This window comes from Xenopus laevis, chromosome 7L (assembly GCF_017654675.1).
Source record: "Xenopus laevis strain J_2021 chromosome 7L, Xenopus_laevis_v10.1, whole genome shotgun sequence".
Lineage (NCBI taxonomy): Eukaryota > Metazoa > Chordata > Amphibia > Anura > Pipidae > Xenopus > Xenopus laevis.
The window spans coordinates 85,735,503-85,795,160 of record NC_054383.1 but is presented as its reverse complement, the minus strand read 5'-3'; the positions used below and the strand labels follow the sequence as shown (position 1 = coordinate 85,795,160).

The 59,658-nt window shown below is 38.3% G+C and overlaps 2 protein-coding genes across 8 annotated transcripts; one reads left to right on the top strand and one right to left on the bottom strand.

Annotated features, from left to right (window-relative positions):
- Nucleotides 1-4,307: 4,307 nt before the first annotated feature.
- Nucleotides 4,308-47,541, bottom strand: LOC108696483 (cilia- and flagella-associated protein HOATZ-like). Of its 4 annotated transcripts, none has more exons than XM_041569287.1 (6): nt 47,310-47,541; nt 21,765-21,803; nt 20,839-20,909; nt 10,960-11,019; nt 8,982-9,034; nt 4,308-5,340 (listed from the first exon to the last, which is right to left on the bottom strand). In XM_041569287.1, exons 1-6 carry the CDS (start codon nt 47,350-47,352, stop codon nt 5,274-5,276), a joined length of 333 nt encoding a protein of 110 aa, XP_041425221.1. In that variant the 5' UTR covers nt 47,353-47,541; the 3' UTR covers nt 4,308-5,273. The 4 variants fall into 4 exon arrangements, with proteins under 4 accessions (XP_041425221.1, XP_018081398.1, XP_018081396.1 ...); XM_018225909.2 differs by lacking the exon at nt 47,310-47,541 and adding an exon at nt 31,390-31,900; XM_018225907.2 differs by lacking the exon at nt 47,310-47,541 and adding an exon at nt 31,231-31,892.
- Nucleotides 47,542-53,442: 5,901 nt separating this feature from the next.
- btg4.L (BTG family member 4 L homeolog) lies at nt 53,443-58,373 on the top strand. Of its 4 annotated transcripts, none has more exons than XM_018224328.2 (5): nt 53,443-53,493; nt 56,157-56,365; nt 56,950-57,087; nt 57,155-57,350; nt 58,023-58,373. In XM_018224328.2, exons 2-5 carry the CDS (start codon nt 56,193-56,195, stop codon nt 58,227-58,229), a joined length of 714 nt encoding a protein of 237 aa, XP_018079817.2. In that variant the 5' UTR covers nt 53,443-53,493; nt 56,157-56,192; the 3' UTR covers nt 58,230-58,373.
- Nucleotides 58,374-59,658: the final 1,285 nt, after the last annotated feature.

Genomic DNA, 59,658 nt, shown 5'->3' with positions numbered 1-59,658 from the left:
CTGGCTGCTACATCTGCCATGCAGAACTCTTTATTAAAGAAATTAATTTTATTATTGCGGGTGCCATTTGCCTTGTTATAGATTTTATTTTTTTTCCAAGCATGCCTCAAAAAGTCAACATGCTACCCACCAGCACCCAACCTGAACCCCCTGTGCCCGGCTCTCCCATCTCTGATGTCACTAAAGGGGGCGGGCAGGTGTGCATCTATAAATAGTGGCTGCCAGAAGCAGAAGCTGGCACAGTAAGGTCACGGGGAGAGTGGAAAGAAGAGCTTAACCAACACCCATCCACGACCCACAAACATTGTGCAAAAGTCGGCTCGAACTTACTCAACCTGTGGGTTTCAGACCAGCCTAAACATCACTACTAGCAACATACTTTCCCAACCATATTTACATTTTTACATAGTTGATAAAATTGAATATTCTGAAAACACCAAGAGGATTCCAGACTGGAAAGTATTGATGACTGAGGCACATTTTGGGGCAAACCATTGAGTAATTAAATGAGTTCCTCTTCATTATTCCAAGGAGTGAATCAGACACCATACTCCTAAAGTACAGCTATATGGGGTAAAAGCTACCCCATGGTCAAGAAATAAAATGTTGACGTTTATCTTGACAAAGGCCTAAAGTATTAATCTACAAAATGTACCTTTTATTCATGTTGATGATTTTTCGTTGATAGTTCTGCTTTTGTGAGTAAAGTAATTATCACTTGATGTTCCTAAACCTGACTGTTTTGCCAACCTGTCAGTTAGAGTTTCTAATGCTAATGGATTCCTGCTGCACAAATATGGCAGCCTCCTCATAGAGGAGCAGGGTAGTAAGAAAGGTAATGTTAAAGCATCAGGCAAATACTTTTATGGCAAAATTATAAATAGCATTCAAAGACAATGTTATGATTGAATAAAAAGGTTATTTTGTGATGTCAGTATCTCTTTAAGTAGCAGGGGTCTGATTCCCTATAAGAAATATGTCTGTACTTCTCTCATGCTTAAAGGGATACTGTCATGGGAAAAAAAAATGTTTTCAAAATGAATCAGTTAATAGTGCTGCTCCAGCACAATTCTGCACTGAAATCCATTTTTCAAAAGAGCAAACAAATGTATTTATATTCAATTTTGAAATCTGACATGGGGCTAGACATATTATCAATTTCCCAGCTGCCCCAAGTCATTTGTCTTGTGCTCTGATAAACTTCAATCACTCTTTACTGCTGTACTGCAAGTAGGAGTGATATCACCCCCCCCTTTTCCCCCCAGCAGCCAAACAAAAGAACAATGGGAAGGAAACCAGATAGCAGCTCCCTAACACAAGATAACAGCTGCCTGGTAGATCTAAGAACAACACTCAATAGTAAAAACCCATGTCCCACTGAGACACATTCAGTTACATTGAGAAGGAAAAACAGCAGCCTGCCAGAAAGCATTTCTCTCCTAAAGTGCAGGCACAAGTCACATGACCAGGGACAGCTGGGAAATTGACAAAATGTCTAGCCCCATGTCAGATTTCAAAATTGAATATAAAAAAATCTGTTTGCTCTTTTGAGAAATGGATTTCAGTGCAGAATTCTGCTGGAGCAGCACTATTAACTGATTCATTTTGAAATTTTTTTTTTCCCATGACAGTATCCCTTTAACAAACCAAAAGCCATGATAATTCTGACAATATTATTTTTATATGGAATTTGATACTAAGCACTTATAGATTTTCTTATAGCATACAGTAGTACCGTTGTAGACATTTATTTTTTCTTAGACTGTGCAATATATAGTGAAAAACAAATGCTAAATATGCAAAAGTTTGCCTGTGTGTGTCTTATTATGTAATGTATACATTTTATGCAGAGAACATTGATAGGTGAGTATATCTGCTTGAGCTCCCAGCTCGTTGAACACTGACTGTGATTTACTGTCGAAAAGAGCTGGAGAAAGAATGATGCACAAAATTTCCGGAATACTGTCCAGTTAATATGTTGTTTCAGAAGGTTTGACGTGAAAGGAAATCCTGTTCGGTTGGTTCTTTTTGTTTAATGGACAATAGGAAACTAAAAAATAAACAACTTTTAGAGGAAAAGCCACATAAACATATATATACATACACATACTATATACACAGTATATATACTATATATATATATATATAGATATATGCATTTGCTGAAATATTCTGGATCAGAGAGTGGCTGCTTGAGACTGAAAAAAAAAATATATATATATATGTGTGTGTGTGTGTATACATCTAGGGATAAAGATGTAATAATAGCTCATTTCTTTCAACATAGAGTATAAAATGATCTATACATGTACCCAGGGAAGACAAGCTTGTTCCAATCTTTCATGTTCTTTGTGTCCTTCTGTCTTTCCATCCAGGCCTACATCTTGCATCTCCCCCAAAGTAATATTCTGCGCCACTAATGTATTATCAGCAAATTGCATCAACTGGGTAAAATTCCAAGACCAAGTTATCTGATCAGCATTACCTACTGAATAAAACAATTTCAGATTAGCTGACTAATGATAGGACACACCAGCCATTATTCTTTAGTAAGTATGATGACCCAATGGACACATTTTCAGTTGAGGTGCATCATTACGGATACCAAATGACCTAAACATAGACCACATTTTATTATTTTAGATACTAAATGAACACTGGGGATCTTCACGCAAAGGCCTTTTGGCAATGTACAGTCGAAAAGAATTAACCAGTTTTGCAATGAAATACTTTATGGTGCATCTCAAGGCATTATTTACTTGCTAACCTGCCAGCTCATCAATTATTTAGCAAGAAAAGTGCTTTCTGCAAGAAAACTATAATTATAATGATCTTTCATAAACTATACAGTGCTTTAATAGATGCACAAATCCAAACACTTTTCTTTTGGAGCAGATGGCATTTGCAGAGCGTTTGAAATGTAAAATTCAAACAAATGCAGAAGATCCAAAATCAGTTTAATATGAATTTCAGCATATTTTAGAAGATCTGTGGCTTACAGAAAGACATGGGGCTAAAGGTGGCCATTGACACACAGATAATATCGTACGAAATGAATTTTCGGCCGATATTCGGTGCGTGTATGGTGGAAAAAGGCCCGACCGATATCGGCAGAAGACTTGGATATCGGTCGGCTCATCATCGGGCTGGACGGAGAATTTTGATCAGGTGCCTTTGAAGGGACCCAAACATCAGCCATTGTTAGTGCTGAATCGTCAGATACAGGTAGAATTCTATTGTTTCTTCCTGTATATCTACCTGTATATCTGACGATTCAGCTTTACACGTGTGTATTGAAACAAACGATCTTTCTTGGAAACATCTTTTCCAAGAAAGATCGTAATTGTTACGTCTATGGCCACCTTAAGGCACACAGAATTTAACAATTGAAAATGAGGAGCAAAGCAAAATGCATTACACTGTATAAGTTTTTGTTTCAAAGTTTAAAACTCAAGCATTTAAGGTAACAAAACATAAAATCACCAAAACATTTTCAGTGATGGGTAAATGTGCTATTTTCACCTGGGTCACTTAAAAGAATACTGGAGGGCTCTCCTATTGTTATACAGATGAAGCACTTCCTATGGGTAATACAGACAGAATACATCTTAATGGTGAATTAAATCCTCAAAGATTATTTTGCATAAATTACTTTTATAATGCAAGAGAGTTGTTTTATTTACCATGGTTAGAAATGAGAAATGGTCAGCTAAACAGCTTCACCTACTGTTGGCATCCACTGTTGTGGCCTTCTGCACCAGCTCTTTGAGTGCATACCTCCCAACATTTTGCAAATAGAAGGACAAAAAGATCTGCTGCATGGAGCATGGTGAAAAGGTTTTGGTCATATCCATTTTTGTGGCCAAACCCCCTAATTACTATGTCCATTTGACAAAATTTGGCAGGTTATGAAGGTTTGAACACATTTTTGTGCTTTTTTATGTGTTATTACAGTTTTGCTAATGACTGTGAATTGCCCTTTAAACTGCAAGTCACAGTTTCCCCAAGAGACCTGCTTATCTTAAATTGTTACAAAAGTATCTAAGTACAGTATCTATTCTGGGCTCTCTGCCAAAAGCAAATTAAGTTCAGTGCAGGAGATCAAAGAGAAAGTCAGGACATTTCAGTAACTGTTCCCTGAAAAATTGGGAGGTGTGTGAGTGTATGTTACTAGAGCTATTTACCCCATGGTAGAACAATGTGCCTGTGCAAAGTGCTGAACCAGAATGTAAATTAAGCTGTTTGGTGTACAGTGGAAAGAGAAACAGCAGCTTTATGTAATAAAATTAAAGCAAAGTGAGCCTGAGTCTTTGGTTCACCTTTAATATGCGAAACAACAGTATGAAAAGAGCGGTGCCTTTAGCCTCCATAGACACAGGCGACTACCGTGGCAGCTACATGGATATATGATCCTAAACATAAAATTAGGCCAAATTTAATCTATATATTGTAATTTGCATATTATTGACCTAAATGTTCAAATATACAGGCATTGGACCTGTTATCCAGAATGCTCAGGGCCTGGTGTTTTCCTGATAAGGAATCTTTCCATAAATTGGATCTTCATACGTTAAAGTAGACCTAAACCCCCACCCGACAGCTAAAAGCCCCCATTGCCTTCTCCACTGGTCCCCTTTGTTGCTCCCACTCCGCAAATAACAGAACATGGCAGCTCTGAGCTCCGATGTGCTACTCTGCACATTAAGGTCAGTTTGGCTGAATGGGACTCTTGTTCTTGCTGAACTATATGTGAGGAGGAAACGGGGGGGCAGTGGAGGAGGCGAATGGGGCTTTTAGCTGTTGGAGGGTTTAGTTCTCCTTTAAGTCTACGAGAAAATCATGTAAACATTAACATAAACTCAATTGGCTGGTTTTGCCTTCAATAAGGATTCATTATTTGCTAATTGGGATCAAGTACAAGCTACTGTTTTATTATTATAGAGAAAAAAGAAATCATGTTTAAAAAATTTGTTTATTTGGATAAAATAGAGTCAATGGGAGATGGCCTTTCTGTAATTCGGAGCTTTCTGGATAACTTATCTGTATTTGTGATTTTACAATACAATCAAAATAAAAACAAAGGCTTGGCAAACATAACCATTCTAAAACGGAATGTTAGGGTTCATTGCTACATAATGAAACATTATTTGTATATTTTGGGAACTGATTTATACATTCACATAAGTCCATTTTGTTTATAAAATACAATAATATTTTTTTGAAAAACACAGTCATGTCTAGAGAAAAGAAAGAAGCTTTTCCAACACTTTTAATCACTGCAGTCGCTGAACAGCTCTTATTTCTTCTAATACTTCAGCATCACACCCTGAAGAATCTGACCTATGGGAAACAATATGCAGAGACCATTTACTGCGTTAACCTTAAATGTTACCAGAAATGCTTATACAGGTATGGGACCTGTTATCCAGAATGCTCGGGGCCTGGGGCTTTCCAGATAACATATATTTCCATAATTTGGATCTTTAAAGGGATACTGTCACGGGAAACATTTTTTTTTTTTCAAAACGTCAGTTAATAGTGCTGCTCCAGCATAATTCTGCACTGAAATTCATTTTTCAAAAGAGCAAATAGATTTTTTTTACATTCAATTTTGAAATCAGACATGGGGCTAGACATATTGTCAGTTTCCCAGCTGCCCCAGACATGTGACTTGTGCTCTGATAAACTTTAGTCACTCTTTACTGCTGTACTGCAAGTTGGAGTGATATCATCCCCCTCCCTTTCACCCCCAGCAGCCAAACAAATGAACAATGGGAAGGTAACCAGATAACAGCTCCCTAACACAAGATCACAGCTCCCTGGTAGATCTAAGAACAACACTCAATAGTAAAAACCCATGTCCCACTGAGACTGATTCAGTTACATTGTGAAAGAAAAACAGCAGTCTGCCAAAAAGCATTTCTCTCCTAAAGTGCAGGCACAAGTCACATGACCAGGGGCAGCTGGGAAATTGACAAAATGTCTAGCCCCATGTCAGATTTCAAAATTAAATATAAAAAAATTTGTTTGCTCTTTTGAAAAATGGACTTCAGTGCAAAAGTCTGCTGGAGTAGCACTATTAACTGATGTGTTTTGAAAAAAACATGTTTTCTGATGACAGGATACCTTTAAGTAGGAGAAATAGCCTGCCAGAAAGTAGTTCCATCCTAAAGTATAGGCACAAGTCACATGACTGGGGCAGCTGGGAAACTGACAGTAGGTCTAGCCCCATGTCAGATTTCAAAATTGAATATAAAAAAATCTGTTTGCACTTTTGAGAATTGGATTTCAGTGCAGAAGTCTGATGTGTATGTTAAAAAACATGTTTTCCCATGACAGTATCCCTTTAAACCTTTTCTTCTACTAGAAAATCATGTAAACATTAAATAAACCCAATAGGCTGGTTTTGCTAGTTTTCTTAGTTGGGATCAAGTACAAGCTACTGTTTTATTATTACAGAGAAAAGGTAATTTTTTTTAATTATTTGGATAAAATGGAGTCTATGGGAGACAGCCATCCCATAATTTGGAGCTTTCTGGATAACGGGTTTCTGGATAAGGGATCCGATACCTGTAATATAGTACAGTTTGTAATTTCTGCAGTTTCCATAATGTGCAAAAAGAAGCTTTAGCACGACTTATATATTGCCCGTCCTTAATGTGGGAAAATATAAATTTTGGAAATGTATGGAGTATTTCTAAATGAAATTATGCATAAAGGCTAATCAATAATTCCTCAAAAACAATAATGCATTAAAGGCAATCACTTAAATATGAAAAGCCCTAAAGTGTTATAACTATGAACAATGAATGTAGAGATAAAGGCAGTTTTCTAACCCTATAGTAATACAGCACAGTAACTCCTGAAGGAAGACAATTGAAGGTTAATGTTAAATATTTTTTGTGGCCTGTACCACAATTCATGCCCAGCCTGAACGAGTTGCTCCTTTTTTACATTGCAAGGCTGTTTGATAAAGACCTGCTGCCTGAGTACCGACATATTTTCTTTATAATCGACCGTGTTTATGAGCCTTGTACTTGTTTTGATGTATATATTTGACATGACAAGTGCAAGAGCAGAATTCTTGTTGAACCTGGGTGATTAAATAGCAAAGGAATCAATAGCTTCTCACAAAGCTCAGACAGCCAAACAGGCTTGTTCACCACAGCTTTCACATAGCACATTAATAGCTCCCATTTGCCTTTTAAGGGTAATGAGCTGCACAAATGATTTTTCAAATTGTCTACTAATTATATGCACTGCACTGATTATCTATACACTAATAAGTGATATGAAAAAGAAACTAAATAAATGGGACTTAATAAGTGGATAAAACGTTTAAAAAGATGTATCTGGGCAAAGTTTTGTCCCATAGGATATTGAGGAAGGTTTCTCAGAGGAAACAAAATGCTAACTAAATAAACATTTTTAGACTTTTTTTTCTCGCCATTTATAAAATCTCTTTGTTTTCTGGTTATTCAAGATTTTCTGACCATAAAGCAATGTGATGTAATGAATATCCAATTACTGATATGTACTTAATTGGGGTTATTTAGGGCTCTTACTGACAAGCGGTTGAAGCTGCGCGCCCCTGCGTTCAGTTTTTCTGAGTTCAGCCGCAGGGGAGCACAGAAATAGACGAATTTAGCTTTTTTCAATGGGGCTGTACTCACACAGGCACGTGTAGGCGCTGAACGCAGGAAAAATGCAGCATTTTGCGTCTCAACCTGGGTTCGGCGCCTACACATGCCTGTGTGAGTACAGCCCCATTGAAAAAAGCTAAATGTGTCTATTCCTGCGCTCCCCTGCGGCTGAACGCAGAAAAACGGAACGCAGGGGAGCGCAGCTTCAACCGCTCGTCAGTAAGAGCCCTTGTAAACACTGGGCACATTTGCACCTGGGCAGTAACAATCAGATGATTGCTTTCAGTGTTCAATGTGCAGATGGCTATGAAAAAATTATCACTGATTGGTTGCTATGGGTTACTGTCCAGGTGCAATTTGTCCTATCTTTATAAATGAGCTCCACTGTATCTTTAAGGGTAGGACTACACGAACGATTCCGGCGCGATCCGACGCACTGCAAAAAAAGGGGTAGCGCGCTTCGTCTGCATCTGACAGTCGTGTCACGTCGGATCAACGCTGCGATGCCATGCGACTATTCTATCACTTACCTTATTTTTGTCACATGGGTTTTGTAGCAGTGCGTCGGATCGTGCCGGAATCGTTCGTGTAGTCCTACCCAAAGGGGTGGGTTTACTTTTAGTATACAATTAAAAGCAACTTTTCAATTAGTCTTCATTATTTTTGTATAGTTTTTCAATGATTTGCCTTTTTCTTCTGACTCTTTCCAGCTTTCAAATGGGGTTCACTGACCCCTTCTAAAAACAAATGCTCTGTAAGGCTACATATTTAATGTTGTTGCTACTTTTTATTACTCATATTTTTGTTCAGGCCTTCTCCTATTCATATTCCAGCCTCTTATTTATATCAGTGTATGGTTGCTAGGGTTATTTGGACCTTAGCAACCATATTCCTGACATTGTAAACTGGAGAGCTGCTGAATAAAAGCTAAATAACTTAAAAACCACAAATAATAAGAAATGAAACCCAATTGCAAATTGTCTCTTAAATTAGAGCCCCTATTTGAAACCCAAATTACCTTTTGTGTTCCATATACAAATCAGGGTGTAGTGCAAGTGTAGGGTGCTGACCTGGGGTGCAGATAATATTGATGCACACACTGCTACCCTACACCCTAAGGTCAGCACACTGCATTTGCTGTTAGGATAGGTAGTGTACCAGCAGAGCATGGATACATATAAGTCATTTTTATTTCCTGGTGGTCCTGGAGTTTTATACAGTGAGTTTACAAACTCATTCACTACTGTAGGCACACAAAAATCCATTCAACAGTACGATCCATTAGGTTGTATCTGTATTTTATTCTATAATAATATTGATTAATTTTCTGAAACTTACCTTGACCTTTTCTCAGTAATTTGTGGTTTATATGCCTGTGAAATTTCTTCCTTCTGAATGAAAGAAATGTAAGATTTGTTCAAGTGGACCTGTCACTCAGACACAAAAATCTGTTTAATAAAAGTCCTTTTCAAATTCAACATGAAATACAATTTCTATTTTTTATCAAAGCATTAATAGCTGTTGTAAACTCATTTAAAAATCTCAGCTGTCAATCGAATATTGTCTGCCCCTCCTCTATGCCTGAGGCATAGAGGCGGGGCAGACAATTACTTTCACTTTCCATTCAGCACTTCCTAGATGTCACTGCTCTCCCCACATTCCCCCATTCTCTTTACCATTTAATTGTGTAGCCAGTGCATGGGGATAGATCAGGTCCCCCATTCTGGTGCATAAACAAGATTCTGAGATGATACAAGGCTTGTCTTAATAACAGTGTCCACAAAATGGCTGCTTCCTGCTTGCTATAATTATGAGTTCCCAGACTGAAGGAAACAAGATTCAAATAGTTTATATAGTGTAATTAACGTTCATTTTGCTAATGTGATAAAATAGGATTTTGAATATTTTTTTGGGTGACGGGTCCCCTTTAATGACTTAAAAATCTGTTAATAAAACATACAAATCTGTTATATTAGTTAGTCCAACATTATGGGGCCCATTAACTAACACTTGTATTTTTTTTTTTTCTTTTACCGAATCATATTTTTTAGTGCTAAAAATCGTGGGGTGTTCTGATTAATCTAAAAATGTTGTGATTCATGAAGAAAAACTCTAGCACAAAAGTTTGCATCTAAAAGCTGGCGAGGTCATATAGAAGTCAGTGGGAGCTGTCATCCAACTGTAAGATTTTTCACTAGTAACTGCAGGAAAAATTCAAGGAATTCGAGGTTTTCTTGTCTTATTATTGTTTTTTTTGGTTGAGCTTTTGATGTTTGTATTTTTTTTAACAAACTACATGGCATTTGTGTTTTTACAGAAAATTTGTTTTTATTGTGGTTCCAAAAACCTCTAAAACCACTGAAATTATAATGATCCCTAACATATAAGGCAGAAGAAGACAATGCTTGGTCAGATCTTCATTAAAAAATATGGAAAATCCACTTGCATCAGATTCTTCTGAAAGGTCTATGTGGGGCCCCCACAGAAAATGTAATTCTAAGCAATTTTTTAAAAAACATTATTTAAATTTTATATCAAGGTTTACAAACCCTTTAAGAATTAGATATATTACTATATTACTCATGATTCATTCTAACTTTTTTTTTAATAAAGTTGTTATTTGCTCAGCTTGAAGTTCAGTTAGATGCCACTGCTGAGGGGGCCTGGCTAGAATTTTTTTTTCTTTTTTACACTTCTATTCATCTTTCTGGCACTCTCTGGTGTGTCCAAATCTTAAAAAAAAAATTCTTGCATTTGGTTATATGCATCGCAGAATGACTAATACTAATCTCAGAGCAGTAATGACAGCATCAGGAGTTGTGCACTGGGATGGCCCTTAATTAATTATTAATACTCAATTTAATCAGGGATCCATAAGTCTAAAGATGCCAGGCAAAGAATGTTTATGCAGTAGCCTGATAAATCAGTTTTTTATCTGTAGTAACACAGGGATATTTATATACAGTGTGTTCAGTATTAACGTGATGCTGCTACATTTTAATGCATCCAAAAGAGCTGTTATTAGGGGTTGGAAACAGATGTCAATAATGGTTTAAATAAAACACACATAAGCATTTCGGATAGATATGGCTACCTAAATACGTTTGTCATTTGTCATATGTGCGAACTGTGCCATTTTGTTTTCTGCTGAATTACAATGAAGCACCATTTATAGACTACAATAATGCAGTTCGTTAGCATAAAGATAAATTGTTAAATGCAATTTTTTGGCTTTAAAGGGTTATAAGTTTAGAACAAAACACCCCTAAGACAATCCTGTAGGCACAATGACTTGGTTTCTTCCGGAAATTATTACCTTAATTCGTTCTTCTCTTTGTTTCTTCAGAAGTTCTATAATTTCCTCTCTCTTATTAGCCTATAATGCATGAAAGTAAAAATCATTACCAATTAATAGTGAACCTATCACTGTAATAGAAAAACAATAGTGTTGGATTGTTTCAGGCTATAATTAGAATATTAGATGTGTGATTCATTTTTCTATTCCTCTCTCCTTTCTTTCCCCCATTTGTCTACCCAGCTTGGAAAATATGTGAATTATTTTCTGTGATGTTTCAATTGTAATAACATGCTGCTCAGACTATAAGCATGCTTCTCATAGTTTAATTTCTTTTCATTGCTGCCCTACCATGTTTATAGGACTAGTTAACCAACAATGAACTGGGTCACAGGTCAGCCTACATTGTCATTCTGGCAGATCAATGCTGGCATGGTCTTGGCAGAATTTGATAGACTAAATGACTTTGTATAGGGCCCACATATAATGTAACAATTACTGTTAAAGCCTGGAGAAATGTTTGACAGTGGGCTAATACAGAGAAAATGTATAGACCTACACCAGGCTGATATAACTGCTTTGAAAAAAGGTTCTCTTTAGGGAGCTAAAACACATGAATTGTCTAATCTCTCCTATTTTTCAGTGATGAAGTGATTCATAGTATTTTGTGCAGGAGTTTGCAACTGATATCGAGGCAAAGGTATTTTCATGAGATGTGTCACCTCTGGATGTCACAGATTTCCAGCAGGTAATAAATGTCCCCATGTGCCATAGGCCTTAAATGGGAAATACCACATGCAGGGCTGGAACTAGGGGTAACAATAAAGGGTTGCTAGGCACGTATCTCTTCTTTCAGCTACCCCGGTCCTTGTTCCCTCCACTGACGCTCATCACTTGTGTGTTTCCGCATGTTATAACCTGTGTGCACTCAACCTGATTTGTCGTAACAACAAATGCTCATTCCTTCATGCACAAGAGGGAGAAGAGGGGTGAGATGTCCAGCTGGGTTGCCTATGGCACGCGGCGGCTTGGTCTGGCTCTGACCACATCCACATATTATATTCTAAGCACATATATTGTTAAAGGGTAAATAGGTCCTAATTATACAAAGTTTTTTTTGCCAAATTCATTAGGAAGGTGGAATTACATTTCCATTTTTGCCTCTTCAATTGCATATGCATTGCCCTACCTAGTTAGAGAAGCTCCATCACACTATGCTACAAGGGTTTCTCCAATGTTACTCATTTTTTCCATACTAGCACTCGAAAGCATCTCAAATAAACAGGGGTGGGCTGGGTAGAGCTCTCATCCAGTTGGCTAATGTGGAAGGCAAGGAGCACAATGGCATCAGTTTTTTAAAGAAAATTTTTCAGCAAAACAAAATGTGTGGCGAAATGCCAACTTTCTCTGAAAAACTGTACTGGGTGAAAAAGTTCACTCGTTCTTAGTTTTCTTCTATTTTTGTTTACTGGAAAGTGAAGTACAGGAAGCTTATAAATCACTGTGGCCGTGGGCATGTAACATTCCTTCACTGTGTGGGTATTTATGCACATGTATTCATGCCCGGATTTGTGGAAAGGCCACCTAGGCCCGGGCCTAGGGCGGCAGGATTTTAGGGGGGCGGCATGCTGCCCAACCACACCCATATTGGTTCAAAAACATTGGGGATGTGCTGGAGATACAATCATTTTTTAAATTCCCATGCACCAATCCCCATTGGTTTGGTCCAGATGATGAAAATTTGCATGAATAAATGGGAGGGGACAGGGGCGACGAACGGCAGTGGGCCTAGGGGCGCCCACTATGTAAATCCGGCCCTGCATGTATTGATGTTGCCATACTGATTGCACCATGCTCTTTAAACTGCCAGATAGATAAATAGATAGATAGATGGATAGATAGATGTTTATAAACTCTCTGTTCTAACGTAAAAATAGAGATAGATAGATAGATAGATATACAGATGGACAGATAGATAGATGATAGATAGAGAAAGAGAGGGCGAGATAGATGATAGAGAAAGAGAGAGAGAACTAGATAGATGATAGGTAGATAGATAGGTAGATAGATTATACAGAGTATAATGTATAGATTGGAGCTGCCCTGGAATTTGGCCACTGTCTACTAAAGTATGTCTGCTAAGAAAACCAATATGGCATATCAGCATAGTCATGTTAAGAAAAAATTTATAAATATTTATGCCTTCATGATATAACTTTGAATGAATAAGCATTATAGCTCTGGGCAATGATTTGATTACCTTCCTTAATATTGCAGATCTGCAGCCCATTGATCTCCCCTTTAAGCATACATACCTGTAGTCATAAAAGGTGCATGCTTAGCTATAACTTTACATACAGTCAATTACACTATGCTGAAACTTCTAAATGCTGATTGATTTTCTTTTCTTACAGAATATTCTTACAGAAGATGCAGAAGCAATATTTTCTTTCAACAATCTTGAAATGAAAAGTACATGTGTAAGCATAACATTGCCACCAGGGCAATCATCTCATTGCTGGCTGCTAAAGAGCTGAGTTAATTAACCTGAGTAAAGGGCTGAATCAATTAAAAGGAGGCACTCAACTTAGTGGTTAATTCTGATGCATTTTTTGCACATGACCTAGTGGGTTAAGTTATGAACTTACAGTCTGCTGTAACAATTAGAGTATTAACATAAAGCTATGTTTAGGGGATTCAAACTGTGGAGATAATGAAATAAACCTAATAATAATAACAGTAATACTGATAATACTAACAATAACAATTATAATAATAATAACAGATATAATTGTGTGAAATGTAAAATATTCTAATACTCTAATTGTTACAGCAAACTGTATGCATTATAAATAAAAATTATATAAATATAATATTAATGTAGGGTTGTCACCTTTTTTTTCCTGAAAGGGGGCAGGGGGCGGTCTGGTGATGTAGATTAGCGGGCCTGTGATGCTGGGGGCGGGGTGGTTGACGTCAGGGGCGGGGCTGATGTCATTCCACCTTATTTGGAAATCTGGACAGGTACTTTTCACCTAGGTAGTTCTTCCAAAAACCGGGCTGTCCGGGTGAAATCCGGACAGGTGGCAACCCTACATTGATGTGACTATAAAAATGTATGTAAACTGCAGGAAAACTTAAAATCAGGTTGTAAAATTGAGGTTTCACTTTATATACAGCCCGTGACACACACTCGGCAGCAAGCATGGCCACTTCCATAGTTTTCAAGCATTCCAAGCCCTCTTCCGACAATTTAATGCAATCACCCAAAAGAAGTAGTAGTAAGCTAAAAGGAAACAAAAAAAACAACAACTTTAATTCATCTGCACTGGTATAAACACAGCTGGGAAGATTGAGCACAGTAATTTCAGCCCATAGTGTGATTGATAAAGGGTTTTTTTGGCAAATAATGGTAAGAAATTTCAGACTGCCATTCTGGATGATTAGAGATTAAATTGCTACTATGAAAAAAGTGATCCAACATAGAACCCATACAGGGATAGGCGCAGCATTAAAGAGCAACATGGAAACAGCTACATCCTTCATACAGTGGCTACATATAGCTGGTCAATCCTGCTGCAGATAATATACTCTGAAGACCCCATTGCCTTGTGATTGGTGCTTTGTAATGTCTGTAACAGGAAGAACTGGCATCCTGTGAAGTGCTATTTTCAGTTACGGGCCTAGTAAATATTCCATTAAACAGCTTGGCAGGAAATTGTTCTCTTATCACGTCACAGCATAATCAAATATTTTATTGATGAAGTCGGACGCCCAAGTTATCTCCCCAGCAGAAGATAAGTAGTAAAAGGCCCTTTGGTATTCTGACAATTGTTCTGTAGTCTTTACATCAAAGCCTAAAGGCAGGTGAAAAGAAGGCCTCTGAAGGCAAACCAAAGAGGTTGCAAGGGGAGGGCTCAACAGTAATGATGAGCAAATGTTTTCACCACACATGGATTCAGGGAGAAATTCTGCATTTTACCATAGGTGAAAAATCCTTAGAAAAAAACCCATTGACAATGCATTTGGAGTGAGGAAAAAACTTGAGAAAAAAAAACACCCATTGATTCTAATGCAATTAGACTCTAATTTGCTACAAAAAAAAGTCACCCAAATTTTTTGCTGTTCCCCACATTTTTCAGCAAAACAAAACAGGGTAGATTCACACATCACTACGCAATAGATATATGTCACAATAAGTTCAACACAGATTGTTGTGCCAGTTATTTTTGTCCAGCTATAAGGCTGGCTATACACCTAAAGATCCGCTTGTTGGTAAGTTCACCAAATAAGTGCAGAGTTGTCTGTTATAGACACCAACACAGAGGGCCAATTGGGTGAAATAATCAAATCATAAAGCAGGCCTACCAAAATCTGTTGGGAGAGAGGACAACATCAACACATCAAAGCATTACTTGTCCAACTCATTTTTTAAACCTGACAGATGGATATCTAGATTATTTTTGGTCAGGTGGGTAGACTGCTGGGAAGGCCTCATACATGGACCAATAAGCTCTTGACTCGGTCTGGAGAGGCTGAGTTGATAGCTTTTATCAGCCTGTGTATGACCAACTTGGGTCTCCCTCAGTGTCAGGAAAAGTTTACTCTCTATTCACAGCCAACTTTAGGATAGTAACTAGCCATTTATTCCTTAAGCGAGCAGCTCTTTGGAATTAACTAACAAATATTGGGCCAGATTCAAATCAATGAGAAAACACATGGCAAAATATGTTTTCCTTTTGGCTCTATGGGAAAATCTGGATTTAATCAATGATTAAAACTTCTGCTAGTGAGCAAGAACATAGACAAAAGCCAACAAACACAATCACACATGTGATTATCAACTTACAAATAATTACTTAGCTTTAATGATTATTACAGATGAAGACAGTTGAGAATCAGTTCAGTGCTGTATAATTGTTAAGCCCCTTGGTCGGTAATCTCTTAAACTGGCCGTAAACAGGCCGATAAATGATGCCGACAGACCAAATCGGCAGCTTTTTGGCCCCTGTGTGGGGCCCGACGGGCTTCCCCGATCTATATCTGGCCAGATGTCGTTTGGGCAGGGGTAAAAATCCCGTCAGTTTGCAGACCACATCTGTTCCGCGACCGCCTGTATTGCTTCATTATGATCTGATCGTTGGGCCCTAGGGCCCATGATCGAATCAGTCCAATATTGCCCAGCTTGAAGGTTAGCATATCGGGGAGAGATCTGCTTGTTTGGTGAAAACGCCAAACGAGAGGATTTCTATGTGTATGTCCACCTTTAATCTCCAGAAAAAGCAGCAGACCAACCCAGAGGGTTGAGGGGACTTCCTATTTCCAACTATTTTCATAGGCCAATAAGAATGTTTGTTTTTCAACAGTTGGCCAGTTTGCATTTCATGCTTATGGTTGCTTAAGGCTACAGTCAAATGAGGCTGACCATTCACCTCTGCTGTGTTGTTTCTGCACCTGCAAGTGCAGCATTACATGGAGCCGATTTTGGGTGAGAATGGATTCTCTAGTGTTTCCACTATTGTTTTCTGAGCCCGCAGGTGCAGAAACAACATGGAACAGAGGTGAGTGGTCAGACTGTTTCTTGGCATGTGATTATTTGCAGCCCATGAGACAGCTTTGTCTGACTGTAGCCTTAGGTGATTAGACCTGTATCAAACTTTGCACTTTTTATTACATAACCTAAAATGAGTTTCCAATAGCAGTCTCAAAATGTGCTGATCTTGCTTCACTAACCGATAAGTGCAGAAGCCTGAAGTTCTATTCACTATAACTTAATATACTGCAAATCAATTTGAAAATCATAAAATCAATTCTGAACACTGCTGTACACAGTAGCGTATCTGGACATACAATATCTCCCATGGCTTACAGTTTGCTAAAAAAAGTAAAGAGCAGCAGAATACTATAGTCACATATGGTTTCAGTTTAGTGGATTTTTGAATCAGCAATAATATTTAAAAAGGAAATGAATAAAGCATAGGCAAACATAGGACCATGTGTATCACAGCATGAGGAAAACATTTATAAATGTGTATTCTACAAGAATGTCTGGTGTGCTTGTGAACAGAACAATATGTCTATATTATATGTAATAAATAAATAAGCCCGGCATACAAACCTTTTATGATAAATGGATTCTTCAACAACAAAATTAATGTTATTACCAAATTAACTGTATGCGTTTTACAGCTCAGCATCAACACATTTTGCGCATTCACATAGCTCTAAACTGCAATTTTTTTTTCGGATTTAGCAACAACTCAAAAATGTGGTAAGTTCAGAATTTCTTCCTCTTCTCCCATCAAATGTTCTGAAATGAATTAAAGATACAAAATACAGAAAGATTGCTTCTTAGCTGATCCGATTTGGAAAGGGAAGGTTTAATGCCTCCTAATGGATACGAACAACTACTCTGCAATTAATTGGAAGGTATCCCTTTGCTGACTTGCAAAATAGGCTCAAATGCAAAGCTCAGCATTATGGAGAGCCTGCTATAAAGATCGTTGTGGTTGGCTATTTTCCCGGGTTTCCAATACACTTTTTTTTTCTTTAAAGAGCAAAAATTTTTTTACTGGAATGACAGAAAATGTGCCAGCTCCACAGCGCATGCTCCTTTTGAAATTCATTGCGGAAGCTAACTGAACGCAGAGAATATAAATTAAATGACAGAAAATTGAATATGTTTTTATCAGAATGTGGTATGTGAAATTCTAAGGCAACACATGGCTGTGATGTCTCTGTGATGTCTCTGTGATGGCTCTGGGTGTTAATTTTTTTTAATGATGTTGGTAATTTTGCATCAGAGCCCCACAGATAAATCTCATATTTATGACCACAATGCAGCATTTTAACCCTTTGAAATCCAAGGCAATCATGGGACGCTGAGGTAACTGCTTAGTGCATCAATATAAGTTTTGGTTAATTGGACAGAAGTCACAGTGCACACTTTCCACTTAGGGTAAAACTACCTGGGAGAATTTGATCAGATTTTGTGGCTCAGATTTTATCTGGTCTTGCCATGCCACTGCACGCAATACCACACAACAACATGACATTTGTAGGATCCTTCCCCCTATAGCTAGAATGTAAAATTGGATCAGATAAAGTTGGATGGAGTAGTTTGTTCATGCATCTACTGTATATCTGACAATGTATTTCAATGGGAAAAAAAGCGGGTCAGACACCATTAGATTTTATGTTGTTGGATGAAGGGTACAACTACATGGACAATTTCCCCGCGACTGTGCCAGATCTGACGTGCTGTGCAAAAACGCAGGCATCAAGTCAGATACGACGGAAAACAAAGTAAGCAACAGCAACGTCGGATGGTGTCGCAGCGTTCGTCCAATGCGACACAACTGTCGGATGCAGGCGCTGCATTCGACAGTCGTGTCGGATGAACTCTTCAACAGCATCCGACATTTGTATTTCTTACCTTGTTTTCCGTCGCATCCGACTTGATGCCTGTGTTTTGGCACATAGCGTCGGATATGGCACAATTGCAGGGAAATCGTCCGTGTAGTTGTACCCAAAGACGAAGCCTGCAGAGTTCCCATCCAACAGTCGTGTCGGATGGAATATGTAGTTTACCAGATTTTTGAATCAGTCCCATTATATCTTGACCCATGCGACTACATCCGGATGCATTTTGTCGATCCAACACCAACCTACAAAACCTTCCATGGAGTTTAGTCCTAGGACAAAGTCCTCTTCAGATGGATCTGTCTTTGTAAAGCTAGTTTAAAAAAAAGGTTTGATTGTTGTATTTATAAAACTGTAGTATAGACATGTTGTACATCACAAGTATGCCTGCCAGCTGTCTTGTTCTTCCTTTAGGAGAAAGGCTGGGTTAGAATATTAGTTTATTGCTTAATGCATCATGGGAATGGCTACAAATCCATTTAGTACTTCCTATGCAGAAGTTGGTAAGTGGTGCCTAAAAATTGCTATCCCCTGTAACTTTGCCTTTCATTGACCTTTAAGGTGCCTCCCCCATAACTATTAAAACTTATGGGCACCCATAATTACATTTTTACCACTCCCATTACTGTTGGTGGGGGGGGGGTCATGGTTGCAATCTCAAGTTATTTAATGCAAAGGTCCTCATTCAATAAAGTGTTAAAACTTAGTGCAATGTGCTTAGAGTTACCCAAATCAATTATCATTTACTGCTTTAACAGATTTGAGTAGCTTCAGTCCTAAATGGAGCCTGGAGTTGTTCTGGCAACTATCAATCTCAGAATTCAAATCTACAGCACTGTCTGTCTCTTTTTCTCCATGTAGGAACGATTTCCTTTCTAATCAAGATGGACTGCTTTTAATAAAAGGCTTTCTACAGTCTAGCTCCAACAGCACACATACATATCAAAGTAAAATGTCATTTTTACACTATTAAAATGTTTAAAATGAATAATCTTTACCAGCAGATGAAAGCAGCTACTGTGATCTGTCACTCAGCTCTGGTATTCCCATGTTCCAAAAAATTATCTTTAAGACAGCTACAATGAATTATAAGGGCTATGGCAAATAAGAATTCTCTTTTAAAGGGGAGGTTCCCCTTTAAATTAACTTTCAGTACGTTATAGTTCTAAGCAAATTTTCAATTCGTCTATTTTTATGTTATATTTTTTTCATTATTTGCCTTCTTCTTCTTCACTGACGCCTTGCCGCTTTCAGATGGGGGGGGGGGTCACTGACTCCTATTCATATCATAGTCTCTTACACAGTCTCTTATTCAAATCAATGCATGGTTGCTAGGGCAATTGGGACCCTAGGAACTAGATTGCTGAAATTACAAACTGCAGGGCTACAGAATAAAAAGCTAAATAACTCAAACACAAGTAATAAAAAATGAAGATCCAATGAGCAAATCAGGCGGCACTCCGAATAAATTTGAAGAAGTTTATTGCAGCATTAGGGTAACACCATCGCCTTACGCGTTTCGGGTAACACTCCCTTAATCATAGGCAGGGGGTATTTCCCGAAGCACGTAAGGCGATGCTGTTACCCTAATAAACTTCTTCAAATTGATCCGGAGTACCGCCTAATTTGTACATTGGAAATATATTACAGTTGGACGCTTGAGGCTGAGCACACAGAGTTTGTGGAGCTGATTGGAGGAACATGGTGTGGTGGGGCGGGTCTAGATTGGTCATATTCTAATAAAAAATAAAAACCAATTGCAAATGGTCTCAGAATATCACTCTCTACATCATACTAAAAGTTAATTTATAGGTGAATAACCCTTTTAAAAACACAAGTGCAAATGCAATGTGCTAGCTTGGTTGCAAAATTGAGAATGTATTGATGCTATTCAGAGAGGTACGTGTGCCCATCCATACATGCTAATTTAGAAACCACAAATATGTGGCCTTTATGGTGCATCATGTGACGAGGGGATGCCGATTAGCATGTGCACAATATTACTCTGAAATTCCGGTAAAAATTGGCAAAAATGGCTTGGGTAAAAACGGTGTAAATTTGTATGAGAAATGTGCAGCTTGCACAGTGTTTGCAAATGATCCTTTTTTTCTCGTCATAAAACAACACAATAATACAATACAACAAATGTGTTTTGTGTTCAGCAGAAGGTGTATAAAATCTTATTTTATCAAAATTTGCTGGCTATATGAAAACAAAATCTTCAAATAAAAGAACCCCCTATAATTTAGGGCAATCTGGAAAGCTGGTGGCAAAACAGCCCACTTTACAATTTTCTAAAAATATTACAGAAACCAGGTATCTAGAAACCCATTATCCAGAAAGCCCCACATCTGGGCAAGGCTCCCTGTGCAAAGAAGCATAGAAGGCACGAGATTGCAGCATTTATGTATAAGAATATATTTTACAGGATATTTATGTCTCTTGTGTATTACATGCAGGGTGCTACAGTATCCATACCTTATTTAAATAATTTGCCTTCTCCTTTAGATATTGTTTCTGCTGAGCTTCAAAAAGAAAATACTCCATTTCTAGAAAAAGAATAATAAAATATTCAGTTAGGTAATTTCAAAAGTAAGACTAAGGTCATTGTTACACTTGAGGTTTTCTCCTCTGACTTAGATACGCATGATAAAGTACATGATAAATTTCGATATTCAAATTTTCGATTTTTTTTCAAATTCGAATTTGGACTATTCCCTAGAACACAAAAAATAGCTCAAAATTCGAAATTTTTTCATTTAGTAAATTCACCTAGATCTTTGATAAATCTGCCCCTATATATTGTAAAGTTGTTACAATTACATTCTCTTTCATTCTTTACATATATATCACTATATCACGTATGTGTATGTGCTACTGTATACAGCGATCGAAAATCGACCTATTCGACCCAAAAAAACTTCGACTTAATTTCGGTTGGTCTTTTTGAATTTCGAAGTTTTTTCAATTCGAAATTCGACCCTTGATAAAAATGCCCCTAAATAAACCCAATAGACTGCTTCCAATAAGGATTCATTTTATTATAGTTTGGATCAAGTTCAAGGTACTGTTTTATTATTACAGAGAAAAAGGAAATCATTTTTAAAGATTTGGAAAAAGTTCAATCTATGGGAAGGGGCTTTTCCGTTATTCTGACCTTTCTGGATAACGGGTTTCCAGATAATGGTAACAAATTGCATAGAACTGCTCTATAAATAGCAGCCCGTACATCTGTTCTGTGCAAACATTTCTATGTAATATATATTCACTGCTCCAGCATGCTCAAACAATGGGTCTGCCATCTGATTAGAGTGCTACATAATTATACATGCAAAAGAGTATATGGGGTCATTGGACATGTTGGGAGCAAAGAACTAGAAAATTCATGAAACAAAGTGACTTACTTGGATTTTCCACAGATTGCTGGTGTGTAATATTCTTATCTATTGATGTAAATAATAATGTCAAATGAGAGCAATAAACACAAATGTACAATCGTTTATTATTAATAATGATAATCGTAATATGTACACTTAAAATTCCAGCTAATTCCATTACCTATAAATCACAGCTATAATTTTTGTCTGAATACTGAAATAAACCAGAATCCTAATTTCTATTTGAAATAAACTCACATTAATAGCTGAATTTCGTCTTATGTGAGAAAAAGATACTACATTTCATTATGCTGAAGGCTTGGGCAAATAAGAAAATTGCAATACTATCCTGTGTTTGGTGTGTTTTCTGAAGAAAATGCTTCATTTAAATCATCCTTCACAGCCCTGCATTCCTCTGCTCCTCTTTATATATCTGTCCTATCTCTCCATGCACTCGTTTGTCTTCGTTTGTATCTATGACATCTAAATAAAGTATTTCTTACAGGTAACACAATAAAAATAAGATTCTGAATGAGCTGTGCTGTTATCCTGTTCCTTAACCTTGGGTCCAAGATGTTGCTGGACTATAAGACTTCTCATCCTTAAAGGGTTACTGTCATGGGAAAACATTTTTTTCCAAAATGAATCAGTTAATAGTTAATCAGTTAATTCTGCACTGAAATCCATTTCTCAAGGGAGCAAACAGATTTTTTTATATTCAATTTTGAAATCCGACATATTGTCAATTTCCCAGCTGCCCCAAGTCATGTGACTTGTGATCTGATAAACTTCAATAGCTCTTTGCTGCTGTACTGCAAGTTGGAGTGATATTACCCCCCTCCCTTTTTCCCCCCCAGCAGCCAAACAAAAGAACAATGGGAAGGTAACCAGATAACAGCTCCCCAACACAAGATAACAGCTGCCTGGTAGATCTAAGAACAACACTCAATAGTAAAAACCCATGTCCCACTGAGACACATTCAGTTACATTGAGAAGGAAAAACAGCAGCCTGCCAGAAAGCATTTCTCTGGCACACATCACATGACCAGGGGCAGCTGGGAAATTGACAAAATGCCTAGCCCCATGTCAGATTTCAAAATTGAATATAAAAAAATCTGTTTGCTCTTTTGAGAAATGGATTTCAGTGCAGAATTCTGCTGGGGTAGCACTATTAACTGATGCGTTTTGAAAAAAAATGTTTTCCAATGACAGGATCCTTTTAAGTCTATAATGGAAATTTTGAGCACACTGTGAATTAGGGTTGCCATCTTGGCTGGGAAAAAATGTCTGTCTTCCTATATTGTTTCTTCCCTGTTATCTGGAATGCTCGGTTTTCCGGATAACAGATCTTTCCATAATTTGGACCTTCATACTAGAAAATCATGGAAATATTAAATAAACCCAACTGGTTTTTGCTTCCAATAAAAATTAATGATATCTCGATTTGGATCAAGTACAAGGTACTGTTTTATTATTACAGAGAAAAATAAAAATAAAATTTGGATTATTTTGATAAAATGGAGTCTACGCGAGACAACATTTCTGTAATCCAGAGCTTCCTGGATAACAGGTTTCCGGATCCCATATCTGTACCTCTAAAAAATAAAAATTTTCATGTCCAACAGGATCAGCACAGCTCCCATTGACTTCTAAAGGACCTTGACAACTTTTAACTGGCAAAGTTTTGTATTAGAGGTTTTCATGGTTTCACTTTTTACACTTAAAGGACAAGGAAAGGCTATGAACAAGTTTACTTCTGTTAAAAGGCCTACCTGTCGTGATGGCATCTGTCCTTGCCATTCTCTGTAATAAGCTCTGTGTACACAAAACCGCTAACTGCATTAACTCGTGATTTCAGCAAGACCAAGACTCGTGCTCATGTGCAGATCTGTAAAGTAACAGGCAGCACATGCGCATTTCAAATCTTAGGAGACTTGCCTTCTAGTTCTTTTCAACCGCACACCAATTGGAGCAGCTCACTGCGGTAACCATGGTGACGCATGAAGCTAAAGGACAAAAAACACTGATCATCAGATCCTTATTACCTGCCTGGAGGTGATCTGTGTTTATTTAACTGTAGCTCCTCCCTCCTTTTGTGATCTATCTGCGTGCTGCCAGCACTGCCTATATCAGTGCTGTCCAACTTCTTTGGTACCGAGGGCCGGAACTTTTCCAATCTACATGGTGGAGGGCCAATAACGGAAGGCAGTGTTAGCCACTCCCTGTTTTTAGACCACACCCACTTTAAACCACACCTATGTTACCGCAAGAACATGTCCACATTAATAGCACACCAAAAATCCAGATAGTTGGTGCTCACTGCAGGGATCAGGGCCGGAACTAGGGGTAGGCAGAGTAGGCGGCTCTCTAGGGCACCATCATTGAGGGGCGCACTTTTCTCAAACGTTTATTTATTAATTTGTTTCAGTAATCATGGTCACCCAGTTGGGTGGAATCCATCTCCTTCCCCTTCTCCCTCTTGCCGGCAAGTAATAGCTCCTTCTGTGCAGTGCACCGCGATGTGCGTACATGCGTCAATGATGTCACTGATGTGATGACAGAGAGAGGCAGAGAGCTGGTGGCCTGATTGGTGTGGCTCTCGCTGCTCTCAGCCTTGCACAGTTGCACTGAATTGAAGACATTCTTTCTATTACTGTAAAGTGTGAAGCTTCCTGCTGGCACAGCCAGGTACAGATTTGGGGGCCATATGTTTGCTGTTGCTGCTGGGCTGGGCACTGGCACAGGTACATAAATACTTGGGGGCAATATGATGTGATCAGATTTATTTTTGGCTGCTGCTGACACAGGTAAAGATTGGGGGCACTGAGTAAAGCTCTTGCCTGGGGGGCTGAACTACCTTGTGCCTGTCCTGGCAAGGATGTCACTCATATGTGAAAAAAGCTAAGTCATATTAATACATAACCATAAATCCATATGCCTTCTCCTCCCCTGTGTATAGTACAGTACCCCAGCATATGATTAAACACCTTAGGGGCCACTGACAATAATTTTCAAATGCTAACAAACCCCCAGAACAAATATCAAAGTATGACACACACAGGGAGGGAAGGCAGAACAGAGCAGGAGACAAGGAAAGCTATCAGTCTAATATATACTACATACAGTGACACAGTTCTGGTGCCCCATGGGTCTCAGGTGTGAACAGTACAGGCTTTAGGATGTGAACAATAGAGGTGTCACAAGTGTGAACAATACAGGGGGATCACAGGTATGAACAATACAGGGGATTAGTCTGAATTTGAGGTTTAGACAATGCAGGGCCAGTTAATCTCTGTAGTGATGCCTTTTAAAGTTTACATATGGTAAACAGACACAGGGCAGACTTTGATGTGGAGGGCCACATGAGGGGGGGTCGCGGGCCACCAGTTAGACAGCCCTGGCCTATATTATCCTATATATTTCAGCCATCAGGTACATGCAGGGGCCCCCTATTAGACAAAGATAAATGCATTAAAAGCCTTTCCTTGTCCTTTAATAAATCTCAAATTATTAAAGGGTTTAAAGAAAATGGGAAAACCACAATTTTTTAGAGATTCGCGGAAAGAAAATCGAATGCCTATAGTTGACTACACAATAATAAATATTCTGAAACTGAATGCAAAAGTAATTCTACATACAAGCTCAATGTGCAAAAGCATATTTATATTGATTTTCATTCAAGTTTTCCTGATCAGGCTGTTTTAGCTATCATTTTTGTTACCCAGAGCCTTTTAAAGAATTAATGATTTAGTCATGCCAAAAATGCACAGCACTGGCAACATTCTGCACACAGCAGCATTCTGTTAGTTATGCTGATGTATGTATAGTAAGCAGAGCATAGATGGAGATGATGATTCTCGATCCTACAGCACGCCATGGATATAGCATTGGGGCAGATTTCTTTAAGTTCCATCTGGATATATTGCAGGATTTGCACTCTCAAACTTTGTAAAACAAGCTAACTGGTCTGCAAAATTTGCAGAGCAGTTAGCTTATTTTACAAAGTTTAAGTTGACTTGTCCTTTAAGGACCAAATTACAGAAATTCAGAGGTCCCAAGCATTCCAGATAATTGATCAAATAAAAATATGATAGCCACCCCAATAAGTAGTAAAGGGAAATGGAAATATGTGCAATTAAAGCATCCTATCAAGGAAGTGTCCAATGCATTAGTCGTGGACTAAATTACAAGCTATGTATCTCCTTCAGCAATGGCAGAAACAATCAGTGATCAAAGCGACCCTGTCCATCTGTCATCCCTCCTAATGCGTTCCGTCATCCCTCCTAATGCGTTCCGTTTTTCTGCGTTCAGCCGCAGGGGAGCGCAGGAATAGACGCATGACATTTTTTCCAATGGGGCTGTACTCACACAGGCGCGTGTAGGCGCCGAACGCAGGAAAAATGCAGCATGTTGCGTCTCAACCTGCGTTTGGCGCCTACACGCGCCTGTGTGAGTACAGCCCCATTGGAAAAAATGTAATGCGTCTATTCCTGCGCTCCCCTGCAGCTGAACGCAGAAAAACAGAACGCAGGGGAGCGCAGGTAAAAACGCTCGTGAGTAAGAGCCCTAATAGTAAGTTAATTGGCTGGTGCACATGTAGAAGTGGCAGGTGGACCTCTATATTCTCAGTGCGCTTTCTTTCAGTGGCCTAAATAGATGTTATTGGGCCAAACAGCAAATTAAATTTAGGGCCCCAAAATATTGTTAAGTTTGCTTATTCTACCAAGATATATTTAAATTGCTCATTATTAGGGTCTCATTGGCCCCCTGCAATCAGCAAGGTCTGCTTCTTCTGTAGTTACAGCCCTGGTTTCTTTCTTGAGCATCCACCTGTCACTGGTCCATGTGCGATAGCCAAGGTGATTGTAGAAGCAAGCCCCTCCCAGGTGCCTCTTCTGCCTACGCTTAGTTCCAGCCCTGATGTTGAGTACTTTATAGTCCCATAACTCCAAAAGTGCACTCCACTTATTTCTCTTCCTCCCATCCATTCTCCTCCTCTTTCTCCATCCCTTGTGTAGCTTTCAGTTGCCTTCCTCCCATTCCTTCCAGCTCCCTCCAATAGAGATGTCGCGAACTGTTCGCCGGCGAACTTGTTCGCGCGAACATCGGGTGTTCGCGCTCGCCGGAAGTTCGCGAACGTCGCGCGACGTTCGCCATTTTGGGTTCGCCATTGTTGGCGCTTTTTTTTGCCCTCTCACCCCAGACCAGCAGGTACATGGCAGCCAATCAGGAAGCTCTCCCCTGGACCACTCCCCTTCCCTATAAAAACCGAAGCCCTGCAGCGTTTTTTCACTCTGCCTGTGTGTGCTGAAGAGATAGTGTAGGGAGAGAGCTGCTGCCTGTTAGTGATTTCAGGGACAGTTGAAAGTTTGCTGGCTAGTAATCGTTTTGATACTGCTCTGTTATTGGAGGGACAGAAGTCTGCAGGGGTTTGAGGGACATTTAAGCTTAGGTAGCTTTGCTGGCTAGTAATCTACCTTCTACTGCAGTGCTCTGTATGTAGCTGCAGTGGGCAGCTGTCCTGCTTCTGATCTCATCTGCTGACTGCTGCAATAACAGTAGTCCTTGTAAGGACTGCTTTTATTTATTTTTTTGTTGTTTTACTACTACTACTACTACTACTACTACTACTACTACTATAAGAGCCCAGTGCTATTAGTCTAGCAGTGTTGGGGAGTGGGACTGGTGTGCTAATCTGCTGCTCCTAGTAGTTCAGCAGCACCAACTTTAATTTTTTTTTTTTAATATTCATTTTTTTTTTATTTTACTTTTTTTTATTTTACTACCGCTGTAGTAGTGTATAAGTTGACCTTTTAGGCATTATTTGCCCTGTAGGCATTATTTGCACACTGTTTTCTTCAACCCGCCATCGAGCTGTGTGACCTTGTTCACATTCTGTCTAAATATCCATAATATTACCGTCTCCAGAAAAAACACCGGAGTCACTTTTTTCAAGCAGCCATAATATATTTTACGTAATCCGTATCCACCGCTGTAGTAGTGTATACGTTGGCCTTGTAGGCATTATTTGCACACTGTTTTCTTCAACCCGCCATCGAGCTGTGTGACCTTGTTCCCATTCTGTCTAAATATCCATAATATTACCGTCTCCAGAAAAAACACCGGAGTCACTTTTTTCAAGCAGCATTCATATATTTTACGTAATCCGTATCCACCGCTGTAGTAGTGTATACGTTGGCCTTGTAGGCATTATTTGCACACTGTTTTCTTCAACCCGCCATCGAGCTGTGTGACCTTGTTCACATTCTGTCTAAATATCCATAATATTACCGTCTCCAGAAAAAACACCGGAGTCACTTTTTTCAAGCAGCATTCATATATTTTACGTAATCCGTATCCACCGCTGTAGTAGTGTATACGTTGGCCTTGTAGGCATTATTTGCACACTGTTTTCTTCAACCCGCCATCGAGCTGTGTGACCTTGTTCCCATTCTGTCTAAATATCCATAATATTACCGTCTCCAGAAAAAACACCGGAGTCACTTTTTTCAAGCAGCATTCATATATTTTACGTAATCCGTATCCACCGCTGTAGTAGTGAATACGTTGGCCTTGTAGGCATTATTTGCACACTGTTTTCTTCAACCCGCCATCGAGCTGTGTGAGCTTGTTCACATTTTGTCTAAATATTGATAATATTATCGTCTCTAGAAAAACCACTTGAGTTACTTTTTTTCAAGCAGCATTCATATATTTTACGTAATCCGTATCCACCGCTGTAGTAGTGTATACGTTGACCTTGTAGGCATTGTTTGCCCAGTTTTTTTGGCCGCAGCCACTGAAGCACAGAGGCCAGAAAAAATATGCCATATAAATGCTGAAAATAGTCATTTTTTGCCATACGTTGACTCAACGTATATGGCAAAAAATGACTATTTTCAGCATTTATATGGCATATTTTTTCTGGCAACTGTGCTTCAGTGGCTGCGACCAAAAAAATGCATATTTTCTGCATTTATATGGCATAATTTTTCTGGCCTCTGTGCTTCAGTGGCTGCAACCAAAAAAATTTATATTTTCAGCATTTATATGGCATAATTTTTCTGTCAACTGTGCTTCAGTGGCTGCGACCAAAAAAATGCATGTTTTCTGCATTTATATGGCATAATTTTTCTGGCCTCTGTGCTTCAGTGGCTGCAACCAAAAAAGTTTATATTTTCAGCATTTATATGGCATAATTTTTCTGTCAACTGTGCTTCAGTGGCTGCGACCAAAAAAATGCATATTTTCTGCATTTATATGGCGTAATTTTTCTGGCCTCTGTGCTTCAGTGGCTGCAACCAAAAAAAATTTTTATTTTCAGCATTTATATGGCATAATTTTTCTGGCAACTGTGCTTCAGTGGCTGCGTCCAAAAAAACTGGGCAAACAATGTCTACAAGGTCAACGTATGGCGAAAAATGACTATTTTCAGCATTTATATGGCATATTTTTTCTGGCAACTGTGCTTCAGTGGCTGCGTCCAAAAAAACTGGGCAAACAATGCCTACAAGGTCAACGTATGGCAGTTGTTTAAAGAGAACAGTAGATTACTAGCCAGCAAAGCTACCTAAGCTAAAATGTCCCTCAAATCCCTGCAGACTTCTGTCCCTCCAATACAGAGCAGTATCAAGCAGATTACTAGCCAGCAAACTTACTATCATCTGTCCCTGAAATCACTAACAGCTCTCCCCCTACACTATCTCTTCCAAGCACACACAGGCAGATTTTTCAGATACATTTTTGCCCTTGATCCCCCTCTGGCATGCCACTGTCCAGGTCGTTGCACCCTTTAAACAACTTTAAAATCATTTTTCTGGCCAGAAATGTCTTTTCTAGATGTTAAAGTTCGCCTTCCCATTGAAGTCTATGGGGTTCGCGAACCGTTCGCGAACCGCTCGCGTTTTTGCGCAAGTTCGCGAATATGTTCGCGAACTTTTTTTCCGACGTTCGCTACATCCCTACCCTCCAATGTATATGTACATTGTCCAATTCAGCTGCTGTCCACCTGTCCATTGACATCTGCTTCTCTCCCTTCCTACTAGCGATGTGCAAGTCAGGAAAAACTCTCACTAAAAGCAAGCAGCCACTTATGTTGCTCTTCCCAATGAAAATAATGTAAAGTTCAAAAATACCACTACATTGACTTGGGTTCAAAACCAGTATTTTTACCCCCAGTTCTGAATTTTTATATTGGTGAACAGTCTTCACCACTGCTATGATCCTATGTATCTATGTATATGTAAAGTTCATGTAAAAAAGTGGGTTAGCCACCAATATATACCGTATACATATTTGTATTTATTAGTTTTATACTGAGAGACTTATTGCGATAGTTTAGCAGCAGGACTGGCAAACTGGAACAGAGCTGCCAATCAATGAAGAGATTGATCTAAAGCATAAGTGACATAAAAACATTGCTGCCGAAGTTTTGCGTCCTTTCACCAGGGGAATTTTCGCTCAGACGAAGGATCTTAACTCCACAAAACTCAAAAGTGCAAATTTTCCATTATGTAACCCCTTTCGCCAGAGTTTCCTTTGGCGAATTGATAAGATGAAGCTACATCCTCCTCAATCTTATGTCAGTTACATCATATCCAGTATGCCGAAAAGTAAGATATGTATAAAAAAAAATCTCAGCGTTTTTTCATATTTTAAAGTGGGATTGTGTTTAAAACTAGTCACTGTTACATTTTTTTGTTTTAATATTTTTTTTTAACCATTTAAGGGACATGCCACATTTGTTTTAGGGTGGGCTCATGTCTGGACATTACAGGATCTCTTTTGCCTTTATTTTGCTTCCTTGGACATTTTTAATAATAAGTGGCCACTTGAAACATTTGCACCATCCTCTCTAATAAAGACATATATATGACCTATATGTACTCGCCCTATTCAAATTGACCTAAGCGTATGTGTACTAATGAAGTTATGCTAGGCAGAAATGAACATTAGTGAAAGTTCGCTATGAATTTACACTAGCGAAACTTCGTCACCATTCGACTGTAGAGACGTAACGTCACATTTTGATGAATTCGCTTATGCGCTGCGAACTAACGTCTGATGAAGTGCTACGAAGTGTGGCAAAGCCTTCCAAGGCGAAAATTTGCCCTTTAGTGAATTTCCCCCTCAGTCTCTCTCTCACACACAGACACACACAGGAAAACAAGCAGAATAACCCCTTTCTACCTAACACTGAACCAGACATGTACAACTTCTCTTCTCACACACACACACAGCATCATGTGACCTGTCTGTGAGTCAGTCCCAGAAAAAAAGATCCAAGTGTCAGACTGCAGCAGCAGAGAGACACCCAGTGTTACCAGAAGAGAAACACAGAATGTCATGAGACCTTAAACACCATTATGAGCACTTGTTCTTGCCCTGCTTGAAGGAAAAGTACCCCACCCCCACACTGCCTCCCCTTTGGATGCCACTCAGCCACTCAGCCGTGCACATATGTTCCTATACAAATGTCAATTCAATGCTCACTCTGCTTGGTGCTTCCTGCCGCCCTCAGTCGCTGCTCTATGTCCCCCGACACCAGACGAGACTCCAGTGGAGGCTGCAGAGTCACTGAGTTCCAGAATATCTTACAGAGACTCACATCCCGCTCACAGGAGCCTGAGAACACTGTATAAGCACAATCACCTGCCCAGGAATCCTCCATTGCCGGCAAGTTCACTTGTTTACACAGGATACAGTGGTTGCCCTGGAAACAGCTGGGGAAGTGGAGAGACAGAATGGGAGAGGTTGCTGCTGCACTTGGGTTTCCAGAGGAGGGGGGATCTCTCCTGATAGCACTGCAGGGCTGAACATGGCTCTGGTTCAGTGTTGGGCAGATGGGCTTTGTTTGTTTGTGTGTGTGTCTGTGAGACTGCTTGTATGTGTGTGTCTATGTGAATGTGCAATATTGTGCAGTAAGTGGGAGCATGGCTACAGTGGCTGTGGCTCTCCACCCAGCAGTATCAACTTCCGAAACTGGTGAGGGGCAGTTTCTGAGGAAACCATTGGGCCCTTAGCCCCCCCGGTTCTGACACCCGTGCAGTAGCATAACTTTGGGTTTAGGGTCCTAATTAGGGTTGCCACCTGGCCGGTATTTTTGTTTCCAGAAATGGTGCAACCCTAGTCCAAATTGGCATGTGTAAATTTGTGCCACCTCCCTCCCCCGTGGTTGTGGGCTCTGCCTACTAAATCACTATCTGAGCTATATATAGTGAATAAAGTACCCCCTCTTGTAAAATATAAGGATATTATAAGTTACCGAGGAGTTTCATGACCATATAAAAACACGAGGCCGAAGGCCGAGTGTTTTTATACAGGTCATGGAACTCCGAGGTAACTTCTAATATCCTCATATTTTACAACTGGGGGTACTTTATTTATTATAATACACAAATTTTAGTATGTCATGTGACAGAAATGACATCACTACTCACCGTTTATAACTGATGACATCACTACTCACCGTTTATAAGGATATAATTTACAGGATATTCATGGCTTTTGTGTATTATATACATATAAAACACAAAAGCTATGAATATCTTGTAAATTATATCCTTATAAACAATGAGTTCTGATGTCATCAGTTATAAACGGTGAGTTCTGATGCCATTTCTGTCACATGACTCACTGAAATTTGTGTATTATAATAAAGTACCCCCAGTTGCAAAATATAAGGATATTAGAAGTTACCTCGGAGTTCCATGACCTGTATAAAAACACTCGGCCTTCGGCCTCGTGTTTTTATATGGTCATGAAACTCCTCGGTAACTTATAGTATCCTTATATTTTACAAGAGGGGGTACTTTATTCACTATATATTATACCTCATATAGGCAAGGCTATAATCTTACCTCTAAAAATGGAGGGTCCAGGTGCACATGCAACCAAATAAATAACCAAATAAATAACCAATTCATAAATGTACTGTCTGTAAATTACTTCCCATAATGTATCATCTTTTGGTTCAGTCTCTCCATTGATCAGTCAGACTATCAGTTCTGTTATCTCCAAATAATAAATAAATCTCCAAATATAAACATTTTTTAAGCATGAAATAAATATATATATAAATATATATATATATATATTTGATTCAACTCCCCCCTGCTAAATAGAGTTTTTGAGTATTGTAGTTCAGCAGTAGTCTGGGGGTATGGGGGAGGGGGTATTATTTAGAGGCACAATGCATTGGCTGATTTGGGAGCCCTTTGGCTGTAATGTGTACTTTGGTAAAACTGGTACAGTTGGGCTGCATGCAGTATAATGCTATTTATTCTTTCTGTGGATCTGGTAGTCCTACCTGCATCTACCTGGTTTTCTAGAAGTTGCAGCTCAGCAAGAATATAGCAGCTCGGCCCAATACAGACCTATTCGATCAGAAACTGACCTATTCGACCAAAAAAATACTTTGGTTGGTCTTTTTAAATTTGAATTTCGAAGTTTTTCCAAATTGAAATTTCACCCTTGATAAGTATGCCCCTTAAAGTTATCACCACCACCAGAGCTTTCCTCTCACTGCCCTAGCAGCTACTGGATATTCATTTTTTTGCTGCAGGAACATAACTTATTGAGATGTATGCCAAAAACGGTGAAGGAAGCCTCAGGAAGCAGGCCTTTGCTGCAATTAAACATGGAGTGGCACATTATAATACATTTAATTGCAGCAAAGACCTGCTTCCTGAGGCTTCCTTCACTGTTTTTTGGCTTTTAACTTTAAGGAATTTTGTGTGACCACAGGAACACGTGGTGGAGCCAGCCCAAGATTTTTTCCAGCCAAAACTGGAACACTGGATATCCCTGTTTTATTGAGATATATGTAGGTATAGTTTTCCCAGGAAACACTACCAGCTTTTGAGACCCCAGGTTCACTGTTCCATTCTATAATTTTTTTCCTCCACCACAAAACCTGTAGAATGTGTTCCCCTCTGCAGCTTTTCTCTCATTTATTCTGTTATATGCATGCAGCGCCAATACTCTGTGTACTAGTGCCAAAAGTACAGGGATTCAATTAGTTCCCTCATGTGGGTATTAAACCTGGGCCCCCCTGAATAACAGGACTGTCACATAGATGGAACCTTTTTCCCAAATGATATCACTTGTATGCATAGTACATATAGTTACAGTGTTATATAAACATGGTGCATCTTGGGTTATTTCCTATAAATCATCTGGAATTATTTTAGCACCTAGTTATTGTATACATACTATGTCTAGAAAAAAAGTAGCTTTTGGTTAATGACTTTGCACCCCTTGGAAAATTTCGTGCCAGCATCAGATTCAGAGCCATCTCTGGGCCCCCACACCCCCCCTGAGGCCCCCACCCCAGTTATAAGTTCTTCAATATGGAATACCTGATTCCACAACCCCCCACCTCCAGGTGTGTACCTTGTACTTCTCCCTTAACACTCAGGGGAGGATAGAGGGGATTAAGAATTAAAGGTGGTAGATATATTTGCTTCAGGGTTATTGGGGATATGTTCTATGCAGTGTGTACAAATACAAGGTTAGGTGTGCAGGGTGAGCCCATAAGAATAGGAGTTTAAGGATAAGTAGGACGTCACATATATATTGGTGGACGAGGGCACACTGTGACCTTCAATACATGGGGGTGGTGGAGGGTGGTGGTGAGCTTCAATTCAATTATTAAGTGCAAGGAACATCTAAAAACATTTGGGCGACCCCTTCATCAGGTGATATGTACACATTACTAAGTCCTCAAAATAAGTGATTCTATAGGTTCGTTGGTAAGTAGCAGGCAGGAAATTCACTGAACATGTCACAAATGATAGATGTTCTAATACAGTGACTAGCAATGGCCTTACTTCTCAGACTTCAAAATGTGAGTCTTTCCTATAATTTAAATGGGTGTAGCTGAGAAAAGTATATTTTCCTATGCAACAGAGCCATGCTTATGGGATTTTTCTGTAAAAATACTGTTTGAATTACACAGGAGTGTGTAGTGGTCTGCATGGAACAAATACTTTCATTTTTTAATAAAAGCCCAAAAAAGCAAGTTTTTTTCTTACATGGATTTGGCAAGTTTGATTTATTCAACTTGTTCTCTCCAGCTTGAATGTCATTGGCTTTGTGGTTTGTTAGTGTCTCTCCTACCCTAATAAACCAGGCAGGAATTTGGAATTCAGAATGGAAGATTAAAATGGGAGGGCCAATAAAGATAAGCAAATAAAATGTATAAAACCCCAATAAAAATGGAGCCTCAGAGTTTATCACTTTGTTGGTTGCAGGGGTCACATACTCTAACAACAAGATAACATTTTAAAACTACAGAAGGGAAATCATTCAAAATCCATAACATAAATATAACAAAGACAACTGAAAATTTGCAGATATATATAACATATTAATAATTTATGTAAAAGTGATTCTTTCGTCAAGGAAATTTATTTGCAAATAATTTGACATTTGCTATTATTTAAATTTCATCATTTCTGTCTGTAATCGTCAGTTCTACTGACTTATGTTATAATGTTGCTTTTAAAACCTTTTCACCTGGCTGTGTAGTTAGTGATTGATATAATTTCAAATCATCTATCTACACTGCCTGGTAACTAGGCCAATGTAAAAAATCACCATTTCACTGCTGCTTTGTTTTATATTGCACTTTCATTCTAACATCATTCGTAACCTTTGTACCTTTTTCAAAATTTTTTACATTTCTTTTAAACGAGTTGCTTATAAAGCATTCTTTTTCATTAGAAAAATTAACAAAAGGGGATCTCAGCCCAAAAACTATTTGATGCATAATGAGAGAATTTAACTTTCCAATATGCTTTGATTATATATTTTGAAAGGTTTTAAACATTTAGGGCTCTTACTGACGAGCAGTTGAAGCTGATAGACGCATTGAGCTTTTTTCAATGGGGCTGTACTCACACAGGTGCGTGTAGGCGCCGAACGCAGGAAAAATGCTGCGTCTCAACCTGCATTCGGCGCCTACACGTGCCTGTGTGGGTACAGCCCCATTGAAAAAAACTCAATGCGTCAATTCCTGCGCTCCCCTGCGGCTGAACGCTGAAAAACAGAACGCAGGGGAGCGCAGCTTCAACCGCTCGTCAGTAAGAGCCCTTACAAATGTAATTGCAATTGTAAGCCCCATTTGTTAATTGCTCCCTGGTTTTGATTCTTGAAACAATGTTAATTAGCTGGCTACTATATTGCTTCGGGAGTCAGATCCTGGAGTGCAGTGAATGTGAACAGCCGGACACATACTGCTTTATGTAGTAATTTATTTTACAAATAACATTGAAATCGCTGAACATGTCAATTGAAAAGTTGTTTAGAATTACATTGTCTTTCATTATGTGGAAAATATTTTTTGGGTGGCTATCCCAAATATATTTGGAACAGTCTCAAGAGAGTGTTAGTAATAAATATAGCTGACAAGATGCTTTGATTACTTCTTATTGCCATTATATGTAATGGCACTTACTGGCCTAAGCAATTGCCTTTTAAACCAATATGGAGCCCATACATCGTCAGGATCAAAATGCACAGGATAATGGGATGGGGCATTGCCCATAGCCAGTTGTGAGAAATTGTATAAAATGAGTACTAAACTGACAGATAACAAAGAACAATAACTTAAAGCTAAAGTTTAGCATGTACTGTATGTGAGTTATAGTTTAAGCTTGATGGATGCGTCTTTCATCAGTGGCAGTAACTATGTTGCTATTCAGACAATACAGCTAAATACTGTTCTGGTAACTTTCACATATACAGTTGTTAATGGTCCAAATCTTTTTTATATTGGATCAATATCTATTTTAGGCTTTACAGCCCCATAAATATTGTGCGTATGTTGGGATCGATTTACAAATATGCAGTGCAAACAACGGCCGTTATGTGAATCCATTATAAATCCTCAAAAGACATCCGGACTGTGGGTATCCATGCAGCACTTTCATGTTGAGTTTTGATGGCAGTTTAGCTAGTGATTGCACATTTGATTTAACACAATCAGCTAACTACACTGCCTGAAAACCTAACACAGTTCAGACAGACATGTATATAGCCCACCTAGAAAAGAGAAGATGATGTCATAAAGTCATAAAGTTAGTTTTGTAGCATATGAATAACAAAACTGTATATATATATAGTGAATAAAGTACCCCCTCTTGTAAAATATAAGGATATTATAAGTTACCGAGGAGTTTCATGACCATATAAAAACACGAGGCCGAAGGCCGAGTGTTTTTATACAGGTCATGGAACTCCGAGGTAACTTCTAATATCCTCATATTTTACAACTGGGGGTACTTTATTTATTATAATACACAAATTTCAGTGAGTCATGTGACAGAAATGACATCAGAACTCACCAATTATAACTGATGATATCAGAACTCACCGTTTATAAGGATATAATTTACAAGATATTCATGGCTTTTGTGTATTATATATATATATATATATATTCCTATGAATTTACTTGCAAGTAAAGCTTGTCGGCAGGCTGACACTTACCTTAAATAATATATCTTCACAGTGTAAATATTTAGTTGTTGGTTGATTCTTTAACAGTGGGAAGCACAGCAGGACTCAGCAAGAGGAGAGCTTCTCCTTTTGAACAGTTAGGACCAACCCGGTCCACTGGAAGTTTTTTTGTATACACTCTGTATCCATGGACATGTGTCGGTGATGTAAATGAAAACAGGTATCCCTCTATGTGTATGGACAACGCAAACCCACATGGCTGGTTCATTGCCAGTTACTGTAGTTGAGGAAGTGTTTCCATGGATAAAAGCAAGCCATTCTAAAAGTTCAACCAGTAGTAGTCAGGTGCAATTCTCTTTCATCTCTGGCACATTTTTCCATTTGTATAAAAACAACAAAAAGCAATAACTTCTTCTGCCTTTAATTAGCATTTGACCAATACAACTACTGTACATATAAATAACTATGATGTACCTTCTTATGGTAAGGATTTATCATGTACAAAAAATCACTGCCCCAAAAAGATTTCTCACCTAAAGTGGCTGTGCATAACTTATTTTTGTAATTAGTTTTATTATATTATTTTTATCAGTCCTACACAGAAGGCAGTGCCATACATTAGTGTATTGATGAAGAACCGACAGACAGACAGACAGACAGCTAAAGAGTGCTCTGCCTGCAAGGTCTTAAATTGAAGTTTATTCATTATAAGGATGATTGAAATCCAAAGTTTGGGGATTTTGTTTAAAAATGTATCCACTACAGAAGATGTATGCTTAACCCTAATTTGCAATATTGCATATTTAAGAAACATTCAAAACAACTGTATTGTTAAAGTAAAAAAGTTTCACCTTCAGTTGACCAGTGCTTCAAAATCACATGGCTTGGGTTAGAACCCCACCCAAATCCCTAGATGCAGTAATTATTACAATTATATAACTCAAATAAATTGTAGGGGAGTGTATATACAAATACATTACACTTGGGGCAAATTTAGCCCAGGATTTCTAATTTGGCCACCCCTAGGCCAGAAGGTCCTTGAATCTGGGCCCCTCTCAAGTGAGCGAGCCTCCCCCCCCTGCACTGAAAAAAATAAAAAAAATGTGAATGCCGCCCCTAAAATCTTGCCACCTTAGGCCTGGGCCTTTGTGGCCTTGCCAGAAATCCAGGCCTGGCACATTTTAAAATACTTTTTTTTACTTTATTTCTAAATGTTGTTGAAAACGTTTTAAAGGGGTAATGGGAACAGATAAAAAAAGGAAGGGTAGGGCCAATGGTGAGAGACAATGTAAAAACATTGGAAGGGTTTTTCCTGCTTTTATTTACCTACAGTAATACTTGATAAACTGGTATTGTTAAATAAGATTCTTATTCACATTATATTTTCTTTTTGTGCTGCTGGGCATACTAATATAGGAGAGGCCCAATTATATATATAATTTTTATTGAGGCATAACTGTGATTTAAGGTCTCTCTTGTCTTCAGGGTTCAAATGGCAAACTATTCACTTCCAACGGTTCAAGTTCTCTATGGTAACAGCACTTAATTTATTTCTGCAGAAAGTTGTAAGGGGTGAATGAGTAGTATGAAGCATTACAGCTTGCAGACCTTGTAGAGAATTTTACAGTAAACATTTTTATTTGCATCTGTTTTTCCCCCGCAAATTAATAAAAAGGCTCATATTAAGGGTAAATATGCATTAAAACATTGTAAAGGTTGCATCATTGCAATATATACCTGCAGGGTTTCTACATTTTGAACCTTTGTGTGTGTCATAGAAATAAGTCATTAGTGTTCTATCTACAGTTAACTGCCCTGGGCAGTATTTAATTATTTCTTAACCACAGCTTCAGGTCTGAGGTTAGCAACACGTGCCTGTTGTGTACACATTCCTTAGCTTACCCAAGCAAGCTAGCTAGGGAAGCCATACTTCTGTATCCTAGCGATGTATTGAAAGAAATGCTGTGTTTCCAGCAAGCTTGGAAATGTACAGATAAACAAATGCAAAGTCAATTATTTTTCATATAAGAAATTCACCATAGTAGGTTAGTAACGTTAGCAGAGTTGTTTATTTTTATTGGTCACCTTAGGAAAAGTATTGGTATTTTAAAGTTATACTGACAACAAGTAACTCTACAAAATATTAATGTACATTAAGGGGGTTATTTATCAAAGTCCAAATGCCAAAAACTCGAAAAATTTAATTTTACTGGAAAGAAAAAACTAACATTTTTTGGGATTTATTAAACCCTGATGCTGCAAAAAGTCAGAATCTTAAAATCCAGCCAGCCGAGGTTGTATATAAGTCAATGGGAGAGGTCGCTATCCTATTTGGAAGTTTCTGTGGTCTGAGCTTGGATTAGCCCGAAAATTACAACTTTTTTGGGCATTTAAGGCAAAAATCCGAAATCGAGCTTTTACCCAATCCGATTAAATCGTGCTTTTTAAATAATAAATAAGGTCCAATCGTGAATTCTATTTTGGGCTGACTTTTTTTATGGAAAAAATTATGGAAAATCTGTGAAAATGTAAAATCAGGGAAATGTGTTAAAGTAACTTTTTCTTCAAGTACTGAAAGGAAATAAGCACAGGAGTCCGTTTTACTTTGAGATACAATATTTACTGTGTTAATAACAAGGGTTAAGCTTTGCAGCCTTTATGGGGTCATGTGCAAGGCCTCTCTGTCAGTCACATACACAACCTAAAGCAATAAGTGATTAGTGGAGGACTGTATAAGGGGCAGACTAATTGGAATTGACTATTCACAGGCAGAACCATGGTAAATTATACATCTGGTTAGTATTTTAAACCTCTTTATTTCACAAATAACATTCCTAGAGGAAAACAAAGCAGTTTTTTGGGTACATCGGGGTAAAATTTCGCCAAATGTTAGGCACCCCCAATTGATTATATTGACTTACGGGCTGGTGCTCCTATCAGCAGAAAACTGCACTGGCTGGGGGTTATACCAGTGAGCACCATGGAGAGATCTTCCTGCTTCCTCTTTCTTAGTGTGGTTGCGCATGCGCAGTAGATTGAAAAGCCGAACTTTAACTAAAAAGTCGGCTATTTCGTGCTACTGCGCATGTGTTTGCCCAGGGAAATTTGAAGAAAGAAGAAGATCTCTCCAAAGTACTTGCTAGAAATACCCTGGGCCATTGCAGTTTTCTGCTGATAGGAGCACCGGCTCAGGGTTTCAGGTAAGTCAATACAATAACTTGGGGGTGCCTAACATTTGGCACCCCCAAGTGCAAACAGACTTTCCTTCACCTTTAAAATAGAGGTTTCACTGTAATTGTTACTTGAAGTTCCTAAAATTAGGACCTAAGACTGTTTTGCCAACCTGTCCCTTCTCAACCTTTCAGAGTTTCTAATGCTAATGGATTAATGCGGCACAAATATAGCAGCCCCATTATAGAGGAACTTGGGGCATTTGATAGGTAATGTAAAAGCATTGGGCAAATACTTTTATGGCAAGATTATAAATAGCATGCAAAGACAATGTTATGATAGATATAAAAAGATGTTTCATTTCTGGTGTCAGTATCACTTTGATAAGAAACCATATAAACTGTGTACTGCAGATCTCTTAACATTCATGTCACTTTTTTTAAAGGTTTTATTTCAATTGTTATACAGGTATGGGACCTGTTATCCAGAATGCTCGGGACCTTTGGGTCTTCATGCCTTAAGTCTACTAGAAATGTATTTAAACATTAAATAAACCCAATAGGCTGGTTCTGCTTTCAATAAGGATTAATTATATCTTAGTTGGGATCAAGTACAAGCTACTGTTTTATTATTACAGAGAAAAAGGAAATCATTTTTAAAAATTTGGATTATTTGGATAAAATGGAGTCTATGGGAGACAGCCATTCCGTAATTCGGAGCTTTCTGGATATCGGGTTTCCGGATAAGGGATCCTATACCTGTATCTTTAAAAAACAGAAACAGTCAGGTCTGAGATACATCGGTCATCCATGTATAAAAAACATATCTCAAATCTTTACAGGGTTTCCAGAAGTAACTGGAACAACCAACGAGTGGTCAATCATTTTTAAGGTTCATAATAAGACATAGTAAAAAGATAAAACGGAACAAGGGGGGGGGTCGAATACATATCACAGAGCACAAGTACTCTAGACAAGTACTCTATATCATGTTAGGCATTATCCTGGGTTGCAGATGCGGCAAAGTAATTTGTCCATGGGCTTCAGATTTTTTCAAATTTGTCTGGGCACCTTCGGCTCATATAGGTAAGCTTGTAAAGAGTAAGGGTCTCAAAATTTATTAGAGATTTCCAACATTTTAAGGTGGGGACTGTAGGTAGTTTCCAGGAAAAGATACACTTCGCATAACTATAGAGGAAGCAGACCTTGGATCTGCTTCCTCTAAGAATATCCTTCCTAAACAGATGCTCTCTTATCTTTTCCGACCCTTGAGGCCAGGGGAGGAAGTGTCAGGCCGGAGCTGTAGTACACCAGGCCCCCCTTTTTTTGCAGGGGGACACCGGGAGACTTTATTATACCACTGATACGATAATAGTTTTCCTAGCATAAAAATATATGAGTCACAGGAGAGTACCCTGGTGTTTGCCAGGGAATATATTCTCAATATGTACCAAAAAGCACATCTGTAGGGACTGTATGTTTGGCAAACCAAAGTAAGTTCTGTACTAAAATCTACCACTTTTCTCCAAAACTTATCTATCATAGAGCAGGTCTGTATAGTGTGTAAGAATGTCCCTGGGCTTGCCCTGCATTAAAATATAAATTGTCTGATTTAAGGCCCATAGAATACAGTCATGAATGTGTAAGGTATGTTCTGTGTATCATACAGGTATGGGATTCATTATCGAAAACCCGTTATCCAAAAACCTCCGAATTACAGAAAGGTTGTCTCCCATAGACTTCATTTTATCGAAATAATCCAAATTTTTAAAAATGTTTCCTTTTTCTCTGTAGTAATAAAACAGTAGCTTGTACTTGATCCAAACTAACATATAATTAATCCGTACTGGAAGCAAATCGAGCCTATTGGGTTAATTTAATGTTTACATGATTTTATAGTAGACTTAAAGGTATCTAGATCCAAATAACGGAGAGATCTGTTATCTGGAAAACCCCATAACCCGAACATTCTGAATAATAGGTCCAATACCTGTATCTGTATTAGTAATTACAGAAGGTACATACATAGAAGTGAGATAATCCCAGTTGTCAGAGTCAATCTGTGGTATATCAAGAGCCTATTTGATATAACAGTGTGCAAAAGGGTTGCCCCTTTATATATTGAGAATAGAATAGATTTGAAACACTAGTCTGTTTCTGTCTGCTGTTCCAGAGGTTTCTTTAAACAAAAAGTGGGAGATCTTGTTGGGGCGGGAAACTGAATAGAAGCTGTGTACCTGATCTAAAGGTGTCAATTGGTATTTTTAAGAAATAAGGAACACACCATGTACTTATGTCATGTGCTGTTGATATTCATATTGGTACAGCACCATTGCATATACTTACCACATACTCATATACCAGTTAATCCCTAAGTGGTTACAGGGACAGATAATTATTTAGGGAAGGATGTGTTCATTCAAGACATTTTATGACCCCCAACCTGCCCAAGGGATCCCCAGAATTCTATTTTTTTTTTAATCTGCTGCTCAAACTGTAGGAGTGGTGCATAATATTCTTACTACATGGAAAAAGTTGGAGCAATATATTGTATTGTGTAGTAATAAATAGTTTCTGCTGAGCAATAGTTCCTCCCATTGGCAGACATAGCTACCGTGTCTCCAACATCCCCTAATATGAGTTTTTATTATGTTAACACTTTTGAGAACTGTAAATATGAATTTGTGACAAAAAAGGGCCAAGGCTTTGAGGCTTTGCACACTGTTTTTACAGATCAGGATAGTTCAAATATATCTGTGTATTCACAAACTAGTCCACAGCAGTAAAGGTGGTCATAGACGCACAGATAATATCGTACAAAACAATTTTTCATACGCTATTCGGGGTTAGATAATCATTAACATTTGTTGTTAAACCCCTGAGTGCATTACGTTTACTGCTTTGCTTGATTTTTCTGACTTGCCTTTGTCTTATTTTATACCATGTCTGCCCCCAGTCCATAGTTCCGTAACTCTTCCATCCACTGTCACCACATCCAGATTGAGATATTTTTAATACTAGAGCTTTACCCTAGTATTCCTTCAACAATTCCATTGACCCCCATTAGCAGTGCAAGCAAACTATGATCTATGAACCTTACCTACAGTATGATATGTAAGGTAATAGGTGAACAGTGTGCAAACAAGGAAAAAGGTTCAGTACCCAAGTGTTGGCTCCCCAACACCTAAGTAATAACTGAAAAATGTATCATATTAGTATATATGTTAGTAGTGATTTAAGCATTACATCACTGTAAATGGCTGCTTCCACATATCTATTTATGATTACACAAATCCTGGAAACGCTTCTTGCACTGGCCATTCATATGGCATACCTGTTCTCATTTACATAGCAAATGTCCATGGATACAGAGTGTATACAAAAACCTAATAATAGACCATGGGTTGGTCTGAACAGTTAAAAAGGGCAACTTGAAAGAGACTTTAGGAATGTGCTGTGACTCTCAGTGGTAAAATCGTACACATCCAGAAGTTATATTATTAAAGGTAAGTGTCTAACATTCAGATTCTATTACTGTACTTAAAAGGGTTGTTCACCTTTGCGTTAACTTTTAGTATGATGTAGAGGGTGATATTCTGAGACAATTTGCAATTGGTTTTTTTAATTTTTTTATTATTTGTGTCTTTTTGAGTTATTTAGCTTTTTATTCAGCAGCTCTCCAGTTTGCAATTTCAGCCATCTAGTTGCTAGCAACCATGCACTGATTTGATAAAGAGTCTGGAATATGAATAGGAAATGGGTTGAATAGAATGATGAAAAGTAGCAATAACAATACATGTGTAGCCTTACAGACATTTGTTTTTTTAGATGAGGTCAGTGACCCCCATTTGAAAGCTGGAAAGAGTTCAAAAACGATAAAGAAAAAATGAAGACCAATTGAAAGGTTGCTTAGATTTAGCCATTCTATAACATATTAAAAGTCAACTTGAACCACCCCTTTAACTACATGGTAGTTATACACTATTTTTTTTTATAGTTTTTTAATTACTTACCACCTTCTTCTGACTTTTCTAATGGGGGTCTAATGTAAGGTTAAACTGTAATTGTTATTGCTAATTTTCATTGCTTGTCTTTCTATTCAGGCCCTCTCCCATTTATATTCCAGTCTCTTATTCAAATTAATGTGTGGTTGCTAGCGTAATTTGGACTAAAATAACTCAAAAACCACAAATAATAAAAATGAAAACCAATTGCAAATGGTCTTAGAATATCACTCTCTACATTACACTTAACTTAAAGATTAACAACCCCTTCTCCACATTATAAAGTAATGTCATAGGGCTGTTGTACTGCCCTAGTCTGCTCCCCTTGTGTTAATGGCAAGTAAATGTATAAGTTTAACATAAGATACCATACGTAGACGTTTTTATGTGTTTTAATTTTAGGGACTTCCACTTAGGTTTTCCTTTTCATTTTTTTGCAAAAATCCCCATAAAATCAATATGATTCAGTTTTATACATAAATGATTATCCCTTACTGATATACATACAGTATATTTCTCAGCACTTTACATCATTCACTTCAGTCCCTGCCACAGTGGTGCTTACAAACCAATGACATTCACACATGCTAGGGTCAAATTTATGCAGAGCCACCTATCTTACATGTTTTTGTGACCTCTGGAGTTTAATGATAGTGGTTGATCCCACAAATATCTTCAATAGGATCTAACACACATCAACTTAATTTATTGTATGGAAATTTATGTTAAGATTTTCTACTTACAATGTATTTTTTTCCTAGATTGCCACACTGCTCCCTGAGCTATGTTGGGTTTTCAGGCAGTGTAGTTAGCTGATTGTGTTAACATAAAACTTGCAATCACTAGCTAAACTACCAGTAAAACTAAACATGAAAGTGCTGTCTGAAGTTCCTGGGAAAATTCTAACTTCTTAACTAGAGGATTCCTCATTGTTGATCATATGTATTGTTTAATCTGGGACTGTGCTGGACTGCTAATGAAACACTTTTCAAAATGTTTACATTGATTAAAAAAACATATCTAAGTTTAAACTATTGTATGATGGTACAGCATGGAGTGTTATAATTCAAACAAGATGGAGGATATTATCAGTCTAGTTACCAGGCAGTGTAATTAGATGATTTGATTTAATATCAATCACTAACTACACAGCTAGGTTAAGAGGACTAAAATGCATCAATGGAACCTTTTCAAGGAAAATGAATAACATTTTTTAAGAAGATTCGACAATAGCAAAAGTTTACTTTCCACTGTTACTGCTGTTGATGTAGTAACTCCATAAGGGTAGATTTTCAATATCATAATTAATTTTATTGCTGCTCTTTTTTTTATGTTCTATACATATTTAGTATCAACAGGCTTTTTTTGCATAAGGCATATTGGGTAGAAGTTACCATAATTGTCTGTCACTTGTTGAACTGCAGAATAAAAAATTTGAAAAATATTTTTTTGTAATAACAATCTTTTATACTTTTTTGCATTTTAGAACACATTGGATTATGTAGTATTAGCAAATTGCAGAAAATATTCAATCATTATTAACATCAGTGGAGTTTACAGTCTTATTCTCTTACCATATGCAAATACACACATGCTTCCAGTTTCATCAGAAGCTACTGTACTTGCCTCTTACAAATGCAGCACCATCAGTTAACTCTTTAACACACCTTTACTTCTATGTTCAGGGCCCAGAATATCCAAGTAATTGTCATGACATAGTGGTCAAACCATGAGAACTGTAAATATTGGCTATTCACTGGAGTGACAGATTTTATTGTCCTGTCCACACTTGAGCGTTTTGAGTATTGGGTTATTGCTGGGCCCATAGTGGGTGCTCTCTCATTTTGAGAGATTAAGTAATTATTTACAACTATGCTACAAATTCATTTTTGGATCTAATTCATTTTAAAAAAAGTCAGTCCATGGACCCAGGGGTAGAAACATAGGGAAAACAGACTCAGAACTGCTGGGAGAGAGACCAGCTGTTATATATGTGTGTACAAAACAAAAAAATTCTGTGGCTCAGTTATAAACATAGTTGATAACTTGCATTAGTACATTTGCCAGGAGTAACTAGTCAGGCCTTTGTTTTCATTTTTCCAGCTTGGTGTGTCTGTTGTAGGGTTTAAGAAGGATTTAAAGCTATGGTGCTTGATAACATCTGTTTACTACTGCCCAAACAACATCTATAATTAAATGAATACAAGGATAGGCTCTTAGCACATGCATTTTTCAGCTGACAGACAACTGTCCAACCCAGTGAAGGAGCTAGTGATTAGTATTAATGGAAACGTCTACTGGTGACCAGGGCCACTGAGCCAACAAAGTGATTTGTGAAACTCAGCTTAGGTGGCAGCACCCGACTAGTTACTGGTAACTTTAAGAGCTGAATTTCTGGTTTTCAAACTAGAAATTAGTCTCTTCTAGTGTAGAGAGTACAATTACGCTAGCATCCTAGCCCCCCTGGACCCCTCTGCTGCCTTTTTGATCCCCCACAACAGCAAGCTGCCTCAGCAGAGGGGCCACAATCACTCCTGCAGGTGATGCATTTTTTCGGCCATAAAACTTACATTTGTGTGTTTCCAAGCTGAAATTTGAATTTGACCAGGTAGTTTTCATTAAAACTAATGCCAAGGAGCTTGTTATTAGTTTTCAGGTCAGGTGGCATGTATATACACACAGACACACACACACACACAATGATATATATATATATATATATATATATATATATATATATATATATATATATATATATATATATATATATATATCTGTCTCACTGAGCAGCCAAAAGCATTTTTTTTTTTCACCTAGCCAATGTAACCTACTGTTTAATTCACATCACTGCTACTAAGGAAACTCCTAACAAAGTTTGTGCTTCGTTACTATGATTAAGCATCCCTTACAATTAGTGACTCTTACTGTCTCTTACCTGCCTGTCCAGGAGAATGAGTCAGATGCTGTGTGTCCTGCATGCCTTTTGCTTCATCGACGGCCCCTTAAAATAAACACATCCGGGAAAAATGGTCTTTTTTAACTTTGCCAGTGGAGTTTCGATGTGTAAACTTTTTCATCTAAAGTAGATTTAAAAAACTGGGGCTTTGTGGCCTAATATTTAGTCATGTGAAATTGAAAGGCAGCTCCTAGGCCAATTTGGTCACTGGTTGCTAAAGAAACCCTGGCTGACGGATGCCTTTTCTTTATGGTGCAAGCCCAGACTTGCCTAGAGATCTCATTTTAATCTTAGTAAGAATGCTTTGCTTACATTTGGTGTCTGATAAATATGGATAACTATGTTTAGTGAATTAAGGTCAGTTTTAGCATCGCAAGTTGAAGAATCTGTTTGAATGTTTTGTTTGGACCATGTTTCTTAAATTAGTCTGCAGTGAACCCTTAAATGATGCCTATTTGGAAGACATAGAAGTAGACTTAGATATATGCAGATATCCTCTACCAAACAAGTGCAATAAGGTGAATTCTAGCTCACAACATGTATCCGGCAGATGTTCAACAGAATCCACTACCACATCCAACCATTGTTACTACTAAAAAGGTTGAATCTGTGTCACTAAACAGTTACAGAGGATGGGAAAAAGGATGAGGACTAATTTTTAAAAATCACAATGAAATAAAAATGAGACACAATTAAGCATTGATGTTCATGAGTACCGTTTATACTCGTGTATAAGCCGACCCGCATATAAGCCGAGGTACCTAATTCTCCTAAGAAAACTGGAAAAATTTATTGACTCGTGTATAAGCCTAGGGGTGAGAAATTATTTTAGGACATGGCCAATTTAAAGCTTTAACGTTGCTGCTTACTCACTGATCTGAAGCATGCACTGACTCCTCCATGCTGCTGCACATACTTCTCCCCCCTCCTCGCTTAATTCTGCTCCAGCCCCTCCCCTCTCAGCTCTTGTCAATCAGTCCTCCCTCTCAAATGACAATGGTAGCTCACAAACTTACACGGAGGGTTAAAGGAGAAGTAAACTGCCGCCTCCTTTCCCCCTATTTCGAGGCTGCAGCGTCCCAGGGCACGTCACAAAGGGAGAAGACGCGCGCCTCCGCTCCCTGTACAGGTGCGTGCTTGTATCACAGAGTGAGCGCGCACCTCATCCACGTCTCGAGCGCTCCTCTTCTAAACTCTTGTGCGCTCCTACGCGCAATATGGCAATGCGCACACAGTACTGAGTACTGAGTGACGAGAGCTGAGAGGGGAGGGGCTGAGGGCTAAGGAAGCCACGAGCGGGGAGAAGTATGGGCAGCACGGAGTTGTCACTGCACACTTCAATCAGTGAGTAAGCGGCAACCTTTTTTAGCTGACCCGCGTATAAGCCGAGGTAGAGTTTTTCATCACATTTTGGGTGCTGAAAAACTCGGCTTATACGCGAGTATATACGGTATACCTTCATCATTATTAGGGATGCACTAATAACTGAACTGAATATAGTATATGGTTTGGGATTCGGCCAGGATTTTGACTTTTTCAGCAGGATTCGGATTTGGCCGAATGAAGGATTCGGGGGTTCGGCTGAATCCAAAATATTGGATTCGGTGCATCCCTTATTATGATTACTGTTAACAGTGATTACATTTTAAGCAGTACTTTATTGTTTGGTAATACATAAGTCATGCCCCAGTAGCGCATTCTCTAAGAAGAGAAGCTAAACCAGGACAGAGCATACATTCATCAATTAGTTGTGCTTATCTTATAATTTAAGATTCATATAGGCTGGGCCTTTAATGTGAAATTCACACATGCACACTAGTTTCAGTTAAATCAGGAATCCATTAACTTGTCTGTATGTTTAGAGAATGAGAAGAAACCAGAAAAGCAACACATTTTATTAGAAATTGAAGAGCCAACCAGAAATCATCCTATATTGTGTCTAGCCCAGACTATATAGCACTCCCTGCCAGTAAATTGCTTTCTGATAGGAACAGATAATTAACCCTTTGTAAGAGATAGCAAAGCTTATTTTGGACCCCAGAAAGCCCAAAGTAATAAGCCAAGTACGCTATCCCCTGCTCTTCTCATTTTCATTAGTGCTCCCACCTCATATTAATAACCAGTTACCTGCAGAAATAGTTGCAAATAAAGTTGCTATATTACACTTTAATTTGTTATTCTTTTAATGGTGTCACTCTTGTTTGCTCTCTTTTATTGGTAGCAAGAGAAAAGAATACTGTATGTGAAGAAGGTGTTGCAGGAAACAGAGATGATGACTCATTGTTTCTTTGGAGAACCAACGTAATCCATTGTGTGACAGTATTCGGCGCAAAGGCCCCAGGCTTGCCTGGGCATGTAGGGAATGCAGCAATGGTAGAAAGTTTGTAATATCTTTACTGGATGTGCTTCACTTCCTCTAATGATGTCTCTCAACACAAGTTAATCTTTGTGAATCTGTGAATATCCAATATAGAGTGGGTTAGTTGCTGGGGACATAGGGCAAGTGACATATTTGATGTTACACGAATCTACTTTGTCAATACTATTCTTTATTTGTTGAGGTCTCTCTAAAAAATAGCAAAGAAATTATATATGTTTTACTTATTTAGATGTTCCTGCCCACACGTCCTGACTTCAGACAAAATACCAATTCCGGACACATTAGAGCAGGGGTCCCCAACCTTTTTTTTTACTTGTGAGCCAAATTTAAATGTAAAAAGACTTGAAGAGCAACACAACCATGAAAAAGTCTTTGGGGATGCCAAAAAAGGGCTGTGATTGGCTGTTTGGTAGCCTCTGCATGGACTGGTAGCCTACAGGAGGCTCTGATTGGCAGTACATCTGATTTTATGCAACCAAAATTGCCTTCTAGACAAGAATTCAAAAACAAGCACCTGCTTTGAGGTCACTGGGTGCAACATCCAAGGGGTTGATGAGCGACATGTTGCTCGCGAGCTACTGGTTGGGGACCACTGCATTAGAGGAATACAGCATCCATGGTCACTACAACTGTTCTTCCTCCAATGTGATGTATTTAATACAATGCACTAAATGCATAACAGGGGGACCATATATAGGAGAGACAATTTAAAATTTTAAAACAGATAATGAAAGAAAAGTGTGGGAATACAAATTAATGGAAACTTTCAATTCTCTGAAGAATGGACTAAATCTGGGCCTTGGATTTATGGCTAATTATGTGGACTAAGAAAGGACTGCACCAGGTAAGAAATACCAACATGTCTGGATATGGACTAAGAGATCATATGGAATTCCTTTGATTCAACACTCCAATAATTCAGCCCTAATATATTCTCAGCCTCTTTGACCCACATTATCTTGTACCTTATCTGCTTGTCTCTTGCAGATCCCCTCGTAAATGACTTTGACACCTTACACATAGATTGATATTCCTTTTTGTTGGTCATTTGACCTATGAGCTGAATCTTGTACCAGATAACACTGCAACGTCATTGAAATCATCTTGAAAAAGGAACTAAAATGTTCTGAAAGCTTGCTATGATAATATTATTTAGCCAATAATGGTATCACCTTTATACCACTTTTGTTTTGTTTTTTATTTCAAAAGGGTTGCCCTGTAACCCTCTTGGTCTTGTAACCAACAACAGAATCTGACACATTTGCTTGCATAACTCCAGTCTCATGCTAATTTTTTCTTTGGGTTAATTTATGAACCAAACTTGCACATTTTGCTTCATTTGCCACCTCATCATTAGTGCAGCACTTGTATAAGTGGACATCTGGTAGCATAGAGCCCTGGTTTATGAGGAAAGCAAAGCTATAAAATAGGAGTTTATGTATTGTAAATCCTAATAAAATCATCGAAACTGCTGTTTGGTGTGTGGTATTGGTCCATATTTCAAGCCTCTGCTTCCATGAAGATGGATGAGATAATATTAATTCCTGGGCCTCATCTATAAGTATAATGAGACTGATAGCAATGATGATGGCACATATGGGGATATTGAGCGTTTTGCCATGGCAATGTTTATTAGCTCCATGAGTAAGGGGGAAGGACAAAATGCTTAAAAGTTCCCACAATTCACTTGACAAGTGACAGGTACCTCACATGCAAAATGGAACAATTTTTTGTCCTTGTCTGCTGCTGTAGAAAATGATATACATATATGGAATCCATTATCTAGAAACTTTTGTTATCCAGAAACCACAGAATTATGAATCCAAATTTTAGGATTTATCATTTCCTTTTTTCTCTGTAATAATAAAACAGTACCTTGTTCTTGATCCAAACTAACATATAATTAATTCTTATTAGAGACAAATGAATCGTATTGGGATTATTTCATTTTACATGATTTTCTAGTAGACCAAAGGTATGAAGATCCAAATTACAGAAACATTTTATACCCCAGGTCCTGAGCATTCTGGATAACAGGTCCCATACCTGTATAAACAAATGTGGGGTCAATATTAACTCCGATTCTGGCTTCTTAGCCAGGGTCCTCATCAGGCATGGGTGAAGGGGTCATTATCCTATAGGGTAATTCTATACCATTAGTTAATTTTCTGGCCCTGTACTTACTAAATACACTGTATTTAGTGGGGTGCAGGCAGCATTTACTTGTCTATGATATAACGCAAACATCATATTGGTTTCTGTGGACTACTAAAACGGGACCAAATTTTTCATAACTTCTGTTGTATCTTAAAGGGGTTCACCGTTAAATTAACTTTTAATATGATGTAGAGTGTGGTATTCTGAGACAATATGCAATTAGTTTTAATTTTGTATTGTTTGTGGTTTTAGCTTTGTATTCATCAGCTCTCCAGTCTACAATTTCAGCAATATGGTTGCTAGGGTCTAAATTACCCTAGCAACCATGCATTGATATGAATAAGGGACTGGAATATGAATAAGAGAGGGCCTGAATAGAAAGATAAGTAATGAAAAGTAGCAATTGCTATACATGTGAAGTTTTACAGAGCATTTGCTTTTAGATGGGTTCACTGACCCCCATTTAAAAGCTGGATACAGTCAGAAGAAGCAGGCAAATAATTCATAAATTATGAAAAAGAAAAAAATGAAGGCCAATGGAAAAGTTGTTTAGAATTAGTCATTCTATAAAATACTAAAAGTTAAATGGTATTGCTGCTATTAAGTATATTGGGTTAGTTTCTGTGTGTCCTTTGAGTCTGACATACTGTAATCCAATGGTATATATTTTGCTTTCCCCTAATATAGAGCTTTACAGAAAACTGCTTGGCAGTTTCCAACTTTAAATCTGATTATTACAGCCCTCTGGTGGTATGATGCAAGTAATGCATACACAATTTTCATGTAAAGGTGAATGATTACTGTTGCAAGTCCAAGATGTAAAAGCCCTGACAGATCTACACAAAAACTGCACGCTGGGGCTCTGACAATTCATTACAGTGATCTGGGGTTTCCATTGTCCCTATATTCAGTTAATGATAAATGGAACGTCCTGTTAGTGCACTTGAAGCTGCCCAGTGTCGCATAGAAAATTAGAGGTCTGTAGTGAAATGCATTAAGATGCAAAGAGCGACACATATGTAAATGCCTGTATCTAAGAGCCCTTAGATTATAGACACACACACACGGTTAATTACTTTCTATATAGGCATGTGCCCTTGGTGTAAAAAATGCCTTTTCACCTTGAACCTTTGCAAATAACTCCCTGTGCCAAGGCAAGTTGTGCACACCTTGGGTGACCTGTTTTAAAATGTGTCTAAACCAAAGGTGTTGTAGTCCTGTTTCACTTTTGGTGTCATTTAATGTTGTCAGCAGCAGTATCAAATGTGTAATGATAATATGCCATATCCTTTATATATATATATATATATAATGGGGAAGGCTACATATCTGATACAAACTGTAGCAAAGTCAGACAGTCACAGTAAGAAAAACTCAATTTCTTTAGACAGCTACCCGTCACTAGTATGGCATGGCCCATGGCCCTATAAAATATTTTTGTTAACGTTGCTCGTCCTGCAATTAAATTACATCCTGCTCTGTAAGTAGCTGAAAGAGTTAATGGCAGAACGCAATGCCCACAATCACAGATATGCAGAACACCTGTTGTGTAGGAAATGTGCAGCACTAAGACTATTTAATCCTGAATGTGGCAGTTACTCTTTTGCAAAGGAAGCTTTCACTCAGGTTGGTTTGGAGTGGTCTAGTTGTAGTATAGCATCAGTGTGGGGTTTTTTTGGTAAGCAAAACGTTAATCATGTTTAAACTTTTGGTTTCAGCTGAAAAACAATTATGGTGCTGGGAGAGAATGCAATGTAGTTTAACTGCTGAAATTCACTAAATCCAAGTAGTTTTCTTTGGTTATAACTGTCAGATGTGGTGTTTTTTGTCTTGGCAACTGCTTCTTGTTTTAACTATAGGATCCTTGTTCTTCCAGTTGGGACTGTCCCTTACAGACGAGCGTTTGAAGCTGCGCTCCCCTGCATTCTGTTTTTATGCGTTCAGCCACAGGGGAGCGCAGGAGTAGACGCATTCAGTTTTTTTCAATGGGGCTGTACTCACAGGCGCATGTAGGCATTGAACGCAGGTTGAGCCGCAAAATGCTGCATTTTTCCTGCGTTTGGCGCCTACATGCGCCTGTTTGAGTACAGCCCCACTGAAAAAAACTGAATGCGTCTACTCCTGTGATCCCCTGCGGCTGAACACATAAAAATGGAACGCAGGGGAGCGCAGCCAATGTGAACTGAAATGTGTTTTTAGCAATTCTCTTAACTCTGCTGCCTATGGGATGGCTTACACGAATGAATCAACTCCAATTTTGAACAGTATGAGTAGTAACATAGTTTCAAAAGCTCCTTTAATCTGTAGGACACGTGTTCTAGAGGGAAAGGACCAACTTGAAAAGGCCCTAATAACTTCTTACCTGTAGGGGTTGGAGTGTGTAACAAGTCTTTGCAAAATGTGGTGTATTTACAACTGGGGTTTTTATATTGTGGTAACCTGTCAACAAAATATGTGTCTTATGCCAGGAAAGAGCCACCAACCAGACCTATCGCTTTTTTTTTTTTTTTTTTTTACTGCAGCTCAAGAGTAAATGGAACTCCTGGCCTTGTCAAACCCTCCCCCCCCCATATGCTAACTATAAAAACTATATCCACTCCAGATAACTATAAAGTTTGTTCAATGCATTGTGCCTTAAAGAACATTAGACATGTGACACACAAGCAATTGTTTTAAAGACCTAGAGGGCCAAGTTAGGCTTATATGTAACAACTTTACAGTACGGATTATTGTAGGAAAATATATAGTGCAAAAGTACCCCCTCTTGTAAAATATATAGTGAATAAAGTACCCCCTCTTGTAAAATAAAAGGATATTATAAGTTACCGAGGAGTTTCATGACCATATAAAAACACGAGGCCGAAGGCCGAGTGTTTTTATACAGGTCATGAAACTCCGAGGTAACTTATAATATCCTCATATTTCACAACTGGGGGTACTTTATTTATTATAATACACAAGTTTCAGTGAGTCATGTGACAGAAATGACATCAGAACTCACCGTTTATAACTGATGACATCAGAACTCACCGTTTATAAGGATATAATTTACAAGATATTCATGGCTTTTGTGTATTATAAGGATTATATTAGTTACTGAGGAGTTCTATGACCATATAAAAGCATGAGGCTTGAGACAGAGTGGTTTTTATACAGGTCATGGAATTCTGAGGTGACTTCTAATATCCTACAGAGGGGACTTTATTATAATACACAAGTTTCAGTGAGTTGTGTGACAAATTACTTCACTAAGCACCATTTATAAGGATATAATTTACAGGATATTCATGGCTCTTGTGTGTTTTATATGTAAATTAATGCAAAAGTGTTAATCTGACACATTGCATTATAGAAAGGCACTAGAACAATTCTAGTCCATTCTACAAGTACAGGACTATACTAATATCTCTGTGGCCCTGCAATATTTATATTCTTCAAACCCTCTTCATGCTGGTACAGTTATATCGAAGTTGCTGTTCTACAACACACTGCTGCTCTTGGTTGTACTTCCTCAATATAATTAAGTAGTTAAATCGGGTTGAAAAAAGTCAGTCCATAAAGTTCAACCCCTCCAAATGAAAACCCAGCATCCATACACATCCCTCCATATTTTCACATAAATACGAACTATAGAATTTAATATCGAAATAGCCTTGATATTATGTCTGTCCAAGAAATCATCCAAGCCACTCTTAAAGGCATTAACTGAATCAGCCATCACAACATCACCCGGCAGTGCATTCCACAACCTCACTGTCCTGACTGTGAAGAACCCCCTACGTTGCTTCAAATGAAAGTTCTTTTCTTCTAGTCTGAAGGGGTGGCCTCTGGTACGGTGATCCACTTTATAGACAAATAGCAGGGGACCTTTTTACCCATAATGTCCTCTAATGTACTTGTAAAGTGTAATCCTGTCCCCTTGCAAGCGCCTCTTTTTCCAGAGAAAAAAAACTCAACTTTGACAGTCTACCCTCATAATTTCATCTTCCATCCCTCTAACAAGTTTAGTTGCACGTCTCTTATTTATATCCTTCTTAAGGACTGGAGCCCAAAACTGCACTGTCAATGTATAAGACCTAGCAAGGGAGTGACTGCCTGCTAGGAAGGCTAGTAGTAACCCCCTTTAGCTGACTTGCATTCATGTTGCTGGGGTTTCCCTGCTTTAATGAAATATTGTTGGGTTAAATTGTTAAGACTGTTCACTTATTGTGTAGAACTGCAACTATCTGAGCTGGATTAAAACTTGTCTGTATTGCAAACCTTTTAACGAACACCCATCTGCATTCCAGCTTTTCCATCCTCTGTGCTGTTGTCAGAAAGTAACCATGAAAGAAGAAATTGCCGCCACTGTTGTGTTCCTGACAATGCTGGTGAAAAAGCACAAGCAGCTGAGCAAGCAGAAAATTGAAAAATTTGCAGCTAAATTAACAACTATATTATTTGCAAAATATAAGAATCATTGGTATGCTGAAAACCCAATGAAAGGACAAGCCTTCCGGTAAGATGGGTCCAGGAAAGGTGCAAATGGTCTTGCTACAGGATTGCACACATCTGGAATGGGTTTTCCATTTATTGGCCTGCTCCTTCACTTTAGTTTCTTGCAGAATGCCAAGTCACCCAGTTGGCATACATTGGGCATTTTGTATGTTCTATACTGGCTTTCAGTATTTTTATAAACTATGGGAGAATCACCCTTCCCTCTATCTCTTTCTTCATAAAAACATTATTGCATATGTGTACCTAGCAATGAAAGGATTGTGTGTGTGTGTGTGTGTATTTTTTTTTTTATTTAAATGGGTTTTAGCCATGTTACTTTTATTAATATTGTAGACTTCTCCTAAAGGTGTATGTAGGCTGCTATGTGTGGGTGTTAAGGAAGGGCGTCTTCATGGTAACCATAGTGCAAAGGCGGGGAAAACTCGGTAGGTAGATACGTGCTTGGGATGCATCATGGCTTCCTGCAAATGGGCTCCATTGTTCACTCGCTGTCTGCATAATCAGCCTAACAGATAACTTAATCAACAACTGTGGCATGATCTTGCCATTATTTTTCTCTTTTGTAATTTTCTCCTTTCTGTAAAGCTGTATAAGGATTAACACGTACCAAGCTATAGACGCAGTCTTTGAGAAAGCATGTGCTGAAAGTAACGTGGACTTCAATGACCTTGGCCTGCCAAAGGAGATGACTATATGGGTTGATCCATTTGAAGTGTGCTGCAGGTAGGCACTATAGGATGAACATTGTTTTGTTTAAGTGGCTGAAGTAACTGAGGCTATTTCCCTTTAGGTATGGGGAAAAAAATGATCCCTTTACAATTGCAAGCTTCAAAGGGAAAGATGGCTATAATGCACCTAAAAGAATTAGCCATGCTGTTGAGAAGGCAACATCTGATTATTATTCAGGCACCTCTTCTGATGAAGAACTGACCAACAAAGAGCCAAAGACTATTCCTAAAGTTAGCAATCCCAACAGTATTTACCAGGTAATATGGAAATGTTTAACTACAAATCACTGTGGTAGGTATCGACTATTTCTATAGGTATAATATTTTTTCCTGCAGAATTAAAGGAACATCTGCCATGGAATATTCTGAATGTCTGCTGGTACACTCACAATAACAAATGCAATGTGGAGGGGTAAAATATTTAGCAAAATTTACTGCCCTCTTAATAGGAACCAATTTCCTTTCCTAGGTTCCCCTAAGGTGGCATGGCTATTTGCACTATAGGTCATGATCTACCAATGCATTTCTGGAAACTGCAGTGGGTTTTTTCATTTAACTAGTTAAAGCTATTTAAGCTTGTCCTTAAACTTTATAGCAGATGCACATATATGGCCCTCAAACAGAGACACTGCCTTCTAGATGTGTTTGAGTTCATAAACGGCTGGCTTAATTAATGGCTACTAGTCTCAATGTTCAGTCAAACTGTAAATAATCTGTAGAAGCTAGATGATATTTGTTACATTATTTCTAAAAGATAATTTCCTTATATATTCTAATGCTGGGGGGGGTGTATATTTACCATAAGCGATTCAGGTGTCTACAGGACATCCCAACACAATTATGAAAGTTCTTTCTTACCAAAGCCAGTTTACGTTGTCCTTTTTACTTAAGTAGTTACTCACGAAGACTTCTCACTATGTCTTATCCTAGTGTGCAGACTACTCTCAAGCCATTCCATCTTGGTCCCAGTATCCTCGCAGAAAGAACTATCAGAATAATGGGTATCCTCAGAATCCACCTATGCCCTATTATCCACAACAAAAAGCTTACAAAGCCTTCAGACAGTCTTCTGCCTTTTCAGGCCCTCGTGTTGATAGATACCATTGGGTGAACATGAAACGCTCAGCCATATCATAGCACTTACTGTATTTGTTTTTAACGCATGAAATGTTTTTATGAAGAACTTTTAAATTATTTTATATGTATGTTTGTCATGCTCCAAACTAGCCAATGGCTATTTAAAAAAAAAATAAAAAAAAATTAAGTAGCTTGTTTTATTAATAAGCAGTTGTTTCTGATTATTATGAACTTGGCATTAGGCATAAAGAGCATCTTGTAGACGAAAAATATGCATGCTGTGAAACTAGCACATAACATCTCTTCCCTTTAAGACATGCCTTACCCTTCATGTAATCCTTAAAGAAGTGGTTGTAACCACCCTTTTGGAGTACAGCTACATGAGCATTTTTAACTGCGATAGCATTCATTCTGACGCACTGAGATGAATCGCATGCGTCTTGTCGGATGCGCAGAGTCTAAGGTAAGTAATGGGAATATCAGACGTTGGTGTGTGCATTCAACAGTTATGTCTGATACACTCATCATTAACGTACCAGAAGTTCCTATTTCATACCTTGGATTCGGTGCATCCACTGTGATGCCTGCGATTTTATCTCGGCATGCCGGCGCAAATGCTATAGCAATAAAAGTGCTCATGTAGTTCTACTCTTAGACTATCTAACTTGACACATGGCAAGGGATTAAACTTTAAAGAGGGGGGGGGGGGTTTAAATTTGCTATCTGTGGTGGAAGTCTGGGTATTGGCTGCTCCTCATTCAGCATTTATACACATGGCCCAGAATCCAGCTGTAAGCTATATCCTCTATTGCTTTTGACACAGTTGATTACCTTCTCTAGTTCGTCTCTTGTTCAATATGACCCTGCCTTGTTCTGGTTCTATTTTTCAAATCACATTGCCTCCTACAGTAGCATTTAATCTTAACCACCTGCATGCTGCTCATACTCGTACCTCATTTCCCATTCTCGGCCCAGGTCTCTTGTTGCTTTCAAGAAGAGATCAGCTGTCTCTGCTTGGATGTCCCTGCAGCCTTATATATGACTCTAAGACTGATGACTTTCTTTCATAAGTAATAACAGCAGAATGGAAGAGTAGCACAACACCGTTTTTGTTGCAGGTGGGGAGCTTCCCCATTTATTTTTCACCACCAGTAGATCAATGTTTCGGGGGGGGTTTTCACCCACCCTTCAAGATTCTTTCATCAGTAACATCCCAGAAGTCTGTTATTGCTAAGAATTCCTTTCACCCCTTCTCACCTGTCTTGTACTTGTGCCCAGGGATATTGTAACTAATCCCTATAACCTTAATGAAATAAATGCAATTTATTTGAAAATGTCTAGTCCAGATCATATACTCTAAAAATATTTGCAGTTAGTGTAACTCCATGCAAGACTTTGTAGGATTGGATTGACAATAATCTTCCTAAAAGTTTGATGTTGCATGAGTTAAGAATATGTCATGACGGATGCAAAGAAATTTGAAAGTCAA

Bases quoted from the DNA above. Each gene is read 5' to 3' on its own strand.
- LOC108696483 (XM_018225907.2), bottom strand. From the start codon at position 31,408: ATGGAGGATTCCTGGGCAGGTGATTGTGCTTATACAGTGTTCTCAGGC. The intron at 11,020-20,838 runs GTATGGATACTG...CATGCATTATAG, and splicing joins AGGCAAATTATTTAAATAAG to GCTAATAAGAGAGAGGAAAT. The intron at 5,341-8,981 runs GTAAGTTTCAGA...TGTTTCCCATAG, and splicing joins ATTACTGAGAAAAGGTCAAG to GTCAGATTCTTCAGGGTGTG.
- btg4.L (XM_018224328.2), top strand. From the start codon at position 56,193: ATGAAAGAAGAAATTGCCGCCACTGTTGTGTTCCTGACAATGCTGGTG. The intron at 56,366-56,949 runs GTAAGATGGGTC...CTTTCTGTAAAG, and splicing joins ATGAAAGGACAAGCCTTCCG to CTGTATAAGGATTAACACGT. The intron at 57,088-57,154 runs GTAGGCACTATA...ATTTCCCTTTAG, and splicing joins CCATTTGAAGTGTGCTGCAG to GTATGGGGAAAAAAATGATC.